Below are 72,089 nucleotides of genomic sequence, written 5' to 3'. Positions count from 1 at the left end.
GGTGATGGATCTATGACATTACCAAGAGAGGCTAGTGTCTGGCTTGGTCTTCCAGGTGGTGATGTCCCATGCTTTTGCTGCCCTTGCTTACAGATACAGCGCGGAAACGGGCCCTTTTGGCCCACCGGGTCCGCGCCGACCAGCGATCCCCGCACATTAACACTATCCTATACCCACTAGGGACAATTTTTACATTTATCAAGCCAATTAACCTAGATACCTGTATGTCTTTGGGTTGTGGGAGGAAACCGAAGATCTCGGAGAAAACCCACGCAGGTCACGGGGAGAACGTACAAACTCTGTTCAGACAGCACCCGTGGTCGGGGTCGAACCCGGGTCTCCGGCGCTGCATTCGCTGTAAGGCAGCAACTCCACCGCTGCCCTTGTCTTTCTAGCTGGTAGAGGTGGTGGCTTTGGAAGGTGCTGTTTAAGGTGTCTTGGTGAGTTACTCCAGTCTATCCTGCAGATGTTGGCGGTGGAGTGAATGAATTGTTGTGGACGAGTTGCCTATCAAGTGGGCTGCTCCGTCCTGTATGTTGTCAAGCTTCTTGAGTGTTTTAGAAGCTGCACTCACCCAGGCAAGTGGAGAGAGCTCCATCACATTGCTGACTGGAGCATCGTAGATGGCACACAGGTTTGGACACAGGCTGCTGGACTTCTTCAGAGGACATTTTATAGTCAACTGGACAGGTGGACTTGGAATCGCATACTAGCCAAATCAGCTGATGACAATACATTTCCTTCCCCCAGCATTTCTGGCAAGTCATTGTGACTAATGAAAGGTATTTTTAAAATTTTAGAATTTTAATTTCACTCATGATACAGCGGGATTTGAACTCAGGATACTGGATTGTCCATCCGGGCCTCCAGTTTACTAGTCCAGCATAGACACAGAGGCAAAAGAGATAATTTGACTGTGGCAGCACATTGGTGCAGCTGGTAGAGCTGCTGCTTCACAGCACCAGAGACCCAGGTTCAATCCTGACCTCGGGTGTTGTCTGTGTGGAGCTTGCACATTTTCCTTGTGACTGCTTGAGTTTCCTCCGGGTGCTCCGGCTTCCTTCTACCTCCCAAAGAGTCATTGCTACTAAGTGTTTGTAGGCTATTTGGCCTCTGTAAAATTTAATCTCAACATAGAACCAGTGTGAGCAAATGATAAATGGTCGGTGGGCCAAAGGGCTTGTTTCTCTGCTATATCCCTAAATTAAGTTAAACTAAATTTATACCTTTTAGGGCTCCACATGTAATCATTACATGACACTTTTTCAGATGTCTTCATAAATGTGTTTTGATGATTCAGTCTGATCATTACATGTTATCTGTTGACCTCTTAACCAAGTTTTTTTTTCAAGAGGCTGCAACATAAAAGGGTTAGTGATTTTATATAAAAGGGTTAGTGATTTTACATAAAAGGGTTAGTGATTTTGGGCCAGATAAGTGTTTAGAGTTAGGGAAATTCTCTCTGAGATAGGCGGGCATCAGCTTTGCTCTGCATGCAGCTAACAGCTCCAAGCTTGTCCACATCCAAAGTAAATGTGCAGCAGAAGGGTGGAGGAATTTGAAACAGCAACAGACAAGCCCAAACTGATCCCCAGTGCCTGGGAAAACTCGCAGAGAAGGTGAAAGATTGATAATGTTGTTCATAATATGATGGTTAAAATGATAACACCACCCATTCCTGATATTAATCATGTTTTCCCCCAACATTCAAGCTGGAACCTCTTTATAAGAGTTCAAGCATGTCAGAAGATCACAGCAGATAAATTAAATGATTGCAAATGCTACTTTTCGATTGCTGTAATCAAAGCAATTAAAATCGTCTAAAGTGTTAAACAAAACATAGTTTGTTGCCACCTGGGGCCATCAGTGTGCTTCAGTCTGAGCAGCAGAAGCATTCATTCAATAAGAACAAAGTTAAAATGTCCGAAAATAGACACAAAATCATGGAGTAACTCAGCGGGATTATTTGACATGCTTTGTCCTGCCTCTTCTCTCTTCCAGCTTCCCTCCCAATCAGTCTGAAGAAGGGTCTCAACCCGAAATGTCACCCATTCCTTCTCTCCAGAGATGCTGCCTGACCCGCTGAGTGTTACTCCAGCATTTTGTGTCTATCTTCAGTGTAAACCAGCATCTGCAGTTCTTTCCTACACAGTTAAAATGTTCGTCAGTGTGAGTGAAAACAATGGATGTGTATATAAAATGATCCAGATGGTGTAAGATATTCTAATGGTGGAATAGTGTTGGAACAGCATTGTGGAGTGGTGGCTGTTTAAAATCAGAGCCAATGGCGTTGGATTATCAATAAAGCTAGTTGCCTCTTCTGCAATTGTTGAATATTAAAATTAGACACACTCATCATGTTTCCAATAATTGCTAAATAAAAATGGATAGGTTTTGGGTCAGAACCCTCCTTTAGAGTTTTTATGTATTCCTTTGGTATGAACCAGTATCTGAAGTTATTTGTTCACAAAATGGCTGGAGTAACTCAGCAGGTCAGGCAGCATCTCGGGAGAGAAGGAATGGGCGACGTTTCGGGTTGAGACCCTTCTTCAGACTGATGTCAGGGGGGCGGGACAAAGGAAGGATATAGGTGGAGACAGGAAGACAGTGGGAGATCTGGGAAGGGGGAGGGGAAGAGAGGGACAGAGGAACTATCTAAAGTTGGAGAAGTCAATGTTCATACCACTGGGCTGCAAGCTGCCCAGGCTGTTCAGCAACCAGTATCTGAAGTTCCTTTTTATTACATTGTGAATTTTGGTGTTCCATACAAGAGGATTTTATATTAGTCTGTGAACACAATCACTGATTAAAACCATTGTGGCTCAGGGTGGATTACAGAATGTCATCGAAGATGTCTTAAGTATTCCCTCCACTCTTTTGGTACACAGTCAATCAGAAGATTGCGGCTGAATCTCTATACTAGGACTTAAATATAGAATATATATTGATATTTCAATGTTGTCTGAGTAATCCTTTGGGTGAGACATTAAACGTGGATGCTGCTGGTAGACTAGGGAAGTTAAAGGAGTTCTGCACTCGTTGGGAAAACAAAGGGTGGGAAGATTCCATGGGATCTGACCAACGTTATTCCCTCAGTCTAGCTGGATTAATGGAATGCTGAAGCTCAGACAAATTGAGAACCTAGACCCGAAGTATCTCTTATCCATATCCTGAAGAGATGCTGCCTGACCCGTTGAGTTAATCCAACACCTTGTGCTTTTCTCAAGATTCCAGCATCTGTAGTTCCTGGTGTCTATGTGATAAATAGAGTCGTAGAGTGTTACAGTGTGGAAACAGGTCCTTCAGCCCAACTTGTCCACCCTGGCCAACATGTCCCAGCTACACATGTCCCACCTGCCTGCGCGTGGTCCATATCCCTCCAAACCTGTCCTATCCATGTACCTGTCTAACTGTTTCTTAAATGTTGGGATAGTCCCAGCTTCAATCACCTTCTCGGGGGACCTTGTTCCATACACCCACCACCCTTTGTGTGAAAACGTCACCCCTCAGATTCCTATTAAATCTTTTCCCCTTCACCTTGAACCTATGTCCTCTGGTCCTCGATTCCCCTACTCTAGGCAAGAGATTCTGTGCATCTACCCAATCTATTCCTCTCATGATTTTATACATCTGTAGAAGATCACCCCTCATCCTCCTGCACTCCAAGGAATAGATCTTTGTTAGGTAATCATACAATAATTAACTGTGAGTAAAATGGAGTTAGAATCTCAACGGACTAAACAGGCAGTTCATGCTCCTATTTTACAGTCAATGTTGTCCAAAATAAATGAATTGGTCCTTTGTCCCATTGTTATTTTCGTGAATTAACTCTAACATGAACAGGACTCATTTCAAAGTAATTAATTTGTTGTGAAGGAATTTTATAAACAGAAGGATTTCTTCTTTCCTGTTTCATAGTTAGACCCAGCAATAGTGTATTTTTAACGTGACAGAAACATCAATGGCATTTCTAATTTAGGAGATTATGCCAGAGTTGATGGTGTATTTGTCAAGAAACCCTACATAATGTAGCTAATCATTAAACAAATTAATGGGTTATTAAACTACTCGTTGAGTCACACCTTTACTTATTTGACTATCTGGATATTATGAGCTTGAGCAGGAAAAAATGCTAAAATAGAGTAACAGATACTAAAAGTGAGGAAGAGCCTTGCTTTGCTCATCTCATGAATCTTAGCGAGAGCATTAATGTTAATGGAATGCATTGGGACAAAGTGCCAACTGATAATTTGCCAAGCTTGGTGCTATTCTGGGCATGTTACACCTTAAACAAAGAAATGATAAAAGCTGTTTTAAAAATGATATATTAAATCTATGCAACATTCGTGTATGAAAGGTTTTGTTAATGGCAACAAATGTAAGGTAACTTGAAAGGTGTGGAATTTAGTTTAAATCTCGCAATAGATGAGCAAAGAACACAATCTGAATTTTCACTACCATAGTAACAGAGGTGATTGGAATGGGAGATATTTTAAATCTGGCAGCAGGGTGTAGAAGCACGGCTGATGGATAAATGGAGAAAGAGGCACTGAAGAGGCAGAAAGCAAAGAAAGATTTGCAGTCTAGTTATCTCAAAATCTGGGCTTATTTAGAGACACGAGTTCAAATCCCACTTGAGCATGTGGAGAATTTAAAAGTTCACAACCTTTACCATGAAATATTGGATTGTCCTTTTAAGATCAAAAACTTGGTCAGCGTGGTCTTTAAGAAAGGAATTGTGTTGCCCTTATCCATTTTCCTACTATCTGACATCAACAGTGTGATTGACTCTATATTGCCTTCTATAAAGTCATTGCCAGTCACTCAACTCAAAAGTAAATAGGGATGGGTTTTAAATACTGAGCCTGTACGGTGTGAAAGGATAAATGCGAAGAAGGCAATGGACTACATTGAATTACTCTCCGGGTAACTGAAACAATGGTGGTGTTTATTGGAGGATTTGTGGATGAGGAGGTTAAGAATCACTGTGAGGCAGTGACCAGACCACCAAAGATCTGAGCCATCTCCAAAAAGTATAGCCAAAAAAACCACCATTTTCCATAAAGTATATCTCAGGAATCAACTTTGCTTTTGGATAACTAAAGGTGTGTTTGCAGTACAATTAATGAGAGATTGCTAGGTGTGTTAAAAATTAATTAATTTGTTACATTGTGTTCATTGGTGGCTGATGTGTTTGAGAACAATTGCTGCATTAAGAATCCCGCTTTTCGCACATCCTTTAAGATAATATTTTAAATGTATCTCTTTGAACAAATATGTAGTTATCTGCACTAGATTTTTGTTTGGTTAGCTTGGTCTCTTTTTGTTGTCCTTTGTTAAATGTCTTGGGATATGTTAAACATTCCATTTAACTGGGCTTCCTTCTACTGTGCGATAGGCTTTAGACTTCAGAGATACAGCGCGGAAACAGGTCCTTCGGCCCACCGTTCCCACCAGTGATCACACTGTACACTAACACTACTCTGCACAGTGGGGACAATTTATAATTTACAGAAGCCAATTAACCTTCAATCCTGCACATCTTTGGGATATGGGAGGAAGCCGGAGCACTTGCAGAACCCCCATGCAGTCACAGGGACAACATACAAATTCTGTACAGACAGCACCCATAGACAGGATAGAACCTGGGTCTCTGGTGCTGCAAGGCTGCAACTCTGCCGCTGCACCATGGTGCCGCCCTAAATCTTCTCATCTTGGTTGCGGCCAAGTATTATTATTTTCCCTCATCTTTGCTCACAATGGAGAGCTTCAGAATTTCTGTGCATTTATCTAAAGAGCGACTTATTTCCTTGAGAAATGTTGGAAGAATTCCTGCAAGAGGTGCAACAAGTTTTAGTTCCTACAAAACATCATGTTCTATCAATGGCACTAACCAAGTTCATTTTCAGGAATCACCAAAGCCATTACTTTCATCAGTATTTTACCTTGCAGTAGATCCAAGATGAACAATTTTTATTGAAGGCTTACTTTGTTCTTTTTATTCAATTCACAGAAGTAGAAAGATATCCTGACTGAGAAATTTGATCAGATAGTACAAAACGTTTTAGGAGAGATGCATTCTGCATCTTAGTAAGGGTTGCCCTTATTAGTTATGAATATCTGTGGGAGATTGCCAGGCCTTTGGCAATTGCACTTCCAGACTTGTTTTGTTGGAGCCTACTTACTCACCTCATTTAACATGAAACTCATTTTCTCTGCATTTGGTTGATTCTCAAAAAGCTTTTAGCCAACTACTATTCAAAACAATTTCTACAATTTGAGTCAATTCCCACTACATTTGGCAGCTATATTCCTGGTGATGCAATTAGACAATAGACAATAGACAATAGGTGCAGGAGTAGGCCATTCGGCCCATCGAGCCAGCACCACCATTCAATGTGATCATGGCTGATCATTCTCAATCAGTACCCCGTTCCTGCCTTCTCCCCATACCCCCTGACTCCGCTATCCTTAAGAACTCTATCTAGCTCTCTCTTGAATGCATTCAGAGAACTGGCCTCCACTGCCTTCTGAGGCAGAGAATTCCACAGATTTACAACTCTCTGACTGAAAAAGTTTTTCCTCGTCTCTGTTCTAAATGGCCTACCCCTTATTCTTAATGTGTGATCATCGATCACCCGTCCACACAAGTTCTATGTCATCCCACTTTCGCATCCATTCCCTACACACTAGGGGCAATTTACCAAGGGCCAATTCATCTACAAACCCTCACGTCTTTGGGATTTAGTTGAGTTAGTTTAGAGATGCAGCACGCAACCAGGCCCTTCTGCCCACCGAGTCTGCACCGACCAGCAATCACCGCACATTAACACTATTTTACACACACTAGGGCCAATTTACATTTATACCAAGCCAATTAACCTACAAACCTGTACGTCTTTGGGATGTGGGAAGAAAACCAGAGCACCCGGAGAAAACCCACACGGTCACGGGGATTATATGTAAACTCCACACCGCCAGCACCCGAGGTCAGGATTGAACCCGGGACTCTGGCGCTGTGAGGCAGCAGTTCTACCCACTGTGCCATATTGTCATATCTTTTACTGTTCTTTCCCAATCTACCAGCTTCAGCCTCATAACCTAGTATTTGCTTTGTTTCACTCACTGTTCTTTCTCAAAGCGGGTCTGAAGAAGGGTCCTGACCTGAAATGCCATCTATCCATGTCCTCCGGAGATGCTGCCAGACGTAGTTGCTCCAGCATTTAGTGTGCTGCTCAAGATTCCAACGTCTGTAGTTCCTGGCGTCTAACCAGCATGGATTGCAGAAATGAAGCAACTTCCGTATGGTTTGTGCAATGAAAAGGTGATTAAAACTGCATAAGACCCAATTCTGCTTGAAAAATGTACGGTTAAAAACTCAAACTATACAAATTAATGCCAATACCTTTCTACAGCTTGCATTTGACACCAGTTACAACTTGCATTTAAATAGTGACTTTAAAACAGCAAATGTGCTATGATGTTTTGCGGATTCATGATCAAGTTAAATTTAAATCCGTTTCTCACGCGGGCAGGTTTAGTTTAGTTTAATTTAGCTCTGAGATATAACAGGCCCTTTGGTCCACCAAGTCCATGCTGACCAGCGATCACCATAGACTAAACGTGACCACAACACCAGCAAAGAGGTGGGTTCACATGAGCATCACAGGGGACTGGAAAGTAATAGCGAGGCAGAGACATTTGGGGAGACAATTCCAAGCCCAGAGTCCAAGCAGTTGAACCTTTCTTCAAATAATGGTCGGGTGATTAAAATGGTTGTGATTAAACGGGCGGCACGGTGGCGCAGCGGTAGAGTTGCTGCCTTACAGCGAATGCAGCGCCGGAGACTCAGGTTCGATCCTGACTATAGGCTGGGCAAATGTAAAAAAAATTGTCCCTAGTGTGTGTAGGATAGTGTTAATGTGCGGGGATCGCTGGGCGGCGCGGACCCGGTGGGCCGAAGGGCCTGTTTCCGCGCTGTATCTCTAACAAAAAATCTAAACCCAGGAATGCACAAGAGGCTAGAATTGAGGTCTGCAGTGATCTTTGCTGGCCTGCAGTCACAGAGAGGTGGTATCTGTAGATGCTTTTGAGGGGCATTGGCCAAATGCAGGCAAATGGGACAAGTGTCAGAGAAAGTGGTCGGCCTGGACTGGTAGGGCCGAACGGGCCTGTTTCCGTGCTGTAATTGTTATATGGTTATATGGTTATATGTAGATGGAACATGTTAATCGATGTGGGCAAGTTAGGCTGAAGGGCCTGTTTCCACACTCTATGACACTGACTAGGAATAAGACCATGCTTCGCCATGACACGTGCTTTGATCCATTAAGTTAGCTTTGTAGATGTCCATATTGACAGTGGCAGTGTGTGTGATGTAACATCACCAGACACGATAATGATTCAAAGAGCTAAGTCCATGACTGCCGAGCCGTGTTGACAAATGTAGAGCTCTCAGCATCACTTTCATGTTGATAATGCACTTTGAAAATTGCTGTGTGCCCTCAACATTTGTGAAAAAATATATATATTATCTGCCTGAATTTAAATGGAAAAAATATAAAAGTCATGCCCGAGGTCTGAATGTTATTTTTTTAGCCTGGAGCTTAATGAGGCAAAGGGGCCATTTTGGTGCAGCCATTAACTTGCTTATATGAAATGAAGAAAAATACAGTGAATATTGAACATGTAAAATAAAAGCAGGACATGCTGGCAAAAGTGGACATATTCAGCGGCACAGACCGTATCAATGGAGAAACGGACTTAACATTTCACGTTGTTAATATGTCACAACCTGCAGCACTGTTAACGGAGTCCAGGAGGATGGAGCCGGTGATGACAATGGATGGGACGGGCGAGGAGCAAGGCCGGTAGGAGAGGGAGCGAGGTCTGGCCTACCGTGCTCTCGAGGTCAGCTGCGGGGTACAAAGGTGGACGTCGACGAGAGGACGTCGGTTCGCCAGTCGATCCAGACATCTAAGGGAAGACCTAGAGGTTGCAGGCCCGCAACAGCCTGGGGCCCGCAACAGACTGGGGCCCACAACAGCCTGGGGCCCGCAACAGCCTGGGGCCCGCAACAGCCTGGGGCCCGCAACAGCCTGAGGCCCACAACAGCCTGGGGCCCCACAACAGCCTGAGGCCCACAACAGCCTGGGGCCCACAACAGCCTGAGGACCGCAACAGCCTGGGGCTAGCCTGGAACAGGCACCGTTCACGACAGCTAGAGTGCAGACTGGACTTTGAAAATGGCACCAAAACATGGCGCCATTGCTTGCAAGATCATTAGACTATTTTGGTACAAATTGCTAATCGGGGATGTGCTTAAGCTTGGCAATACTCCACTGGACCGTTTGTAAGAAAATAATTTCACTGTGCATTTGCACTTTGCACATGTAACAATAAAAGCACCATTGAGCACCATTGCCTCACAACTCCAGAGACTAAGGTTTGATTTCACCAGTGATGTCTGCACGGCATTTGTACATTCAAAGCAATCCCAAGTGGGTGCCCACCACATTCTCACTAACAGGCAAGGATGAGCAATAAATGGTCTTACCATTGATGCCCATGTCATCTGCAGGAGAAAGAGAATTGTCAATCACTAAATTAAAATGCAGCAGACAGGGACTTGTACAAACATATTACAAGCATAAAGAGAGGAAATGAAATTCATGAAAAAAAAGCCAGGACTAGGTATGTCTGTGTTAAATTAAGAAAAATGGATTTTGACCAACTGAAGTTTTGTAACATTCATCTGAGCATCATTAGTTCCCTAGCTTGCACTGTTAAATCAACAGGTGGTTTGTTTAATGATTAAAGCTAAACAGTACAAACGTTTTTTAATGCACCTTCAAAACATCCAGATGATTATCATTACGTGGTGCAATACTAGACAGGGCATTTGGAAGAGTTATTTTAATCTTCAATGTGGATTATGGTATGTAAGAAGAAAATAATCCTTTTAACAGCCAACTTGTTATGGGTATATTTTTTCTTGTATAAATTTTCTGAGGTCTTGTTTGCAAATGGAAGTATTTTCCACACAAGGGAGCAGGATTAAGGATTGGTAGGCATCTGGAGAGACATGACGAGAGAGAGAGAGAGAGAGAGAGAGAGAGAGAGAGAGAGAGAGAGAGAGAGAGAGAGAGAGAGAGAGAGAGAGAGAGAGAGAGAGAGAGGGGGTAAGAGAGAGAGAGAGAGGGGGTGACATGAGAGAGAGTTTCATGAAGACGAGAAAGAGATTCACATGAGCAAGAGAGACACTGGAGGCAGAAGAGAGAGAGAGAGAGAGAGAGAGAGAGAGAGAGAGAGAGGGGGAGGCAGAGAGAGAGAGGGGGGAGGCAGAGAGAGAGAGAGAGGGGGAGGCAGAGAGAGAGAGAAGGGGGGGGCACATAAAGTGGGGGAGGCAGAGAGAGAGGGGGGGGCAGCGAGAGAGAGAGAGGGGGGGAGGCAGAGAGAGAGAGGGGGAGGCAAAGAGGGAGAGGCAAAGAGAGAGAGAGAGGGAGAGGCAGAGAGATGGGGAGGCAGAGAGAAAGAGAGAGAGAGAGAGAGAGAGAGAGAGAGAGAGAGAGAGAGAGAGAGAGAGAGAGAGAGAGAGAGAGAGAGAGAGAGAGAGAGAGAGAGAGAGAGAGAGGCAGAGAGAGAGAGGGGGAGGGGGGAGGGGGGAGAGGGAGAGGGAGAGGGAGAGGGAGAGAGGGAGAGAGGGAGAGAGGGAGAGAGGGAGAAAGGGAGAGAGGGAGAGAGGGAGAGAGGTAGAGAGACAGAGAGCGAGAGGAATGGACAATAAATGCTGGTTTTGTCAAAGATGTTCTCATCCTATGTAGAAATATTTATTTAAAAAAACTACCCCCTCTTCAAACAGGGACTTTAAAAGATATTTGGACAGCTACGTGGATATGGAAGGTTTAGAGAGATGTGGGCCAAACGCGGGCTGGTGGGACTAGTGAAGCTGGGGCACCTTGGTCGGCATGGATGAGTTGGGCCAAAGGGCCTGTTTCCATGCTGATTGACTCTACCAATGACTTGGTTCAGAATCCCCTTCTTGAAGCTACAGGAAAATGTCAGCCCAGTTCACATGTTCATCTCTCCAAAGTTAGGCTTGAAAAGACAACTGACAAGTTCAGAAGTTACAGGAGCATAATTAGGCCATTCGGCCTATCCAGTCTACATTCAATTATGGCTGATTATCTTTCCATCTCAACCCCATTCCCCTGCCTTCGCCCTGTAACCCCTGACAACCGTACCCATGAAGAATCCGTCAATCTCCACCTTAAAAATCTGTGGCAATGAATTCCACAGATTCACCACCCTCTGACTAAAGACATTCCTCCTCATCTCCTGTCTAAAGGTACGTCATTTTATTGTGAGGCTGTGGCCTCTGGTCCTATGAAAATTGATGACGCAAACCTTCATTGTTTTCTTTTCAACATATCAGTTCTAATTTCCTAGCCACTTGACGTTTTTTCTTGGCGATAATTGATTGTCAATGCCTTAAGCAATTGTAATTAAAGTCATTATCGAGGAATTAAATTTAAAAAAAAAAAAAGAGAGAGAGAGAGAGAGAGAGAGAGAGAGAGAGATTCATGACGGGAAGAAAGAGGTTCACAAGGGTGGCACGGTGGCGCAGTGGTAGAGTTGGTGCCTTAGTGCCAGAGAACCAGGGTTGAGCCTGACTACTGGTGCTGTCTGGACAGAATCTGTACGTTCTCCCCGTGACCGCGTGGGTGTTCTCCGGGTGCTCTGGTTTCCTTCCACACTCCAAAGACGTGCAAGTTTGTAGGTTAACTGGCTTAGGTAAAATTGTAAATTCCCCCTAGTGTGGAGGATAATGCTAGTGTACAGGGATGACCTCTGGTTGGCACAGGGGCCTGTTTCCGCACTGTATCTCTAAACTAAGCTAAAAAAGAGAGTTGAGAGAGGGAGAGAAAGAGAGAGACACACACACACACACACATACGAGTGAGAGATGGAGAGAGATAGATACAAAGCTTCCAAAATCTCTCAGAACCATGCTTCACAGCTTGTCCTGTAGCTGTTGGGATCAGTACAGGTTGACTATATTTGATGTGAACTGAATAGTTTTAGCATATCTCAAGCTGTAGATTTATTTGTTCTCTGCATTCTTCACTGGATCCCTCTTGTCATCTTCATTCTTTGTGCGTTGATGCCTCCCCAGAGTTAAACAACAAAATGGCACGCTGTGTTTTTTATCTGTTATTTTTGTTTTTGCTGCTTTTATCTCGGTTTCTGTGCGAAAGCAAATGGCTTTTACTTTCTGCTGTTGTTACCATTTTTGTTCCATTTGGCTGGTGTTCTCACAGCTTTATAAGAATCTTATCTGGCTTGAGAGATTGTACTGTAACCCGTGTATATGAGAACATATTCTCTTTTCCTTATCCAGCAGTCACATAACGCCAAGAACCTGCGTGGATTTAGAACAGGCTTAGGTTTCCAGCATTCTTATTGAAATAATTTTAAAAGAAAAATTGAATGCATTCTTGTGTGGTTTTTCTCATATCAGAGGCCTCACCTGAAGCCAATATTTTCAGTTTTTCACGGGCTGCTGAATGCACAGTTTATGTGCCAGCAGATGGTCAGATGCTTAAAACTTTACTTTAAAGTTGGATTTACATAGTGTATTTTGACTAATGGACATCCCAGAGTGTTTTATTGTAAGTCAAGTGCATTGGAAATCAGACAACACGACTCTAGTTTGGACACCTGCCAGGTATTTATTTTCATTAAGAAACAGTAAAAAGTAAGACCATTACATAGAATATGCTTCAGATTTGTTGTGTAATGAAGAGCAGAAGCTCTTTCCAACTTAATGACATTTGATTGCATTTCGACTGGTCTCAGAAAATAGTTCAACTGTTTGGAATTTTAGGATGAGAAGGAATTCAAAAAAAGTTTTGGAATAAATCAATTTACTTTGAAGTATGTAACTGCATACTCCATGTGCGGGATGTAGAGATTAAACAAAAGCTAAAAGGATTCATTTGTTGTTGAAACCACCAAATCTTTTTGAAGGCAGCAACTTTTTGTTCAAGTTGATGTCTGGCAAATTTTCCTTACTTAACTCTGAAAATGTTTTGAATCTACAGTGTTGTGGTTCAATGGAGTGGCGAGGGATTGAATTGAATCGAATTGAATTGAATCAAATTGAATTGAATCGAATTGAATTGAATACATTTTATTAGCTAAGTATGTACACATACATGGAATTTGCCTTGGTGCTTTGCTCGCAAGTAACAACACGATATACAGTGGACAATTAAGAATAAAACATTATAATTTAAACACGCAAAGAATGAAATAAAATACCAGAGCAAAAGGAGGCTACAGACTTTTGGTTGTTGAGTAGAGCTACTACTCATGGAAAAAAGCTGTTTTTATGTCTGGCTGTGGCAGCTTTGACAACCCGGAGTCGCCTTCCAGAGGGAAGTGCTTCAAAGAGTTTGTGGCCAGGGTGAGAGGGGTCAGAGATGATCTTACCCACTCGCTTCCTAGCCCTTGCAGTGTACAGTTTGTCGATGGGGGGAAGGTTGCAGCCAACAACCTTTTTGGCTGATCGAACGATGCGCTGCAGCCTCCGGATGTCATGCTCGGTAGCTGAGCCAAACCAGACCATGATGGAGAAGATGAGGACAGACTCTAAGATGGCAGTATAAAACTGGACCATCATTGCCTGTGGCAGATTGTGTTTCCTCAGCAGCCACAAGAAGTACATCCTCTGTTGGGCCTTTTTGACTGTGGAGTCGATGGAGGCCTCCCATTTAAGGTCCCTGGAGATGATGGTTCCAAGGAACTTAAATGACTCCACAGATGTGACTGTGGTGTTGTTGATGGTGAATGGGGGGGAGGGGAGGGGGAGCTCTCCTAAAGTCTCAGATAAACCTAAACCTATAAGCTTAGAAAAGTCTATTGCTAAAATTAGTAGACAAATGTCTGACATATGTGTATGGCATTCCTCTATTGTAGGCACAGATGTCTTTTGAAAATAAACAGGATAAAACATTCACCACTAAAACGATAGGAGAATGCTATATAAATATAGGAAGCTACCGTGGATCAATATCAGCAATAAAACCTGCTTGACGTTAAATCTCACTACCTCAGAATATTCTGAAATAATCTCATAGCAACTCCACTGAAATATAAATCAGTTCATTAGTTAATTAGTTATTGCAGATGAACTAAGTTGAAAAAAAATCGATATTGTACTTTCAACCGCGCGGTGTGGAGCGGTAGAGTTGCTGCCTTACAGCACTTGCAGCGCCGGAGACCCGGGTTCGATCCCGACTGCAGGTGCTGCCTGTACGGAGTTTGTACGTTCTCCCTGTGACAGCGTGGGTTTTCTCCGAGATCTTCGGTTTCCTCCCACACTCCAAAGACATAGGTTAATTGGTTTGGTATAAATGTAAAATTGTCCTTAGCGTGTGTCGGATAGTGTTAATGCGAGGGGATCGCAGGTCCCGGTGCGGACCCGATGGGCTGAAGGGCCTGTTTCCGCGCTGTATCTCTAAGCCAAACTGAACTAAAACCCAGAAATCACAAATGCAGACATCGCCATCCCACTGAGATGCACTTACCTTAAAAGAAATGTTGAATCACTTTACCCTGGGATCCTGCAACGCTTGAAAAGTGAAAGTACCAATGTTTGTAGAAGGCCTGGAACTTCTCCTAGTGCCTGAGATTAATATGTTTTCTCAACTCTATAATCAAAATAAATAAATTGAGCATACATCTCATTAATGTTTATGGTATCAACCTGTCTACAAAACGTAAGTTGAATTTGCTTAAATAACAATGATAGCTCTTGAGAGGTACTCACTACAATTCTAACGGCTGCGACTCGCTAGCAGTCTGTTCGTCTTTTTTCCTTTTTTTTTGTTGTGTGTCGGTGTTGGGATGGTTTTTTTTTTTTTTTTTGGTTGTGTATGTGTGTGGGGGGGTGGTGGTGTGGGTGGGGGGGTGGTGGTGTGGGTGGGGGGGGTGGGGGAAACCTTTCTCTTTTAGGTCTCTTCCTCACGGCGCGGGGTGCGGCTCGGCCGCGGGGCCTTCCATCGCCCGGTGCGGCTCGGCCGCGGGGCCTAACATCGCTGATGCGGCTCGGCCGCTGGACTTAACAGTGCCCGGTGCGGCTTGGCCGCAGGGCCTAACATCGCTGGTGCGGCTCGGCCGCGGGGCTTTTCATCGCTGGTGCGGCTCGGCCGCTGGACTTAACATCGCCCGGTGCGGCTTGGCCGCGGGGCCTTCCATCGCCCGGTGAGGCTCGGCCGCGGGGCCTAACATCGCCCGGCGCGGCTCGGCCGCGGGACTTAGCTGCGCACGGCTCGGTCGCGGGGCCTTCCACCGCCCGGTTCGGCCGCGAGACGTCTCAGCGCACGGTGCGACTCGGCCGCGGGGACTTCCATCCCGTTGCGGGGACTGTGCGGGTCGGTCGGGGACGAGCTGTCTGTCCGTGGGCGTGGGGAAGAGAGTGGAAGTTTTGTTGCCTCCATCACAGTGAGGGGGTGTTTGGAGTCACTGTGATGGACGTTTGTGTTGGGGTCATGTGTCTTGTGTTCTTTTTTGTGTGTGACTGCTATGTAGTTTCGTTCGGTACCTTGGTACCGAATGACAAATAAAGCTCTGTTGAACTGTTGAACAAGCTGTGCTGTGCGATTGAACTGGTGGCTAATGGGTTACCGGATTGATGGATGCTTGGGCTCCAGCTACTCACGACATGTATCAATGATTTGGATGATAGAACGAGGGGAGGGGGTTAAAAGCACACAGAAACTGGGATGAAAGTGTTAGTATGAGCTGTGAGGAAGATGCAAAGTGGCTCCAACATATTTAATCAAGTTGGAAATGTGGACCAATGCATGGCAGATGTGGATAAGAATTAACATCCATTTTGGTTCAAAAAATAGAAAAACATATGATCTGAATGGTGATAGTTTTGGAAAAGGAAAACCTTGAGACCAAGACTTTGGTATCCTTGTACACCAGTTGCTGGAAGCAAGCGTTCAGTTGCAGCAAGTAGTTAGGAAAGCAAATGGTATGCTGGTCTTCATTGCAAGAGGATTTAAGTACAAGACAAAGCATGTTTTGCTGCAGCTGAACTGAGCCCTTGTGGATCCCCATCTAAAGTATTTTCTTCAGTTTTGGTCTCGTTATGAAGGATGCGAATGTGGGATAGCATAGAACTAGCACATGGGTGGTCGATAGGCGGTGTGGTCTCAGTGGGCCAAAGGGCCTATTTCCATGCAGTATCTCTAAACTAAACTTATCCGAGGGATAATGTTCTGGCCATTGAGGGAATGCACAAACATTTGACTCGTGGATGGCGGAAAGATGGGGTATAGAGGAATATGGAGGAACCGGAGAAGGGCCCATAGAAACCATTACAATTCTAACAGGTCCAAGCAGACTGGGTGGAGGAGAGATATTTCTGAAGCTGGAGAGTCCAGTATCAGAGGACACCACTTCAGAGTATGGTTTATGCCACTTACATTTGCAGCCCCTGTTCCGATATCTAAAGGGGCTGCTCCTTGCTTTTTGGCTGCACTTTTTACCCACCATCCTCATCTTTGGACATTGATTAATTGATTAATCTTATTGGTCTTATTGTTCAACTGCGGGTAATGTTTCATTTTACTACACATTTATGTGTATGTAACAAATAAACGACTATTGACTATTGATTGACTGTGCGTAGGGGAGAGGGTAGGGCCGAAGATGTCCTGGTTGGGTTGCTCCTGGGCCTGGCCAAGCTGGCCATCCGCGACTCACGGCGCCAGGCGGAAGAGGGCTCTGCCCGAGCCAGCTGCCTACCCCTTTTCCGGGGTTACGTCCGTGCCCGGGTGGTGTTGGAGAGGGACTACGTGCTGTCCACGGGCACCCTGGAGGATTTCCGGGACCGCTGGGCACCGCGGGGGATTGGATGTATCCTGGATGGAGATTGTAATATAATTGTGTAATAGTTTCAATTGGTATATGTGTTTGTATAGTATTCTGGTGGTGGGTTCTGTTTTGGTTTTATTGTATTGTATATATTATTTTAATATTTGAATATTTTTGATTTATATTTTTAAAAAGAGCAGGGTCCAACCCCCATCCCCACCCACCAGGCAGGTGGAGACTGAGGGGACCCAGGAGGAGGAGACCAAGGAGGTGGCCCTTGTCCCCACCACCACCCCAGCCCGGACTGGCCTCCCTGCCAAGACTACAGGCACTGCTGCTGGCCCAGACTCAGCATCAGATGATGCTCAGGACACTGATGCCTCAATTGTCAGGAGACCCAAGGTAGTTCCTTACGAGCTCAGCAGGGAACAAGAAGGAGAGCTGGTCGAGTGGTATCAGTCAAACCCAGAGTTGTATCACAAGAACCACCAACATTACAGGAGCAAGGATGGGAAGAACTCACTACACACCATCAACACCATCACAGCAGGTCGCCACTGCTTCCACATACACTGTCTTGCAGCCTGCAAGATCTAGTAGCTTCTCTGCTCTCTCAGTTGCATTCACAGACTACCCCAGCCAATAGACAATAGACAATAAATAAGTGCAGGAGGAGGCCATTCGGCACTTCGAGCCAGCACCGCCATTCAATGTGATCATGGCTGATCATTCTCAATCAGTACCCCGTTCCTGCCTTCTCCCCATACCCCCTCACTCCGCTATCCTTAAGAGCTCTATCTAGCTCTCTCTTGAATGCATTCAGAGAATTGGCCTCCACTGCCTTCTGAGGCAAAGAATTCCACAGATTTACAACTCTCTGACTGAAAAAGTTTTTCCTCACCTCAGTTCTAAATGGCCTACCCCTTATTCTTAAACTGTGGCCCCTTGTTCTGGACTCCCCCAACATTGGGAACATGTTACCTGCCTCTAACGTGTCCAACCCCTTAATAATCTTATAAGCTTCGATAAGATCTCCTCTCATCCTAAATTCCAGTGTATACAAGCCTAGTCGATCCAGTCTTTCAACATACGACAGTCCCGCCATTCCGGGAATTAACCTAGTAAACCTACGCTGCAAGCCCTCAATCACAAGAATATCCTTTCTCAAATTTGGAGACCAAGACTGCACACAGTACTCCAGGTGCGGTCTCACTAGGGCCCTGTACAACTGCCTTGACACACCCAGACCTGCACCAGTGACACAAGGGGGTATCCCCAGGACAGAGACCCGCCCAGGGTGCAAGTTGGGACTTGGGTTTGAGTTTTTTTATCTGATCACCCATCAGTGTAATGTGTCCATAAATGATGTTAAGTCTTGTATGTTTTTGTACTTGTATTATGTTTGATGTTTGAATTTTAAAGTTTGAAGTTTATTGAAACTCAGCGACCCTCCTTGGTGTTTGGGAGTACATAAATAATTGCAAATTTTATGTGATTACAATATTTTTGTATGCACTGTTGTATGTTCTTATCAAGCTTTTTTTGTTGTTAAAACTTTTTTGTTTCAATATCAATAAAGGAAATGCTTGACATTTTGACGGCAAATTGATGCATGAAGGCATTGTATTTCAGAGTGGTGTCCCATGGCATCACTTTCAAATAGTCATGATGCAGAATGATTGGAAACCCTACCCTACACCCCCATTTTATAGGGAAACTGGGTGATTCCATTGTTCTGGAGGCCAAAATGACGTGAATTGTCTTCAGTTGTCGCCGACAGGGCCGTAGTTTGTCGTAGCTTGTCACGGGTGGACGTAGGTTGACTTCGGTTGTCGCAGGTAGCCGCCTGTGTGGTCATAGGTTGTCGTAGGTGTGGTCGTAGGTGGACGTCCTAAGTCGCGACCATTGGGTCGCCGGTTGTCGGTAGCTTGCCGTCGACTAGGTGGTAGGTTGTTGTACCTTGTCGTAGACCTGCTACGACTATGACAGTCGCTGGCAGTCGCTTAAACATTTGTCATTAAATATATCCAAGAAGCGGGTATGTATAGGAAGGAACTGCAGATGCTGGTTTAAACCGTAGATAGGCACAAAATGCTGGAGTAATTCAGCGGGACAGGCAACATCTCAGGAGAGAAGGAATGGGTGAAGTTTTGGGTCTGAAGAAGGGTCTCGACCCGAAACGTCACCCATTCATTCCCTTCTCTGCAGAGATGCTGCCTGTCCCGCTGAGTTACTCCAGCATTTTGTATCTATCCAAGGAGCGGGTAGATATATTTCGAGGGATAAGGAGAATAGGTGGGAACAAGATACTGAAGTGGATTATTAGAGCCGAACAACGGGCCAAATGGCTTACTCGTGTTCCTATTCTCTACATTTCTAGTAACTGCTCTAGCAATGTGGCAGATTAACCAGTGGTCAACCTTTAATGCTTAATATGGAACAACCTCATTTCGCCTGTGATTAAAGGTTCATTTTATGCAATACCGTACTCTCACGTACCCGCCCTTCAGGTGTTGGCTGTGATGAGTTGAAAAACAGGTTCTTTACAGGTGTGTCTTTAAGGCTAACATCATTGGTGCACACACACACACACACACACACGTACACAATGGCCATGTGACATTTTGCACATGTGGCAATCAGCCAGTGCAGCACAGTATTTGCCAGGCCTCGTGAGTCAATGCAGGTTTGGCATGGGTGTCCAGGTTTTGTCTGCTGGATATAACTGTGATAAAAGGTAAGCTGGACATTCTGCCCTGCTCTTGCAGGAAACTATCCTGATTAACAGCCGGCTCTGACTTTTCCAAGAACAAAATTCTTTCTTTAACTGCACCAAAAAGTCACGAGGCATGGCTGCAATAATACTTGCGAACTACTTCCCAAAAATCAGTGGGTTGTGTCCATCCAGCAGTAGAGTGGAATAGAACATAGAACAGCACAGGAACAGACGGCTGTTGAGGCCAAGTCATTGTGTACTTTTAAAGCGGAGATTGCCAGGTTCTTGTTTAGAAAAGGTGTCAAAGGCTACAGGGAGAAGGCAGGAGAATGGGGTTGAGAGGGAAAGATTGATCAGCCATGATTGAATGGCAGAGTAGACTTGATGGGCCGAGTGGCCTAATTCTGCTCCTATGTCTTATGAACTTATGAACATTGTCCCACAATGTCTGAGCTGATCATGCTGCCAAGATCATCATTCATCTACCCGCACATAACCCATATCCCTCCATTTCCTACATATCCATATGTCTATCCAAAAGTCTTTCAAATGCCACTAACATATCTGCCTCAGCCAACATGGCGGGAGGCCACGATGGCGCAGCGGTAGAGTTGCAGCGCCGGAGACCCATGCTCGATCCCAACTACGGGTGCTGTCTGTACGGAGTTTGTACGTTCTCCCCGTGACTTGCGTGGGGTTTCTCCGGGATTTTCGATTTCCTCCCACAATCCAGAAGTACAGGTATACAGGTTAATTGGCTTGGTGTATGTGTAAATTGTCCCTAGTGTGTGTAGGATCGTGTTAATGTGCGGGGATCGCTGGTCGGTGCGGACTCGGTGGGCCGAAGGGCCTGTTTCCGCGCTGTATCTCCCCCGGCAATGCATTCCAGCCTCTCACCACCCTCTGTGTAAAATAAAACTTGCCCCACACATCTCTTTTAAACTCTGCCCCTCGCACCTTAAAGCTCGGCCCTCCGGTGAGGTGAACGATCTTCACCATGTTACAACTCCAAAATAAAACACTTGACGCGCTGAGTTCCTCTATCAGTGTAATGCAGGAACAAGGAACTGCAGATCCTGGTTTATTAAATGGTACAAAATGCTGCAATAGCTCGATGAGTCAGGTAGCATCACTGGAGGACATGGATAGGTGACATTTCAGGTCGGGATCGTCTGTACCCACCTATTACTTGCCAAGCTTTGTCCTGCCCCTCTTCCAGCTTCACCCTCCCCTTACAATCAGTCTGAAGAAGAGTCCCGACCAGAAACCTGGCCTATCCATGTTCTCCAGAGATGCTGCCTGACCTGCTGAGTTTTTCCAGCACTTTGAGACTATTTTCTCCTCCACCAGAGTGGTTGTTTCTACAGATTCCAGCATCTGTGGCCTCCTGTGGCTGCATATTAAACTCTGCTTCCGAACGAGAATCCATGCAACCGAATTTCATAAACTGGTGAAGACTGATAAAAATAACACTGTTTACAAGTATCATGACAACGTCTTATCTCGCCTGTGGTTTATTTGCCAATGATGGGAGATCTGTGTCCCCTAGATACCTACACATCTGCCAGGAACTGCTTCTACTTTTCTTTTCCAAATCTCCTTTGTTCCTCTGTTGGAGCTTCCTTTCTCCTCTTAGGGGAGAAGTTCCAGGTTCCCTAGTTTTTTTAATGCGGATGCTGGTTTAAACCGAAGATAGTCACAAAAAGCTGGAGTAACTTAGCGGGACAGGCAGCGCCTCTTGAGAGAAGAATGGGTGACGTTGCGGGCCGAGATCCTTTTTCAGACCGAAACGTCACCCATTCCTTCTCTCCAAAAATGCTGCCTGTCCCGCTGAGTTACTCCAGCATTTTGTGCCTATCTTCGATACATCTGCATCTGCAGTTCCTTCCTAAGCCCTTTAAAATCTTGCTCTTTCACTATGTACACGCACTTTAATTAAATTGCCTTTTGAGACCACATTAAACAGCTATTAAACACGTATGTCATTGAAAATCCTGGAGATACAATGGGAAGCGTTACTTTGGCCAGAACGCCACCACCACTTCCAGCCACGTTCCCCACTCTTGCGGTCATCTTTAACATCTTCATATGTGGCTCAGAATATTTGTTTAGCTTGACATTGTGGTTGAAGTGGCTTGCAAAGCTTTGAAATGCCAATGGCACGGGAGATAGAACCACTGCTTCACAGCGCCAGAGACCCGGGTTCGATCCTGACGACCGGCGCTGTCTGTGTGGAGTTTGCACGTTCTCCCTGTCACCACGTGGGTTTCCGCAAGGTGCTCTGGTTTCCTCCCACATCCCAAAGACGTGGGGGTTTGTAGGTTAATAGGTCTCTGTAAAAAGCGCCGCTGTAAACTGTGTAGGGAGCGGATACGAAAGTGGGATAACGTAGAACTGGTGTGTTGTGAATGAGTGGGTTAGCAAATGATGAGCACTTTATAGCACTGTGGGCCGCTACTCACTGGAGTTTAGAAGTTGGAGGGAAGACCTCATTGAAACTTATAGAATAATGAAAGGCATGGATAGAGTGGATGTGGAAAGGATGTTTCCACGTGGGAGATTCTAGAGGTCATAGCCTCAGAATTAAAAGGCACTCTTTTAGAAAGGAGGTGACGAAGAACTTCTTGAGTCAGAGGGTAGTTAATCTGTGGAACTCATTGCCACAGAGGACTGCAGAGGCCAAATCAGTGGATATTTTTTAAGCCAGAGATAGACAAACTCTTGATTAGAACTTTGCCATGTTAAAACCGTGACATAAATTAAAGGTTTTTTTTTGTGGGGGAGCAAGAAATATTTTAGGTCTCCTGTTTTACTTGTCACGTTTTTGTATGGATTTCATTCTGTTATTTTGGAGAGTGAATAGACCTGTGGAGAGCTCGGGTTAGCTGGGATGTTGTTGCATTAAAAAAAATAAAAATGTCTAAAGAGGGGGGAGAGGACCGGCCGACCCGAAAGAGTCCAGACCCCAGAAACGTTACCGATTCCCTTCTCTCCAGAGATGCTGCCTGTCCCGCCGAGTTACTCCAGTGTTTTGTGTCTGTCTTCGTGGTAGCTGGGTGTGACAAGGGGCGGTTGGGAAACCCTGCTCACTGCTGAAATGTGCAAATGAAGCCGACTCACCCCTCCCTTTAAACTGACAGACAAGGACACGCCTTGGCAGCCAGTCTCACAGCCCACATCTGTACACACCATTCACGTTACCAGCTCCACACTCGGGATCAACTCGGCGACTCTCTCCCTCTGCTGCATCTCATGTAAGTAACTTCAAACTTCGCAATCTAATACTTATTCACAAAGAAAGTTTTGTTCAGGACAGTTCAACCTGGATTGAAAGTTTATTCTTCCAGAGGGGGGGCGAAAAGGGACACGTTTTTGCTCGGATTGGAGCGATGCTTCTCATTAAGAACTGTGATTTGTAATTTTTCGTTTTAACATTGGGAACCAGGAGCACTTTGTAGTTTGGAGCGGAGTTTGCTTTTTTTGTGCAGAGGTCGGTATCGGATAGGGTTGACATTTCTCTCGGCTGCAGTGTTTTACTGACCTGCTGTGGATCCGAGAGATATGGTTCGGTAAAAGTTAGGCTGTGCAGTTTGGAGAGATTGCTCTCTTTTTACAACAACAAAAAAAGTTACAGAAAATGTCCGTAGTTCTTGGCGCTCCAACTCTGGGACGGGCGCTGAAGTTGGGAGAGGCAGCGGTTCCTGGAGGAACCTTCAGAGATCGCACCCAATTTCCCACCGCTGCTTCCACCCTCTGACCGGGATAAATACCTTGCAAAGAATAAACCCCATCGCAAAGAATAAACCCCATCGCAAAGGATAAACCCCATTGCAAAGAATAAACCCCCATCGCAAAGAATAAACCCCCCTTGCAAAGAATAAACCCCCATTGCAAAGAATAAACCCCCCTTGCAAAGAATAACCCCCCTTGCAAAGAATAACCCCCATCGCAAAGAATAAACCCCCATCGCAAAGAATTAACCCCCTTGCAAAGAATAACCCCCCTTGCAAAGAATAAACCCCCATCGCAAAGAATAAACCCCCATCGCAAAGAATTAACCCCCATCGCAAAGAATTAACCCCCTTGCAAAGAATAACCCCCCTTGCAAAGAATAAACCCCCATCGCAAAGAATAAACCCCCATCGCAAAGAATTAACCCCCTTGCAAAGAATAACCCCCCTTGCAAAGAATAACCCCCCTTGCAAAGAATAAACCCCCATCGCAAAGAATAAACCCCATTGCAAAGAATAAACCCCCATTGCAAAGAATAACCCCCCTTGCAAAGAATAAACCCCCATCGCAAAGAATAAACCCCCATCGCAAAGAATAAACCCCATTGCAAAGAATAACCCCCCTTGCAAAGAATAAACCCCATTGCAAAGAATAAACCCCCATCGCAAAGAATAAACCCCATTGCAAAGAATAAACCCCCATCGCAAAGAATAAACCCCATTGCAAAGAATAAACCCCCATCACAAAGAATAAACCCCGACCGAGTCCCCCGTCCAGTTTCTTAAAGCTGCTGGCTTTGTCTCAACCCAGTTTGAGACAGATGCTTCTAAAAGTCAGGAGTTGCCTCGAAACTAATTCTCTTTTCTCTCTCGATTGCCAAAGTGTCAAATTGACTATCTTTGCAGCCAGGCAATGCCGGGTGCGATTTTTAAATTCGCTGCTGACATTTTTAAAAGTAAGTAGAGGAGGCTAGAGGTTTGCACCGCAGGGGGGGGGGGGGGGGGGGGTTGACGGCGTTGCCTCCCAGACCAACACGGCAACTCATTGAACTCAACTCTGCTCGCCCTGTTTGGGACTGAGCCGCCTCAAACACGGCGAACAGACCCATCCCTCCCCTCCCCTCCCCTCCAGAGGCGTTGCCTGTCCCCCGCTGAGTTACTCCAGCATTTCTGTGTCGTTGGTGATACATTGTAGAGGCTCGATAAGGGATTCCGATTAGAAACCTATGAGGCATTTGTGGCTATCTCCTTCCTCCTCCCGGACGGGATCCCGCCTGTTGTGGAGCCTCTCCTCCTCCTCCTCCTCCTCCTCCTCCTCCTCCTCCTCCTCCTCCTCCTCCTCCTCCTCCACAGTCGCCGCGACGTGGCGATCGCGGGTTGCTCGCTTCACTGGGGTTTCTGCTGCAGGAGGTGTTTGGAGGGAAATTTCCGAGCGGGAGCAAACACTCCCAGTTATTGATGGGATTTAGTTTGTCTCCAAGCACCGATGCGGAGTTGGGACTGCCGGTGCAGAACAAGATGCAACTTCCTCAAAGTAGTTGATACAGTGTTGGAATCTGGAGCTACCCACAATCTACTGGAGGAACTCTACGGTCGACCAGCATCGGGAGTAGGAACTACCTCTAGTTCCACACTGTATCACTCTATGACTCTATTGTCTTGTACTGAACAACTGGAGCCAACAAATGAAAAATGTTGCAATGGAGTAGAAGAGGCTGAAGCATTTTAGTCTGGCAGCACAACAGATGGATTAATGTTTGGCCTGGTTCTAGTTGGTCTGGTCCAAATTCTGCAGTAGTCCCGATGCAAGCTACCCACCCCAATTTCTTCAGATGCTGCTCGACGCACTGAGTTCTTCCAGCTGATTTATTCACAAAATGCTGGAGTAACTCAGCAGGCCAGGCAGCATCTCGGGAGAGAAGGAATGGGTGACTATAAGTAAATAACTGCAGATGCTGGTACAAATCGATTTATTCACAAAATATAAGAAAATAACTGCAGATAGTTATAGTCACGCATTCCTTCTCTCCCGAGATGCTGCCTGACCTGCTGAGTTACTCCAGCATTTTGCGAATAAATCGATTTGTATCAGCATCTGCAGTTATTTTCTTATACTACTTGTTCTTCCAGCTGATTGTCCGGTGTTCAAAGTAGATGCAGTTTTTGTTAAGGGGTTAACACAAACCTACTCGAATTTATAGAACTTCACATGTTCACCAGTTATAGTAGAATTAGACCATTCTGCCCATCTAGTCCACTCCGCCATTCAATCATGGATGATCTCTGCCTCCTAATCCCATTTTCCTGCCTTCTCCCCATAACCCTTGACACCCATTCTAATCAAGAATTTATAGCACAGAAACCAGCCAATCCACCCATCTTGTCTTGCTTGCTGTGCAGATTCTAAATTAGCCGCTCACACCCCCACAAAATGTAGTAAGTCAAGAAGGTTCCGCCCGACACTCCACCTACCCATTCCTTCCACACATGCTGCCTGGCCCACTGAGTTGCTCCTGCACTTTGTGTTTTGTTCAAGATTCCAGCATCTGCAGTTTCTCGTGTCTCCTGTTGCCCAGTCATCTCTCTCATCAAAATAGACACAAAACGCCGGAGTAACTCAGCGGGGCAGGCAGCATCTCTGGTGAGAAGGAATGGGTGGCATTTCGGGTCGAGACCCTTCGACCTGAAAGGTCACCCATTCCTTCTCTCCAGAGATACTGCCTGTCCCGCTGAGTTACTCCAGAATTTTGTGTCTGTCTTCGGTGTCTAACCAGCATCTGCAGTACCTTCCTACACATCTCTCTATCTCAGTTGCTGGTCCTCCTAAAGTAATGGCTAGGGCAAGGCAGAGCGAGCAGCCACTGCTCTGCATTTAGTGTTTCACCATTGCCCATGTTGCCAGTCTCTCACCTTCCCCCGTACAATTTTCCTTTCATAGTAGAGGCAGCGACTGAATGCAGACCTCCGGTTAAAGAGTCAGTCCAAGTCGATTTGCCCTTCTATTTCATCGTAGGTTTGGGTTTGGTGTGCCTGGTGTCAATCCAGGGCCACCTCTGACCATCTGGAGATTTTGCCAATTTAGTTTAGAGATATAGACACAACACAGAAACAGAACCCTTCGGCCCACCGAGTCTGGGCCGACCAGCGATCCCACTAGCACTATCCTACATACGAGGGGCAGTTTACGATTTTTACCAAAGCAAATTAACCTGCAAACCTGCACGTCTTTGGAGCGTGGGAGGAAACTGGAGCACCTGGAGGAAACCCACGCGGTCACAGGGAGAACGTACAAACTCCGCACAGACAGCACCCACAGTCAGGATTGAACCTGGGTCTCTGGTGCTGTAAGGCAGCAACTCCACCCTACTGCCCCGTTATACTTTTATGGGGTAATTGGGTGGTGAACCCTCTGGCCTTTCCTGAAGAATAATAGGAGTGCCCAGGGAGTATCTGAGTCTTGGTGAATGTTCAGTTCTCCTGGTGAGCCTCTGTGGTGGAGATCTATCCAACTGTGAGCTTCCCGCCCTGGTGCCCGATGTCAAGGCAATGGGGGCCAAACATTAATCTATCTCTTGTGCTGCCAGACTAAAATGCTTCAGCCTCTTTTTAGATTTAGATTTAGAGATACAGCGCAGAAACAGGCCCTTCGGCCCACCGAGTCCGTGCCGCCTAGCGATCCCCGCACACTAACACTATCCTACCCCAGCCAATTAACCTACCTGCCTCTTTGGAGTGTGGGCGGAAACCGAAGATCTCGGAGAAAACCCACACAGGTCACGGGGAGGACGTACAAACTCTGTACAGACAGCACCCGTAGTCAGGATCGAACCTGAGTCTCCGGCGCTGCATTCGCTGTAAGGCAGCAACTCTACCACTGCGCCACTGTGACACTCTTCTATTCCATTGCAACATTTTCATTTGTTGGATCCAGTTGTTCAGTACAAGACAATAGAGTTATAGAGTGATACAGTGTGGAAACAGGCCCTTCTGCCCAACTTGCCCACACCGGCCAATATGTCCCAGCTGCACTGGTCCCACCTGCCTGCGTTTGGTCCATATCCCACCAAACTTGTCCTATCCATGTACCTATCTGTTTCTGAAACGTTGGGATAGTCCCAGCCCCAACTACCTCCTCTGGCAGCTTGAAGCTGGAGTACGTCAATACAACTGGAGTGCTTCATATCGTCCCTCACGCCTGCTGCACTGTTCAGCAAGAACTGCTTGATCTTCTGTTGGCCTTGGCTCCAACGTCTGGCCTGATTGCTGTACGCCTTGATACTGTACAGCCCTAAACTCTGTTTATCCTGACCTGGAACATTTTCAGTGACAGCTGTTGCAATTCTTAAGAATTCCAAATATTCACAATCTGAGAGGAAGACATTTCTCATCTGCTCCAACCGGATGAGCCCTTCATACTCCGCCACCTCCATTTTAAATTCCATTTGGAATATTTTGGGGGACCAAGAACCATTTAAGTTGGCTTCTCCTTTGAAAGGAGACAGACTCAGTGCCTGACCCCGTCACACCTCCTCAGAATCCCACCTTCTAAACTCCATTGACGAGCCACTTGAGGGGACACTATCATGAGAATGATAAACTGAAGCCAATCCAGTGACATAGGTAGTGAGACCTGACCACTGTTGTGTTTGAGAATTAGTGGGCAGCTGGGCCAGGCAGGTGGGAGAGCGTTGCACCTCCCATTACTAAAGATCCATGTCTTTCCAAACTGCCTAGTGCAGCAGATACCCTTCACTTTCCACTCTAAAACTCCAAACATCTCACCTTAACAGTTAGAATACATTGATGCCCTGCTCACTGCTGTGGAGGGTTCGGATCGTGGGAGAGTCTAGGACCAGAGGTCATAGCCTCAGAATTAAAGGACGTTCTTTTAGGAAGGAGATGAGGAGGAATTTCTTTAGTCAGAGGGTGGTGAACCCGTGGAATTCTTTGCCACACAAGGCTGTGGAGGCCAAGTCAGTGGATATATTTAAGGCAGAGATAGATAGATTCTTGATTAGTACGGGTGTTAGAGGTTATGGGGAGAAGGCAGGAGAATGGAGGGAGAGATAGATCAGCCATGATTGAATGGCAGAGTAGACCTGATAGGCTGAATGGCCTAATTCTACTCCTGTCACTTATGATCTTATGAAGTGTGGTCCATTTATTGCCAATCTTCCGATCTATTTTGTTGTACCCATGCATTTTATTCCTACAATGTCTCTGTAGCTATAACACTATCTACTGCACCTTGTCTCCTTTTCCTTTCAGCTCTGCTGGTGTATGGTTTGATTGTACTTGTGCACAGTATGTCCTGCATAGATAGCACACAAAAGTATTTCTCGGTACACTTCACAATAATACACCAAAACAATCACCATGGCTGGGGATTGCTAGCACCGGCTTCAAGTGTCGACAGGTTTCATGCTCTTTCTCGTCTCCTCCTGCTGGATGTGATGGAAGCTGCTCTCCCCCCCGCTCTTTGTTTCCGTGCGAGTTTAATCCAGCCTGGCGACATGACAAACTCAACGGGGAGTCTCTCCATGCTGAGCCGTAGGCCGATTTAGTGCTGGAATTGTGCCAGGTTCCCGCCAAGGCAATGGTGTCAGTAACATAGCTCTCTGTGTAGTCTACTGCCATAATGACCCCTTTTAGCATTCTAGTGCATGGGAACACTTCCTCTGCACTAAAGCAGTAGGTTAATTTCACCGAGCTGGTTTACACCTCCCTCTGTTAGAGCCCACGTTTCTGAAGCAACAATAATCTGGATGGTTGTTTTAAATCTGTCTGCTATGGGTGTGGCTTACTTCACAAGGCAATCTCAAGGCAAACTGATTCTAAGTTAACAATTTTGAATGTGGCACAAGACCAGGTGCAAACAATGTTTGTGTATTTTATTCCTCACCGATGTTGTTCCTCAGATTGCCCAGTCTCCCCTCCCCCCCCACCCCCTGTGTCTTTTTAGACTATATAGGCATCAAGAACAAAAGTAATTTCTTCTCCCAATTGAAAGTTGGAAAGAGTCCAGAGAAGATTGACGAGGATGTTGCCGGGAGTTGAGGGCCTGACTATGTGGAGAGGTTGGGCGGGCAAGGACTTTACTCTTTGGAGCCCATGAGGCTGAGGGATGGTCTTATAGAGGAGTATAAAATCATGAGGGGGATAGATAGAATGAATGCACAGCCTTTTACTCGGAGTTGGGGAATCAAGAACCAGAGGGCAGAGATTTAATGTGAGAGGGGGAGGATTGAATAAGAACCTGAGGGGCAACATTTTCACATAGAGGGTGATGGGTATATGGAATGAGCTGTCCGAGCTAGTTGAGGCAGGTACTATGCAACTTTTAAAAGACATTTGGACAGGTATATGGATAGGAAAGGTTTAGAGGAAAATGTGCCAAATGCAGGCAGGTAAGACTAGCGCAGATGGGGCATTGTGGTCGACATAGGCAAGTTGGGCCGAAGAGCCTCTTTCTGTGTTCTAATTCTATGAATCTTGTTTACATTATTTATTTATTATACAAGTGATGAAGAATTAGATTTGAGCTGTCGCCTTTAAATGGTCATTTAGTTTCATGTTTAAAATATGCTATTGTCCTGTCAGTGGCCATTATTTAACGTTGAGAGTGGATCCCTGGGTCCATTGCTGCTGTGGAAGATTGGGAAAACAAATTCCAAATTCCATCGGACTCCTCCAGTCAAATTAAAACGCAAATATAATTGAGGAAACCTTTGCTTCAGTTCAGCAGACTGTGGCAGGCAGCAAGCAGACTGTGTCGTCAGTGGAGCCCTTATCAGCTGCTGTCATAGTTCACAGTTTGCATTAAAGATGGAAATTAACTTTTGAAAGTGGTCAGGTAACCGATCCTATTACATCATAGTGTTAGTGCATTGATGGTCGCAAGGATTTAAAAAATACTTAAATCCAATCTGAATCTGAAATTTGTAATTTATTTTAATATACTCAATTTGTATTATGGTCTAAAGTTAATAATAAGAGGTCACAATCAATTTGACTGATGTTTAGCAGCAATTTCATTGAAAGGAACAAGATTTGTAAAATCTTTAGTCCTGCACATTGGTTTATCTCTCTCTTTCTCTCATTATTAACCCTCTATTTTTAGATATCACCCTTAATCTTTCCCAAGTGTAATATTTTAGAAAAGGCCAAACACCAGATAGCTAAATAGCTAATTAGCAGTTAGCTAAAACCTAACTATATTCAGGTAAGGTGATCAAATATATCCTAGTGTAACACTGGTGGTAAAAGGAATCATGGAATTCCTGTCAAAGGAGGGAATTGATTATTAAAAACAAAACATATTACTGAATAGACAGCGTGGATTTCAAAAAGGAAAATCTCTAACACTGTGATAACTGTGGTGCACGTAAGATCAGGATATTTGATTTTAAGGGTTCCACTGTTCCCCAACCGTCCCACCTGGACCCATACCCTGCAAGAAATAATCCACCTTTCAATTCTTCCTGCCATTGCATTCTACCTCATGCTTATCACTGTAACGCCTCATTTAACAATTGTTTGCCGTTTCTTCATGGATTCTGAGAAAAGGTAAGGGAACGAAATACAAAATAGTCATCAGCTCATCTAGTAGAGAATCCAGCAAAAAGTACTTTTGTACCCAAGGAAGTAGTTGAAGTGAATGATAAAGATATATTGCTGAGGAAACTGAACATGATTGAGTGCTACAGTGACAGATTTAGATGGGGAACGTGATGGGAAGCTCATGTGGAGCATACAATGCTGGCTAGGCTGAATAGCCTGTTTGCACGCCATATATCTTATGTTTTTGTGCATTGTTGCCTGCTCTTCCGTTATTCATTGCCTTTTAAAAAATCCTGCCTTTAACACCGCAAACCCCCTGGGGAATTACAGATTCCCATCTGCAAAGGAAAAAAAATCTTTGCATAAGTCTACTGGCTAATTTTATGTAACAATAGAAACCAGTGGACTCATTGAACTATTAATTGAACCCAAACCTGGTGATATGACTACAGCTTCTGTCTTTCACTTGAACACTACCGGTGGCAAAGTGCTTTGGAATGTTCAGAAGTGGTGTTTATATGTACACGCTCTCTGATTTAGCAACATGTGATGAATAGGCAGATGGGCTGTGAACAACACAGATGCTTTGGGTCAAATCTCAAATGCATAGCAACAATATTTAAAGCAAAATGCTGTGAACACAAAGCAGGTTTAGCACATTCCATAGAGGGCCTAGGCAAAAGGAAAGGAAATGTTTACATCAATCTTTTACAATTACAAGTTAGCCCAATGCTTTTGAAGTACTGCAGTGTGGCAATATAAGAAATGCAATGGCCACTTTCCAAAGTGCAAACTCTTACAAGCAGCAATGAATCAAATGATCAGATAATCGGATTCATGTTTCATCAGCATGGATATTTATGGAAACTGTTGCCAGCGATGATTGGCAATTGATGAACAATTAGAACAATTCGTATCAATCTTTAGATCAAGTTTTCAAAACTGTTATTTTCCTCTCTCCATTTGGGACGATATGAACTCTGGTGGGGGTGCCAGTCTGTAACTAATAGCACGGTTTATCAAATGATCTTTAACCCTCTCCTTCTGCTGTAGGTGCTAACCCAGAGACTGCCATTGGAAATACAGAACCTGACCACTTAACCAACTCCACCCTTTGCATCTCTAAAATCATTTCAACATATTCTTGAAGAAGGGTCTCGATCCGAAAGGTCACCTATTCCTTCTCTCCTGAGATGCTGCCTGACCCGCTGAGTTACTCCAGCATTTTGTGTCTACCTTCCATTTAAACCAGCATCTGCAGTTATTTTCTTATACATCCTCCTCAACATATTTGAACATTCCTTTCTCTCAGAAATGTTGTTATTTCCCATTTTCCTCTTCTATTGTCATGTACTAAGTTCGTTGAGAACAGTTTATCATAAAATTGGGTAATATCCCATTTCTTTGATCATTTTTTAGGTGTTAACGACTAACTCCTTGTGTTGTGTACTGGCTGTATTTTATTTCAGAACACAACGTGAACACAATTAGAATGTTACCCCAAGGTGCCCGTCAATTGCAGAATGTGTAGGAAGGAACTGCAGATGCTGGTTTAAACCGAAGATAGACACAAAATGCTGGAGTAACTCAGCGGCTCAGGCAGCATCTCAGGATCAAAGGAATGGGTGATGTTTCGGGTCGAGTCTGAGGAAGGGTTTCGACCTGAAACGTCACCCATTCCTCCTGTCCATAGATGATGAGTTACTCCTGTATTTTTGTGTCTGTCTTCGAATCTTCAATTGCAGAATGGGATTGCAGGCTTGGTTTTGGAAGCATCGTGGTGATGGGGTGAAGGAGGAGATAAACATTTGGGTAGAGATGAGCACAGCTGGAGAGGTTGGGCTCTGAGCGTGCAGTCACTCTGCTCTGTAAGGTAAATGATCCTCTGGATGGTGCTACTACAATTGAGCACCAGGCACGTTACCAAATTAAAAATGTAAATGAGTTGAGAACTTTGTTTGAGAAATTGAAGGAGGACATGACATTCATGGATGTGCAGTCTCATTGCATTGTGACTTTGCACAGTGGTACTGCAGGTGGGGGGAGTGAAGGCAAGCCCAAGCACAATTAAATCGTTCTTTTCCGCCTCGCACTGATGCTAATGGTGTCCTTGAGCTCGGGGATAAGCATGGAGGGATGCTGCTCATAAAAATCCAGTTTTGGCACGACTTCACTCAGAAAGACACAGGCCTAGAAATGTATTCCTGGTCATATGTGCCAAATGTGCATTGCATTTGTGTCAGTGCACTGTGCTGTGACTCTGACATTCATTCCTTTTGAAGCCAGTGAAATGAATGTCCAGGCCAGAGTGCATGACACTGGTAAGCTATAATGAAGGGCTGAGATTCTGGGCAGCCTGTTCTTTACAATATATCTGGTTGAAACCAGAAACATTAATTCATAATGACATGTAACAGTGCATACTTGGTGTGGGAAGGAACTGCAGATGCTGGTTTAAACCGAAGATAGACGCAAAAAGCTGGAGTAACTCAGCGGGACATGCAGCTTCTCTGGAGAGAAGGAATGGGTGACGTTTCGGGTCGAGACCCTTCTTCAGGTCTCGACCCGAAAGGTCACCCATTGCTTCTCTCCAGAGATGCTGCCTGTCCCGCTGAGTTACTCCAGGGTTTTGAGTCTAATACCAATACTTGGTATTGGTTTATTAAATGTCAATTAAGAATGAAGGTGGGGCCAGCCCAACAGGAGTTATAAACGTGTTGAATTGATCCACAAATTGGTTGCCAAAAGGAGAATTAATGCTGCGTAAAATAACTTACCTGCACAATCCATCTGAATTCCAGACTCCACATTCCTCTTCACCCTAGAGATTAATTTCCGTCATCTCGACTGAGAAAGGAAAGAGCCGTAGTTTCCAAAGTCTCCCTTGTTCTACGCTGAAGGGGGAAGTGAGATGAATAATCAGTGTCTGTGGACTGCAATGCTTGGAAATTCCGACACAGCGATGGATGTCTTCAGAGGTAGTGGGAAGACATGATTTATAATTTGCCTGATAGTGATGGTTTTTGAACCCTTGCGAGGCTTGGAGCCTGTTTTATGCAGGCTTCTTTCCTGTCCAGTGGAACCTGATGATTGATTGTCTCTGTCTTGCCTGACTTCATGATCACGAATGTTGAAGTGGCTCTCCTGCCTCTCCCTTGCTACTGACCAGCGCCATCCAAGAGCACATTCATATCACCCCCCCCCCCCAAAAAAAGGCACCAAAGTGCTGCTGGAGTAACTCAGTGGATCAGGCAGCATCCGTGGAGAACACAGATAGATGACGTTTCAGGTCGGGACCCTTCTTCAAAACCTTTGTCAATCCTTTGCAATGTGAAAGGAGGCTAAAGACAGACACAAAAAGCTGGAGTAACTCAGCAGGTCAGGCAGCATCTTTGGAGAAAAGGAATAGATGACGTTTCGGGTCGAGACCCTTCTTCAGACCACACTGCACCCACCATTCCTTGATTAGTACAGGTGTCAGAGGTTATGGGAAGAAGGCAGGAGAATGGAATTAGGAGAGAGGGATAGATCAGCCACGATTGTATGGCGGAGTAGACGTGATGGGCCGAATGGCCTAATTCTCTCCTATCCCTTATGACCTTCTGACCATTATGAATGTGTAAGCTTGGTGTATTGTAGCAAATGATTTGGAGATCATTTATCTGTTAGTTTATTACTATTTACTATTTTGGGATTGAAGGATTACTCTGCATTTTTTAGTAACCCAGTCATTTACCAGTCATTGTAATGTGAAGCTGGGTTTACTCTTTACTGTGGGATAGCCCGGTAGCAAACTCAACCGCAGAAAGAAATATACGATGACTTTGTCTTTCTAGACTGGGTGGGGCTGCGGTAATGTGTACAGATATTATAGTTCTGGTGTTACAGTGCCAACTCCTAGTTTGCAGAAGGATTGTGTATTTTTCCAAAGTAGCTCCTGATGTTTTATAAATCATCTGGAAGATCAATTCTTGAGTTGGGCGGCATTTTAGTGAATGGTAGCTAACTCGTTTAACCAGTCGGCTCAAGATACATGTTTAAACCTCAAAAACAGCAGATGAGAATTAAAAAATACTGCGTGTAATGTTGACCATGAAGTCATCATTTCATTTAAACAGACCTGTGCATCTAATTTACTAATTCCACACCAGGAAGAACATTTGTGATCCTTGATCTAATTGAATGGTGGAGCAATGATAATTTTAGGTGCAATTTTATGCAGACTAAAGATAATTAGTTTTTGTGTATCTGAGTCCATGCCCCTGGGATGCTGCTGCAAGCAGGATTTTCATTGTATCTGTACCTCACGGCACTTGTGCACATTGGCAATAAACTCAATCAACTCCAACTGCCCTCCTCCTATTTCTTGCAACCTTATCCAATTTGCACTATGTGTGAATCCAAGCTCTCAATCATTGGCCATTCCCGAGAGTAGTTATCTTGGAGTATAAGCAGCTTGAAAGGCCCTGAGAGATAGGAAACCTCTGCTTGCAATGAGGCAGCATTTTGGGTTTCACTCAAAATGCCACTGAGCGTTTTAGAGATAGGTTACACTTGTGATCTGCCTGTTGGTGTGAGTGTTTGCATTCAGAAAAAAACCTTCTTCCTAAGAAATTACTATGTATATGCTGGATTGAAAATTGATTAAAAAAAATAAATCTTGATTCAGTTGTTTTTGAGTTTTGGTTTGGAGCATTGCATTAAAAAACCCCAGAAATAAATCTCTCTGGGGTCTCTATAGGTGAACTGAAGTGGAACATTTGATGTTTACAACATTGCACGCACAATTCAAAAGAGGGCAACTTCACTGAACTTTGCAAGAGTGGCAATTCACTGTCTGTGTTCAGTCAAACGCACTGGCACCAGCGATTCTGAGATTTTCTTGAACTGCAGTCGACCCTAAATCTGCTAAACTTGATGTTTCTTTAGATTACGAGCCTAGCTTGACATCAGCCGCGCTGCAGTAATCCATAAAAACAAACGTCGCCATCTGAAATCTGAGTTGTTTCCAGGAGTTGTGCTAAAATGAAGTCTTTCATAAGCATTAGTTCAGTGGAAATCTCAATGCGTAGAGATCAGGCCTTTCATTGCTGGAGGCAATGGTTTATACAATTAAAGTTAGTGTCTGAATTTCCATTCTGTGATGGTTATAATTTCACCATGGAAGGAATGTCATTAATCAAATTTTGCTTGAGAGAAGTTATGCTCACGGTAATGTTTCTCAGAATGTATTTTTGGTCCCGACTGTACACCCATTAATCCCTGACCTCCGTGGCACGCCAACCCTATGATGATACAACCATACCAATACCAAACAAAGTTCGGAAGGTACTTCAGCAGAGTAATTAGCTAGGGAGTTCCAGAATTGTGGACTAAGCAATGGTGATTATATTTCTACATTAAGGGGATGCGTGATTTAATGGGATATTTGAAGCCAGCATACCTGTTGCCCTTAGGCTTGAGTTATTTAGAAGGTGATCTTGTAGAGTGATCTGTAGTGCGTCTTGTAGATGGTTATAATTGCATCCTTGGGAACCAGTGGTCATGGGGTGAATTGGAAAGGGCTATGAATAAAGTAAGTCGCTTTGCTCTGGATAGTTTCAATCTTGGGCACTTTGCCTCAATGTCCATTCATGCAAACAGGAAGAGTTCACTACATGCAACCTCTTTCATCATCTATGCTTTGAAAGTGATGGAAGATTTTGGAGAGTCTGGTGGTGAGTCATTCATTACAAAATAATGTAATCTCTCTTCTACCACAAAGGATCCCCATGAGGTTTCTGCTTAGTGTTCACTGACAAAGTGTTGATAGGATGTGGAGATGGTAATGTTGCTGAAAGTCAAGGGGACATGCAATTGCCTGGGTCTTGTACGGCACAATTGTAACTTGCTGTTGTACACAAACAGCATTACCATAGGTAGCTTAGACAATTGGACTGAATGGTAACAATTTTTAACAGAAGTTTTCATAATTCCATGCTAATTATTAAATGTAACATGTTAAAGAGTGCAGTTTGGCTTAGTTTAGAGATAGTGTGGAAACAGGCCCACTGAGTCCGCACCAACCAGCATTCCCCGCATATTAACACTACCCGACCCCCACTAGGGACAATTTTTACATTTATACCAAACCAATTAACCCACAAACCTGTACGTCTTTGGCATGCGGGAGGAAACCGAAGGTCTCGGAGAAAACCCACGCGGTCACGGGGAGAACGTACAAACTCCGTACAGACAGCACCCGCAGTCAGGGTTGAACCCGGGTCTCTGCCGCTGTAAGGCATTTAGCTCTACTGCTGTGCCATCATGCCACACCGTGGCTTAAACACTTTCAATGCCATATGTAAAAGATTAAAGGCTGTAGAACATGGAACAGTGCAGCACAGGACAGGCCCTTTCGGCCACAATATCATAAGACACAGGAGCAGAATTGGGTCATTGGGCCCATCGAGTCTGCTCTGCATTTGTGATAAACATTATACTAAATTAAACGAATCACTCTGCCTGCATCTGATCTACACCGCTCTATTCCCAGCCTATTCATGTGCCTATGTAAAAGCCACTTTAATGTCACTATCGTATCTGTTTCCACCACCATCCTTGGCAGTGTGTTCCAGGCACCCACTGCTCTGTGTGTGTGCGTGTGTGTGTGTGAAAGGCATCCACCACTCTTTGCACTTTTCAAAACAAAAACTTTCCCCCTCACCTTGAAGCTATGCCTCTCACATTTGACATTCCCATCCTGGGGAAGAAGGCTGTCGACTGTCTACCCTATTTATGCCTCTTATTATAATTTTGCAAACTCATAAGAGAAAAAAATCTGCAGCATCGGAGACTGAAAGATGGAGGCTTGGTATTCACCAGCAGCTAGAGACGCTAATCCAATGATTTCTGTGCATTTTGTTGCATATTTGTGGAGACCTCCACTCCATCAAACACAATATGTGATGAGAAAGGAGGGACCTTCAGACAGGGCAAGTAAAACGAAGAACAAGCCAGCTGTGTTCCAGCTGCTACGGTCAGGCAAACGACTCCGCTGTCACGCTGTGAAAACGGAGAGGATGAGACGGAGTTTCTTCCCACAGGCCATCAGGACTGTTAACTATTATAACTACAGGGTCTAAATTTTCTTTTCTGTGTTAATTTTAATTTATATGCTCAAATTGTAAAAAAAAAAATTGCACAATCCGCAGGCATTGCCAATTTCATTTCACTGCACATCGTGTATGTGTATGTGACAAATAAACTTGACTTGACTTGAAGTGGAGCAACAGGTAGTGTAAGAAAATAACTGCAGATGCTGGTACAAATCGAAGGTATTTATTCAAAAAATGCTGGAGTAACTCAGCAGGTCAGGCAGCATCTCGGGAGAGAAGGAATGGGCGACATTTCAGGTTGAGACCCTTCTTCAGACTGATGTCAGGGGGGCGGGACAAAGGAAGGATGGGAGAGCTGCTATCTCTTTGTCGATACAAAATGCTGGAGTAACTCAGCAGGTCAGGCAGCATCTCGGGAGAGAAAGAATGGGTGACGTTTCGGGTTGAGACCCTTCTTTCTCTCCCGAGATGCCGCCTCTCCCAAGATCCTGCCTGGCTCCAGCATTTTGTGTCTACCTTCTATTTAAACCAGCATCTGCAGTTTTGTTCCTGCTATCTCTCTGTGATGCCTGCATTTTCATGCTACAGGGACACTGGCACTGGCTCTTTACTGCTGTTGCCTGCTGCTTCCTTTTCATTGGTATTTTCTGTAAAATTGATTATAAAACCAACAGAGATTTTTGAAAACATCATATGGTGTTTAGCTAGAATCTGCTGGTGAAACATCGATGCACTCTTACTGACTATTGCTGTTTGTTCATTTGGATGTACTATATAAAAACTCTTGTGACCATACCAACTATTCACATTGCATGAAGGTAGTCATGCATCTCATAAGTGATATTCTGTTTGTGAAGACTGCAATGGGGAGGGCAGGTTATTTTTAAAGGGACAGTACCTTTGAAGGAAGGATTAAAACAGGCTCAATATTCCCTACCCCACACCATTCATTCACTACTTCCCTGATAGTGTCTTCTCTATTTATTTTTAAATATTTAAGGAATCCATTGCAATAGTGGGCGAATAGAATTTGATTTGATCTGTTAAATCAGAGTAGTTGTTTTATAGCAACCTCCTGTTTACTCAAGGTATTGAGGACAGTGTTTATTTTGTCATCAAAGGGTAATATCCAGAGTTAGCATTTCTAGATTAGGTGCCGAAGGAGTAAATGAAAAGGAAGCAGTTTGTGATTATGGAATTAATGGATTGATTGAAGAAAAGATACTTCATTGGAAACAGGCCCTAGGGTCCTCCGAGTCCATGATGACCATTGATCACCCGTTCACACTAATTGTATGCTATCCTGTTATACAGTATAAGGCGGACTGAGCGGAGGTGTTCAGTGAAACGATCTCCAAGCCTACCCTTGGTCTCGCCGATATACAGATAACATACACTAGGGACAATTTACAGAGGCCCATTAATCTCCAAACATGTGGAGGAAAGAACTGCAGATGTTGGTTTCAACCGAAGACAGACACAAAACGCAGGAGTAACTCTGCGGGACAGGCAGCATCTCTGGAGAGAAGGAATGGGTGACGTTTTGGGTCGAGGCCCTTTTTCAGACCCAAAACGTCACCCGTCCTTTTTCTCCAGAGATGCTGCCTGTCCCGCTGAGTTACTCCAGCGTTTTGTGTCAATCTTCAATCTACAAACTCGCATGTCTTTGAGAAAGATGTGAGAGGAACCTGGAGCGGCCAGAGGAAACCTGAACCGTCACAGGGAGAACGTGTAATCTCCACACCCCGACAGCACCCGAGGTCAGGACTGAAGCCGGGTCCCTGCGGCTGTGAGGCAGTGGCTCTACCAGCTGTGAGGCAGAGGCTCTACCAGCTGTGAGGCGGCAGCTCTACCAGCTGTGAGGCGGCAGCTCTACCAGCTGTGAGGCAGTGGTTCTACCAGCTGTGAGGCAGCAGCTCGACCAGCTGTGAGGCAGCGGCTCTACCAGCTGTGAGGCAGTGGCTCTACCAGCTGTAAGGCAGCGGCTCTACCAGCTGTGAGGCGGCAGCTCTACCAGCTGTGAAGCAGCAGCTCGACCAGCTGCACCCACTGTGCCGCTTTTCATAATTTAATCTTTATGTTAAATGTGTCACCTGACTGTGTCCACATTTCTTGGTATGTTGCTCGAGTGATGGGGTCTAGAGAGGAGGCCACAGGGAGGTAGAGGGGACTGTATTTCTACATATTCTCCAGTACCAACGGACCAGAAGAGGCTAAGGACCCGAAGAACCCTTTGAATTAACTGTCTTGAAAAAATCTCGAGCCTTTCCAGCCCAACCTGTGAAGCAAAAAAAGCACGTGGCCTAAAACCCGACAAATTAAAAACAAAGCTTATTGTGGTGGATTCTAGGCAAGAAAATCAATGGGTTTTAAACAATTTCAGCTGTGCAATCCGGTTTGCATGTTCGGAAAAGAACATTCGTGGAATCATTACAGTTCAGAAAGGGGGACCTAATATGACCCCTTGTGGACGACAAGGATTGCAGGAGGCTGCTTTAACAAGCTGCCCATGAGAAACAATCAGCCTGCAGCTTAAAAGAAATGATCTGAGGAAACGCAGTAGATTGACGTTGCTGCGGCCTCTCTCTCTCCCCCTCATGTTAATCTGGCAGTCAGATTGGTCGTGTCAGAATCTGCCGATGTATGATTTTTCACGTCACTGAGTGAGTGGGCAGAGCTCAGTCAAAAAGATCAAAACTCTTCTCCGTACTCTCTAAAATAAATTGAACTGGTGTTTAAAATTAGATCTAATTACTATTCTGAGCACAAACATTCTGTGGTGTTCCATAACGGCATTTTCACATGAGTCCCAAATTCCCAGAATATCTTCATCTCTCCCAATTTGTAAGAATCCATTAATTAAAACTAACGTTATAAATGTCTCTGGAGAGGAATGGGTGATATTTTGGGTCGAGACCCATCTTCAGCCCAGTCTGAAGAAGGGTCTTGACCTGAAACGTCAGCCATTCCTTCTCTCCAAGGATAATGCCTGGTCCGCTGAGTTACTCCAGCATTTTGTGTCTATCTTCGGTGTAAACCAGCATTTGCAGTTCCTTCCTATCTGTTACGAATGTCTCCTTGGGTTTAGTTTTAGTAATGTAGATTTGAGTGGTAAGGCACATGAAACCATCAGTGGAGATAAAATGTAGGCCAACCATAAGCTGCTCTATCCTTAACACATTCATTTCTTGAATGTTGTTGGTCGTGCCATCAATTATTACCTGCTCCGATCTGCTCTTGAAGGTGGATGTCCGTCTCTTAAACCACTGTGGTCAGTGTGGTGGATCATTTCTGGATAAGGAATTCTGAGATCTTGTCCGAGGACGATAAGGAGGGGAGATATATTTTCAGATGGGGGTGTCAGTGAGGCCCGAGGGTGGCGTTTCCACACATCTGCTACCTTTGACCATCTTGGCAGTAGAGGCTGTGGGTTGGAGAGGTGCTGTCAGAGCAGCCCATGAATGGTGGAGCTGAATGACTTGCTCTCTTACTGACCCTTGGTGTTTTATCCCTCGCATATGATTATTTTTTTAGGTTAGAGATACAGCATGGAAACAGGCCCCTTCGGCCCCCCGACTCCGCACCGACCAGCGATCCCCGCACATTAACACTACCCCACACACACTGGGGACAATCTTACACTCGTACCAAGCCAATCAACCTACAAACCTGTACCTCTTTGGAGTGTGGGAGGAAACCGAAGATCTGGGAGAAAACCCACGCAGGTCACGGGGAGAATGTACAAGCTCCGTACAGACAACACCCGTGGTCTGGAATGACCCTGGTTTCTGACACTGCAAATTATGTAAGGCAGCAATTCTACTGCTGTGCCACTGTGCCATGCTAAATCTATGAATCTATCCATCTATTTTAATCAAATGTGTTGTATGCAAACTGGATTCAGGGATGATTGGACAGGATGGGGAATAAACACCTCGATTATCTTCTGCATGCCTTCCAATTTGAAAATGAGAATTGATCAACTGAGATTGATCTCAAAATCCTAAATACTGTCGCAGTACAGCAGAACATGAGAGATAAAACATTTGGACAGGTCGGTGAATAGACAATAGGTGCAGGAGTAGGCCATTCAGCCCTTCGAGCCAGCACCGCCATTCAATGTCCATGACTTATCATCCACAATCAGGACCCCATTCCTGCCTTCTCCCCATATCCCTTGACTCCGCTATCTTTAAGAGCTCTATCTAACACTCTCTTGAAAGCATCCGGAGAATCGGCCTCCACTGCCTTCAGGAGGCAGAGAATTCCACAGATTCACAACTCTCTGGGTGAAAAGGTTTTTCCTCATCTCTGTTCTAAATAGCCTACCCCTTATTCTTAAACTCTGGCCCCTGGTTCAGGACTCCCCCAACATTGGGAACATGTTTCCTGTCTCTTGCGTGTCCAATCCCTTAATAATATTATATGTTTCAATGTTCCCCTCTAATCCTTCTAAATTCCAATGTATACAAGCCTAGTCGCTCCATTCTTTCAACATATGACTGTTCAGCCATCCCGGGAATTAACCTCGTGAACCTAAGCTGCACACCCTCAATAGCAAGAATGTCCTTCCTCAAATTTGGAGACCAAAATTGCACACAATACCCCAGGTGTTGTCTCACCAGGGCCCTGTACAACTGCAGAAGGACCTCTTTGCTCCTGTACTCAACTCCTCTTGTTATGAAGGCAAGGATATGGGTTAAAAGTAGGTAAGGTTTGACTAGCGTAGATGTGTACCTTAATTGGCTTGATGAGTTAGGCTGAAGAGTCTATTTCTATATGAGTCTATACTATATGACTCTGACTTTACAAGCCATAATCAAGATCAAGATCAAGATCAAGATAGATCAAGATCAAGATCAAGATAGATCAAGATAGCTTTATTTGTCATCCAATATTGGACGAAATTCGGTCACCCACAGTCCAACAATAAAAGCATTAAATAGGCATTCAAATTACACAACCCCAAAACCCCCAAAACACAGTCCAACAATAAAAGCATTAAATAGGCATTAAAATTACCCAACCCCAAAAACACACAAAAAAAGAAACATCCATCAAAGAAACATCCATCACAGTGAGTCTCCTCCAGTCCTCTCTCTCCTCACTGTGATGGAAGGCCACAATGTCTTTCCCTTCTCCCGCTGTCCTCGCCCGCAGTCAGGCTGTTGTGGTTGCAGGCCGCACCGGACGGTCCACAGCGGCCCGAGCCTAAGGCGCGTCGCGTCGCAGCCGCTCCCGCAGCCTCCGAAAACGGCCGGCTCCGCCGATGATAAGTCCGATCCGGGGCGGGCGAACACGCTGCTGCTGCCGCTGTTGCTGCACGTCGGAGCGGTAAACTCAATAAAGTTTAAATAATAGAGGGAGGAAACTGAGTTACGTGCTACTTTTGCCTTTGTATTTTGTTCTAGTTCTGGTCCCTTTCAGGGATCGCAGTGCAAGTGGTTCTTCTTTCTTGTTCCACAATACCCCAACCCGTTGCCCCTCTCTGAGCAGATCCTGCTTCCCTCAGTCTGGATTTTGGCTTCATTTTGTCATGGTTTTGTGAACATACCAAAGAGTTTTATGGTTAACAAACTACTTTTTTTAAGTCATTGTTTCAATGTAGGAAAATAGTGATTAATGTGCTCGGGAAGCTCCCAGCCCCACAGCCCTTGATTTCAACTGACGGGAGCACGACAACAAACACCATCGGGTCATTCTGGGGAATGTGCTCCCGAAGACAGTCTCTGCTTGTCCACTACTCCACTATGTGGGAGCACTGTGATAGTGAGACCTTTAGTTTAGTTGGATCCATAGGGAGGGAGGGAGTTGCAGGCAGAGAGGGTGTGGGTTGCAGAGAGAAGGTGGAACATACAATGTGGCCAGAATCACCCATGATGTGGAGAAGAGGGCGCAGCCTAAGAATGAAAGGACGTACGTTTGGAAAGGAGATGAGGAGGAATAGCATTAGTCAGAGGGTGGTGAATCTGTGGAATTCATTGCCACAGGCCAGGTTGCTGGGTATTTTTAAGGCGGACATTGACAGGTTCTTGATTAGTACGGGTCTCAGTGGTTGTGGGGAGAAGGCAGGAGAATGGTGTTGAGAGGGAATGATAGATCAGCCATGGCTGAATGGCGGAGTAGACTCGATGGGCCGAATGGCCAAATTCTGCTCCTATGATTTATGAACCTATAATGATCTAGCCTGGTGATATCATACATGATGCATTCACTGGCAAGGCCTGATATAATGAAGTACGGGTACGTTAGGGGTGCCAACTATCTTACTCCCAAATATGGGACAAGGCCCCCCACATGACCTCATCCAGCCAGTGGCCACGTGCTCCCGCTCCACCAATGGCGGGCCGCCCGGGCCGGGAAGCGGGTAGCTACACAACCTCCGTCAGGCGAACACACTCGGCCCCGCTCCACGAACACACTCCGTTAGCCTACCCTGTCCGGGCCTACAGCGGCCCCTGGGCCTAATACGGGAAAAGGGCGGTCTTGTACGGGACAAACCAATTTAGCCCAAAATACGGGATGTTCCGGCCAATACGGGACTGGTGGCAACCCTAGGGTACATGGAACACAATGTGTAGGAAAGAACTGCAGATGCTAGTTAGACTTCTCTAACTTCAAATAGCCCTTGCTTTCCCTCTCCACCCCCCCTCCCTTCCCAGTTCTCCCACCAGTCTTACTGTCTCCGACTACATTCTATCTTTGCCCCGTCCACTCCCCTGACAAGAAGGACCTCGACCCGAAACGTCATCCATTCCTTCTCTCCAGAGATGCTGCCTGTCCTGCTGAGTTACTCCAGCATTTTGTGTCTACATGGAACACGAGCTGCGGGTTTAGTAGTTTTCAGTGCTCAGGATAAATGCTTCAGGATAAATTCACCACAGTCAATTCTGAGTTTTAATGGGAGTGGGTGGCATTATAACAAGCACACTGTAAGGGAATACTTCCCTCCTGAGTAAGTAGGAGTATGTTTACTGCTCTCTCGGATCATCTCACTTCAGCTCCGAATTCTTTGCTCCCCCTGGAAACCGCAACACTGTAAATGAATCTATAGAGATGTTTATTTTACACTGGCGTCTTGTGGGAGAGAGAATACTGCGTTACATTGTTCCTCACGCATGCTAACATTGCTTTCGTCTGCCATTGATCTTGCCTGTGACTGGTTGTGTGGAGTAAACAGTCCTGGAGTATGTGCATGTCTTCTCGTGAGATAATCTTTCGACAGCTCCAGCAGTGGGGCTAAAGAAGATGCACAGCAAAGAATGTTTGAATGTTTATGTAAAGGAAATTGCAAGCAAGCCATCAACAATGACTAACTGTCTGGTTATAAAACATACTGTTTTACTACTAGGCGGTTGCAATGGGAAAGGTGCAGTTGTCAAGTATAGTCACAGAGTGATACAGCATGGAAACAGGCCTGTTGGCCCAACTTGCCCACACCGACCAACATACCCCATCTACACTAGTCCCACTTGCCTTTGTTTGGCCCTTTTCCCCCTAAACCTGTCCTTCCTATGTACCTAACTAAATGTTTTTTAAACGTCGCAATAGTACCTGCCTCAACTATCTCCTCCGGCAGCTCAAGTACTATACACCTGTAAATAGATGACTATTTGCAGATTATTGTTGCTGTCATTTAATGCTATTTGACTCGCGGAAATAACAAAGATGGAGCAGGAAATTCTGTGACTGGGTATTCCCACATTGCTTTTAAAATTCCTACAAAATAAAAATCTATCCAGGTTGACATATTTGGATCTCTGTTCATTTATCTCATTATTTGCTATTTTTGAATGATTCACTTTGCTTTCTTTCTTTTCAAATCTTTTTATTAAATTTTTTAAAAAATAAGCAAAACAGTGATATTGATACATAGGGATCAGGATTACATTAACATTACATTCACTTTCCAAGATTGTGGGCTTCCATTTCCCAGATCATTATCTATCTCTCTCTTCATTAATGCAAAATCAAGGGCAGTGTGAAGTATTTGGGCAAGTCAACCCTAGTAGTGGGTTCTTAACCTCTTAAGTCCATGGCGGAGTGTACAAACGCATAGAGGCAAACACATGGTCCTGGAATCTGGAGAAGAAAACAAACTGCTGGAGGAACTCAGCAGGTCAGGAATAGTTCATGTTACAGGTAGAGTCCCTGTATTTGGGCGTCAAGTCTTGATACGCGGTCTAAATCTAAAACATCAACTATTCCGTTCCCACCACAGATGCTGTCTAACTCACTGAGTTCATCCAGCAGTGTATTTTTTGCTCCAGATACCAGCACCTGCCGTCTGCTCTGTCTTGGAGGTATGTGTAGTTTCATCAAGGACTCTTTGCGATTTAATTATGGATAATTTCAGAACATTGTAACACTGAGAGCAGATAATCAGATGATTCTACCCTTCCTTGTAGATGGCCTTAAAGCAGCAATCGTGTCCCAAATGCACGATCAGAAAATAGACACAAAATGCGGGATTAACTCAGCAGGACAGGGAGCATCTCTGGATAGTAGGAATGGGTGACATTTCCAGTCGTCCATACCTTCTCTCCAGAGATGCTGCCTGTCCCGCTGAGTTACTCCAGCATTTTGTGTCTATCTTTGGTGTAAACTCTGCAGTTCATTCCTACGCAAGATACAAAAATCCTGATTCTGGTAACCACCCCTCCCCACTCCTGCCTTGTGAGTTGAATTTATAAATGTTACAGATGTTGGTTGGTACACAACTGGAAGTATTTCAAGAAATCCATCTTGTCCGTAAAGAGGGCAATCAAGATCCTAATCCAAATATAGATTTTGGTTGATGTAATGTTTTAGCAGCGCCCCAGTACAGTACAGTAATTATGTTCAAAAGGATTGGCTCCATAATCTTGGCCACATGGTCTACCCAAAGGCCAAATTTTGTGTGTGTGTGTGTGTGTGTGTGTGTGTGTTTGCCAGATAAAATATGTAATAAACGTAGGGTTCAGGATTGAATTGCTGTAGTAAAAATCCTGTAAGCAATTTTAAATTGAACTTTAAAGTGTAATTCCACACGACGACTGTTATTGCATTATTTTGAAAATGGCAGTTTTCAAAATGGCAGTTGCAGAGATTATTTCAATGTTTGCAAGTTAAATATGGAAGCAATTCTGGTTATTATTTGCATATTTTTCTACCCAACACATTCCTAATCTTGGAGCCAAAACTTACCACTAAAGAGCAGCCACCCAGTTCTGAGACCGATGAATGTGTGTAAATATCCATGTTTTTTTTCCACTCTGCCGCCTTGTGTGGTTTGTCTTTATGCAACTATAGTTTGTCATTCCTAATCTCTGTGGATATCAGAGATTCTTGTTGTTTTGATCGTTTAGATTATCTTTGATGATTGCTGTCAAGAAAAAATAGGCAATTTATCTTATTTGGTGATGGAGCATAGTGTGACTCATTAACCAAACGTGCATGTGTGTTTAGGATAGAAAGACCTTGGGTATTCATTGGCAGAGGGGTTATTGTTGGAAGGATCTATTTGCAGGTGGGAATGAGATGGAGATCCTGTAAATTCAGTAAATTCAGTCTACATTATGAAGTACATGCAGATCAAAGTGGAATCGGATGGTGTTTAACAGCTATAAAAAGTAGGGATTCCTACTGTAGGAATGCTATGTATCTTTTCCAATCAGTTTCATTCATATTCTATCTCATGTTTCCATTTTAATTGTGTAGGAAGGAACTATAGATGTTGGTTTATACCGAAGATAGGCACAAAGTGCTGGGGTAACTCAGCGGGTCAGGCAACACCTTTGAGGGAAAAGAGTAGGTGACAATAGATAATATACAATAGACAATAGGTGCAGGAGTAGGCCATTCAGCCCTTCGAGCCAGCACCGCCATTCAATGCGATCATGGCTGATCACTCTCAATCAGTACCCCGTTCCTGCCTTCTCCCCATACCCCCTCACTCCGCTATCCTTAAGGGCTCTATCCAGCTCTCTCTTGAAAGCATCCAACGAACCGGCCTCCACTGCCTTCTGAGGCAGAGAATTCCACACCTTCACCACTCTCTGACTGAAAAAGTTCTTCCTCATCTCCGTTCTAAATGGCCTACCCCTTATTCTTAATCTGTGGCCCCTTGTTCTGGACTCCCCCAACATTGGGAACATGTTTCCTGCCTCTAATGTGTCCAATCCCCTAATTATCTTATATGTTTCAATAAGATCCCCCCTCATCCTTCTAAATTCCAGTGTATACAAGCCCAATCGCTCCAGCCTTTCAACATACGACAGTCCCGCCATTCCGGGAATTAACCTAGTGAACCTACGCTGCACGCCCTCCATAGCAAGAATATCCTTCCTCAAATTTGGAGACCAAAACTGCACACAGTACTCCAGGTGCAGTCTCACCAGGGCCCGGTACAACTGTAGAAGGACATCTTTGCTCCTATACCCAACTCCTCTTGTTATGAAGGCCAACATTCCATTGGCTTTCTTCACTGCCTGCTGTACCTGCATGCTTCCTTTCATTGACTGATGCACTAGGACACCCAGATCACGTTGAACTCCCCCTCCTCCTAACTTGACACCATTCAGATAATAATCTGCCTTTCTATTCTTACTTCCAAAGTGAATAACCTCACACTTATCTACATTAAACTGCATCTGCCATGTATCCGCCCACTCACACAACCTGTCCAAGTCACCCTGCAGCCTTATTGCATCTTCCTCACAATTCACACTACCCCCCAGCTTAGTATCATCTGCAAATTTGCTAATGGTACTTTTAATCCCTTCGTTTTGGGTTGAAGAAGGTCTGAAGAAGGGTTTAGACTCGAAACGCCACCCATCTTTTTTCTCTAGAGATGCTGCCTGACCCGCTGAGTTACCCAGCACTTTGTGTCTATTTCCATTTTAATTGTATTTGGTATCTTAATGATGGGGGTGGAGGGGATCTGAAATCTGGCATTGACTTTAAAGTATTCAATTCATCCCAGTGTTGATGTTGCTGGGCCAAATAATTCTGCTTTTATGCTGAAAGATACCAGGAAAATTGACAATGTAACTGAAGACTCACTAGTCAGCCAAAACTGTAAACAGTTTCTGTTGATGCGGTGTATGGTAGCAACACTGACCACTAGAATGCAAATTTGTACCAGCATCTGCAGTTATTTTCTTACACTAGAATTGAAATGATAGGGTAATAACCCTGTCATTAAAATTGCTATTGCTGTGTTTATGTACTAATTTCTAGAATGCCTCTGGCAGGTACTCCCACAGTCAAGAAATATGTAGATGAGTGCTTAAAATTCCATGATTTATAAGGTTAAGGCCAAGTGGTGGAATGTGAGGGGAACTTCAATGGCCATCAGGGACACAAGACCTGTTCAACGCTGTATGACTGACGATATGTAACCATTGCTATTTCCTGGACATCTTTTAACCCCCCCCCACCACCACCCTTCCTTTCTCCTGGTAAAGTTGTTTTTTCTTTTCTTTCACCTCTAACTTGTTGACAGATAGAGCTAGTAATCACACTTTGTTGTATCTAGAGTTAGATAGATCTATTATATCTGCCCATCTTTGAATGTGGAAATAAATTTGTGGCACTCAAATAATGGAACTCAGCCAATTTCACTGCATTCTAATGTTCAGACCTTTTCAGAACTAATATACCATACATTTTGTAGATGTTTTAAAACTGGTTATATCTCTTGTAACAGGAGCATGGGATGTGGTTCTTCTCCATAAAATGGCTCCTCAAGTAACTCTTCAATCTGCCTCTCTTTTGTTCTATTTCCAAATGAGATGCTGGAGGTTATAATGAAGAACACGCATGCATTGAAGGAGCACTTGGCACCGCAACAGGAGTGAATCAGTTTAGTTTGCATATCGTACAGTGGACCACACCCAGAGCTGTTTAGAAAAGGATCATCAGTGAAGCATCTGACTACGGACGAGTTGAATCCTTAGTGACATTTGCTTTATGCACATTGACATTCAGATCTTTGTCCAAAACTCTTTTGTTTGGGTGGAGGGAGGGTCTGAGTTTGTGGGTGGGTGTGGTGAAAGACTTTGTGTGGGAGGTACATTGTGGTTTACATTTTGACTGAGTGCATTGAATGCATTCTGAACAGCTTGCTAACAAAAGAGACGATTGTTCATATCTGGGAAGGAGGATTTACTGTTGATGACTGGATTTAGGCTCTGAACTGCATGCTTCAAATCAACCAAGGAATTATGACCTTCGGGGATATTAAAATATGTTGCACTTTTACAAACTGGGTGATGAATAAAACTCTGCATATATTATTTTTAAATAGGCAGGTAAGAGGTATAACCTAAAAGTCCATTTTTAATTTACTAATTTTTAATTGAAATACTTTCTTCCCGTAACTTGGGCATTATTTGAATCTCTGTTTACTGTTATTTATTTAAGAGGTGTGCCAAAATACACAATCAGTCAGTGGGAATCCTATTCAATTTGGAGGTGGTTGTGCAATCTCTGAATTAGCACCCATCCAATCATTTAAATACTTTTCTGCCTGCTTATGGAGCATTTAACAAAACGTTTTGTTTCTTACTCATTTTAATAACTTATATTCATATATATGAAGTAAAAAGACATTAAAATTAACTGACTTGTTTTTTTTCATTCTAAAAACAAATGAAACATTAATCATGGGTTAAAGATAATTGTTTGTATTTCGACAAAAACTGTGCTCCGAGCAAATAATTACATTTAAACTAAAAAAGTAGATAACCAGCAACATCTAGAAGAAAAAATTGTAGACACTAGAGGCCGCAGATGCTGGAATCTTGAGCAAAACAACAGCACACAGGATCAGGCACGATTGGAGAAAGTGGACAGATGTCATTTTGGGTTGGGATCCTTCTTCAAGACTGTAGGGCGATAGGTAGTGGAAAGAGGGGAAGGGGTGGACAAGTGACTTGTGGATCCAGGTATGGAGTGGTAGGAGAGAGATAAGTCGGGTGGGGGAGAGAAAGGTAGGGACAGTTACAAAGGCTGGAGGTGAAGAGTGGAGAAGGCAGATGCTACAGGTAATGGAACCTGATAAGGTGGGGAGTGAAATATAGAACTAGAGGAAGGCTTGCTGCGTGGATGGGAATGGGAGATGGAGGGGGTAGGGATGGACGGTGAGCAGGTAGAGGAGGAGAAAGGAGTTGGATGATATGCAGGTAGGGCAGAAAATGGTGTTGGTGAGAAGACCTGGATAGATCAGAAAGAGAAAGTGAGAGGGGTGGAGATGGTCACCTGAAATTGGAGAATTCAATATTCATGTTTGAAGGTTGGAAGATTGCAGGTTACCCAAGGGTAAAATGATGTACGGTTCTTCCAGTTTACGTGTGGCCTCGCTCTGGCAATGGAGGAGGCCAAGGACAGGACTGATGTGGGAACGGGAGTGGGAATTGAAGTGGCTAGAAATTGAAAATCCCAGCTGGCTAGTCAGTGCACACGGTCTCACTGATGTAAAGGAGGCAGGGGTTTGGGAAGACGGGTGCCAGGGGCTACGGAGAGAAAGCAGGAGGTTGGGGTTGAGAGGGAAAGGTGGACTAGACATGGTTGAGTGGCAGAGTAGACTTGATGGGCTGAATGGCCTAATTCTGCTCCTACAACTTATGAATTTATGAGGCCATATTGAGAGCTCCAAATGCAATATGAAGTACAAATAAACCTTTGTCTCACATGTATGGGCTGCTTTGGGTCCCTGAATGAAGGTGAGGGAGGTGGTGTAGGGCACGGGATGTAAGTTTTGTTCCTGATGAGTTTTCTTGACTTTCTAACTTGATGGTAATCTACCACATTGACTTCTAAGTGACCCAGTACCCTCAAGCCTACTTCTGGAGTTCTAATCATACAATTCAATTTTTTTTAAAATTGGGAATGCAAAGGATAACATTCTCTACATACCTGAAGGAGGCAAGGAAGACTTGATCTGCCTCAGTCAGGGTATTAAGGAAAATTGATTGATTCACCAGTGCTAATATTGAAAATCATAGTGAACCGCTTCAAATCTTTTGAACATACATCACCTTACCAGAGCTCTGGTATTTTTCTTTCATAGGGGCGCGGATGGAATAATAGACTGTCCAGATTTTAAAATGGTTAAGCAAGCCGTATTACATGAGAAATATCTAAATTTGATGGTTTTGCCAGATGTGCTTGGTTCCAAATGTAATGTCTGTTCCTTCCACAAAAATGTTCCCGTGAATTGTACAGGCTTGTATTTTCCATCATACTGCACCATGCACACCGTGTATAAAGGAAGAATGTGAAAACTTAAATTGTCCCCTTTTTGTTTTTGTTTTTGTTTTCAGCAAACTTGAAGTAACAAGATGTTGGTCCTCCTGGGATTTATTCTCGCCTTCCACATAGCAACCGCAGCACTGCTGTTCATCGCCACAATAGATAATGTGAGTGAACTCGAACTCTCGAGACTTGAATTCTGCCGAGGTGCACAGGAACACAATTTTTGAGAATTTTGTTAAATTACAGATCAGCGATCTTATAAAATACTCATTTTGTGGAATGAGATTAGGAACACTCTGCTGAATTTCCCTCCTTAAGAGTCTGGGTTTGTCTTCGAGCTAGAGCACCAACTTGCATTTTAACACACCTCTGAGCTCTTCATAGAAGCGTGAAGGAAATGATCAAATGTTCAGCGAGAAAATAGTTAATCAGGAAGTTTGGTCTAAAGTTTGGTTACATCTTCCTTATGGATAGTTATACCTATTTTTAGATTTTATATTTAGATAGTCTGGCTTTTGTAAAAATAGGCAAATCATACATTGCAAAGTAAGTACTGTATTGAATACCTGACCCATTATTGTGGTGTACTGCGATTTTTAGTTCGTGGACAAATCCTAACAACCTGGATTTGAAAACATCATTAGGATCCATAGTTGGACTGATAGAAAACAGGGAAAGCAATTTAACAGTGAATAAATGTGAGGAGTATAAGTGAACTGATGAAATCAGCAACCGAAAGGGTGGTTTGGTTTAAGGCAGAGAAATGTGAAGGAATGTACTTTGATGGGAGAACAGTATTTTAAACGTTAAAAAGGGGTAAAAGGACACAGATGCAATACATGTTCATTTTGTAAAATGATATAGTATATTTTAAACATAATATCTTGACTGATTAAGAAGTACATATTTACAAAAGGAAAAGAAAAACAAATGTTCTAACACACATTCAGAAAGGATTTTGATAAATTGGGCTAATGTATGGGATGAGAACTGGGATCATGACCTTTATTGCTGTAGGTGTAATGAGTTGACTGGTCTTGCTCATAATTTTAAATTGACCAACAAAATAAATGGATCTGTGAAATGTAAATAAATTGTAATTAGGGAACAGAAATTTTAGACGTTCCAATTTCAATTCGCGAGTAACATTTGAAGGGGAAATGCATTTTAATCTATTTTGCCTAATTATCCCAAATATTTCACGCCACAGGCCTGGTGGAAAAACGACATCAGCAGCACTGATATCTGGCAAACCTGCTACTTCAATACATCGGCATGCAATGATGAAACTATTTCTGGTTATGGAGGTAAGTCCACAAATTGACACATGGCTTAATATATTTAATCTTGAGGTTCTCGGCTGGGTGATGATGAGAAGATATAATTAAATGGAATGTTTAGAAAAAATATTGTCTTAGAGGTCGCAGGGGCCAGAAACCCCTGTTCAAGCTTTGCCACAATGGCAGAGGGCATTATCTCTGCCAGATATTTGTCCCTGACCTCAATATCATTCTAAGGATCTGCAAATCTACTGGAGCCTTTTCTTGAAGATTGATTTGGAACTGACCTATTCCGATTTGGGTATCCAGGCAAACCATTTTTCTCCAGTGATGCTGCCTGACCCACTGAGTTACTCTAGTGTCCATCTTCCATTCAGTACCTGAGTAATGTTTGGTGGGCAACTTTTTTGATCAGGACAGTACCTTCCATATATCAGCAATACCATTTATTTCCATCTTTGTACATTGCCTGAAACAATTCCTTCCTCTGCTCATCTGTTACTCAAACCCTCACCATCGTTTTACTCCAGAGATGCTGCCTGACCCACTGAGATAAGTGTGAGGTTATTCACTTTGGAAGTAAGAATAGAAAGGCAGATTATTATCTGAATGGTGTCAAGTTAGGAAGAGGGGATGTTCAACGAGATCTGGGTGTCCTAGTGCATCAGTCACTGAAAGGAAGCATGCAGGTACAGCAGGCAGTGAAGAAAGCCAATGGAATGTTGGCCTTCATAACAAGAGGAGTTGAGTATAGGAGCAAAGAGGTCCTTCTACAGTTGTACCGAGCCCTGGTGAGACCGCACCTGGAGTACTGTGTGCAGTTTTGGTCTCCAAATTTGAGGAAGGATATTCTTGCTATTGAGGGCGTGCAGCGTAGGTTCACTAGGTTAATTCCCGGAATGGCGGGACTGTCGTATGTTGAAAGGCTGGAGCAATTAGGCTTGTATACACTGGAATTTAGAAGGATGATTGGGTATCTTATTGAAACATATAAGATAATTAGGGGATTGGACACATTAGAGGCAGGAAACATGTTCCCAATGTTGGGGGAGTCCAGAACAAGGGGCCACAGTTTAAGAATAAGGGGCAGGCCATTTAGAACGGAGATGAGGAAGAACTTTTTCAGTCAGAGAGTGGTGAAGGTGTGGAATTCTCTGCCTCAGAAGGCAGTGGAGGCCAGTTCGTTGGATGCTTTCAAGAGAGAGCTGGATAGAGCTCTTAAGGATAGCGGAGTGAGGGGGTATGGGGAGAAGGCAGGAACAGGGTATTGATTGAGAGTGATCAGTCATGATCACATTGAATGGTGGTGCTGGCTCGAAGGGCTGAATGGCCTACTCCTGCACCTATTGTCTATTGTTACCCCAGTGTCCTTTTGTGTATTAACCAGCATCTGCAGTTCCTTGTTTCTACATTTCCTCACCTGTGCTATTGTTTCCTCGAGACTTTACTCTGGTGTTCTTCTGTTTGACATGCAGTCGTGCAGCGGGTAGGGCTGCTGCCTCTCAGCGGCAGAGATCTGTGTTGCATCCGTTTGTGTGGAGTTTGCATGTTCTCCCTGCAACTGTGTGGGTTTCTTCCCATATCCCAAAGACATTAGTTTGTATGTTAATTGTCCGTAGTGTGTAGCGAGTGGTTGTGAAAGTGGGATAACATAGAACGAGTGTGAATGGTGATGTGCGGGCCTGTTTCCATGCTGCAATGTGGCAGCATCAATTCAATAAAACAAGAGCTGTACTGACCATATCCTAACTCGCACATTTTCTAATCTATGAGCACTGCTGTGTTTGAGTTGGATCCTGGTTTGCCTTTCCCTCAATTTTTTTTTAACTGCTTGCCCTTCTCCAAACTCTGGAATTCCCCCTCTCCCAAAACCATCTGAGCCTTTATCACTCCTTCCTTATAACGTCTTCCTTAAATCCTGAGGGCAGTAGCAGTATAACAGGAGGGGAGGGCAAGTGAAAGGTGGATCGGCATCTACAGCCTCTTGTGTCTTTCACCAAGGACCTTGGGTAATTTGCCATAAACGCTCCGCTTATTGACGTTGCTGGTGGCAGAGACAACATCATTGTGATTTCTAGCAGAGGATATCATTCCTACTGTATTGTCTGTCTTTGGCAAACTCTAATCATGGACAAATGGGTGTAACTGAATCCTACTCTGCTTTTCTCCAAGAACATTATAAATGTAAAAGGACCTTGGGGCTTGAGTGGCATATTTCCATTCTGGTTAGTGGTGTCCTAGCCTATTATCTTTAAGTGCTTTACAAACACAACAAGGTCAACTTCAGCTGGTCATCCTAAATTTAGATCAAAGATGAAATCTCCACCTGCTAGATAAGTAGCAACTGAAGATTTACATTTTTGGCAACACGCTGTGCAGAAGAGATACTAATGATTGTGTTTAGTTTACAACATCCAATTTTTTAAAGAGTTTGTTTTAAGAATCAAGTAGATTCCCTGGGGATTTGCTAAAGCATAGATTTTCCCACAGATAGACAAGGAGAGTAACAGGGGCATTGATTAGTTGGCAGATGTGAGTAGCTATATATTGTTGATGTTTTGCCTTTACTCGCTGAGATGAAACAGGACACAGAGAATCCATAAATGGAGCTGGGTGGGATGGGTTGCTTGTGGGAAAGTTAAACATTATACAACAAGACTATAATTAATATTATTTCCATACCGTGCGCCAATTGGATTTTTGGACAACAATTTTGGTCTTTCATCTCTTAATTTTTATAGAATTTTGCATTTGATAACTAGCTGATTTAAAAAATCTGAAATACACTGCTGAAATTTAACAACAAAGTAGTAGAGAAAAGTGCTGAGTACTTTTTATGATCAAGAATTAGCTTTGTGTTTTTGATTCTCTTACAGTTTGGGCCAATACCTGATCTCTATGATTATCTTTCTTTTGCAGATTGCATCAAGGCAATACAGGCGACAATGAGTCTGTCGGTGATCTTCTGCTGCCTCTCCTTCATTGTGTTTGTTGTTCAACTGTTCCGCCTGCAGAAGGGGCAACGATTTTTCATAGCGGGAACTCTTCAATTACTTTCTAGTAAGTGTGTTCATGTGTATCTACAGTAAAAATGCTTGCTCACAAACTCTATTAAAAGGATGGAAGCCAGGGAGGGGATTCTAGAAGCAGCTCGACACAAGTAACATGTTTTCTGACTGTGATCATGGGTCCCTGCTTGTAGTTTCCATCGTCTTCTGGCTTGGTCGGGTCACTCTGCACTTGTGGATCATCCTGTGCTGTGCATCCCCTTGTATGATCCCATCCCTGCACCCATTGCATCTCTCTGGAGATCCTATTCTCTCTCTTCTGCACATTCACTTTCTTGAGGAGGGATGGGGGAGATTGGGGGGGGGGGGTGTGGAGGAAGGGAGAGGGATGGGGAGCGAGGGAGAGAAGAGTGGGAGGGATGGGGGAGGGAGGGAGAGGGATGGTGGGGAAGGAGGGAGAGGGATGGGGAGGGGAGGGAGGGAGGGGGGGATGGGGGGGGTGTGGAGAGAGAGAGGGGAGAGTGATGGGGGAGGGACCTGCACCCTAGGGTACCTGGCAGGATTTTGGCACCCCAGGGTGGGAGCAGTTGAGGAGGGTAAATCAGACACCGCTGGATGGGGGCAAGGGAGTGGCACCCTCGGGTGCTGGAGAGGGATCAGACACCTGGGGATGTGGGAGGATAGAGGACCTCACTCCCCAGGTTCTCTGCCACAGAAGGCAGTGGAGGCCAATTCACTGGATGTTTTCAAGAGAGAGTTAGATTTAGCTCTTAGGGCTAACGGAATCAAGGGATATGGGGAGAAAGCAGGCTGTTTGTGGATGATCGGCCATGATCATATTGAATGGTGGTGCTGGCTCGAGGGGCCGAATGGCCTACTCCTGCACCTATTTTTCCCAGGGACATTCCCAGGGATATGAAACACTTGTGTCATCACTTGCACGTTTGATGTCAGCTTTCAGGTACATGTGATCTCTGACAAATGTTTTTTCTGCTGTGTACCTTTTACCCCCATCTGTGATGTTCGATGAATATAATTTTCATCAAGCACTCAATCATGAAGTCACCTCCTTGAAGTGAACACGAGAAGGTTGCCCTTCAGTATTTCAAAGGGATCGCTCCGCCTTGCAGCTCCTCGGTTGCCAAAGTCTGGTTCCCTGGGGCGTTGTCCCAGTTAACAAGACTAGATGCCACCCAGACTTCACAGCATCAGTGTCACATTATACACTCAAAGGAGATTATCTGTCAATTTAACGTTGGCATTATCTTGCCCTAATAGTCATTTGCTTTGTTCCACCCACTGCCCTCTCACAACCTCTCTGCTACCTAGACTAACTTGCCATTTCCTCTTTCTCAGTTCTGATGAATGGTCATGAAGCTGAAACTTTTCCCTTTCCACAGATGCTGGCTGACCTGCTTAGGAGTTCCAACATTTTCTGTTTGTAATTTGAGAAGGCTGAAAGCCAATTCCTTCACAGCTGGTTTGTGCAAATTGTGAGATCCTATTTGACACTATGTTGGGCCATCCACATTCCAATACTGTCAGCTGCTGCCCTGTGCAGTACTGGTTGCCTTTCCTCTGTTTTTTTCCATTCATATTTGTTACTTTTAGATTATTCTGGCTCACGCCTCTCTCCCACCGGAAAACAACCCCTGTATCGTGCCCAAGCTGTCACTAGCTCCACTGGTCTCAATAACTCAAGAAGTGTTGAATCTCAAATTCGCATCTTCTGAATTCAAACTCGTTAATTGTCTTTAATTTTTTTTGTTGTAACTTCGTGTCTCTTTCCACACCTTTTGAATTTGGTCTCCTGTGCATTTCCCCTACTTTAAATCCATCTGTGATGGTCACCAGCTGGCTTCTTAGTTATTCTCTCCCTAATTGACTGTTTCCTTTTGCCTCATCACCTTTTCTGGGCTGAGATGAAACATTTTTTGCCCAACACTTGAGTCGCCTATTGTGTTTGCCACTATGGTTCAACTGTCTGTCCTTTTGTTTTTCCCCGTGTAAAGTGTCCTTTATATAGTTCTTGATTAAAATTCCTCTTGAAACATAAGTTGTTTATTACATGTTTAACAGTCCAATAATTAGCAATAAGGATGCCAAGCCACCTCCTCAAAATACACTGTTAAATCTGCAACACATCGCATACTGATTTGTAAAAATGTAGCAATAAAGATGTTAAATGATTCACTTTTCCTTTGACTGAACCCTTGCTGAGCTTATACAGTGCATTCAGAAAGTATTCAGACCCCTTCACTTTTCCACATTTTGTTACATTACAGCCTTATTTTAAAATGAATTAAATCTGGTTTTTTTAATCATCAATCTACACACAATACCCCATAATAAAAAAGCGAAAACAGTTGTTTAGAAATTTTTGCAAAGTAATTAAAAATAAATAACTGAAACATCACATTTGCATAAGTATTCAGACCCTTTGCTATGACACTCAAAATTGAGCTTAGGTTCATCCTGTTTCCATTGATTATTCGTGAGATGTTTCTACAACTTGACTGGAGTCCACCAGTGGTAAATTAAATTGATTGGACATGATTTGGAAAGGCACACACCTGTCTATAAAAGGTCCCACAGTTGACAGTGCGAGTCAGAGCCAAAACCAAGCCATGAAGACGAAGGAATTGTTCGTAAACATCCGAGACAGGATTGTGTCGAGACACAGATCCGGGAAAGGGTATAAAACAATTTCTGCAGCATTGCAGGTCTCGAATAGCATAGAGGCCTCCGTCATTCTTAAATGGATGAACTTTGGAACAGCCAGGACCTTTCATAGAGCTGGCTGCCTGGCCAAACTGAGCAATCGGGGGAGAAGGGCCTTCGTCAGGGAGGTGACCAAAAACCCAATGGTCACTCTGACAGAGATCCAGAGTTCTTCAGTGAAGATGGGAGAACCTTCCAGAAGGACAACTATATCTGCAGCACTCCACCAATCAGGCCTTTATGGTAGAGTGGCCAGATGGAAGCCACTCCTCAGTAAAAGGCACATGACAGCCTGCTTGGAGTTTGCCCAAAGGCACCTAAAGAACTCGCAGACCATGAGAAGCAAGATTCTCTGGTCTGATGAAACCAAGATTGAACACTTTGGCCTGAATGCCAAGCGTCACATCAGGAGGAAACCTGGCACCATACCCACGGTGAAGCATGGTGGTGGCAGCATCATGCTGTGGGGATGTTTTTCAGCGGTAGGAACTAGGAGACTAGTCAGGATCGAGGGAAAGATGAACGGAGCAAAGTACAGAGAGATCCTTGATGAAAACCTGTTCCAGTGTGTTCTGGTCCTCAGACTGGGGCGGAGATTTATCTTCCAACAGGACAATGACCCTAAACACACAGCCAAGACAACGCAGGAGTGGCTTTGCGACTAGTATGTGAATGTCCCAGCCATAGCCAGGACTTGAACCTGATCAAATATCTCTGGAGTCACCTGAAAATAGCTGTGCATCAACACTCCCCATCCAACCTGACAGAGCTTGAGAGGATCTGCAGAGAAGAATGGGAGAAATTACCCGAATACAGGTGTGCCAAGCTTGTAGCGTCATACCCAAGAAGACTTGAGGCTGTAATTGCTGCCAAAGGTGCCTGAACAAAGTACTGAGTAAATGTGATATTTCAGTTATTTCTTTTTAATTACTTTGCAAAAATTTCTAAACATCCGTTTTCACTTTTTTATTATGGGGTATTGTGTGTACATTGATGATTACAAAAAAATAAAAAGAATCCATTTTAAAATAAGGCTGTAACGTAACAAAATGTGGAAAAAGGGAAGGGGTCTGAATACTTTCTGAATGCACTGTATATGTAGCTGCCTGCAGAAAATTGAAGTGATTTCTTCCTGGATGGTCACAGGTCTGTGTTAGCAAATGAATTCCATTAACATATGATTTTCTCTTACTTTGTAGGTCTCTGTGTAATGATTGCCGCTTCCATTTACACAGACCAGGAACAAAACTTCCATAGAAATCTGCATGTAGGATACTATGGATACTCCTACATTCTTGCCTGGATCGCCTTTGCCTTCACTTTTATCAGCGGGGTGATGTACATTGTTTTACGAAAGCGTAAATAGAGGCTTGGATTGATGTAACCCTTCATGTACCACTTCGGAGAAATTTTGTTTCTGGGGGAACTTCAGCAAGATCGCCTGCAAATATAATAAACCTTTTGTAAAATAATTATCAAATTAAGCAAAAATGTAATAGCTAATTTTGCAACTGTTTTGAAGCCTTTTTAGTAGTTACAAATTCTCTAAAGATCAGTTTGGCATAATTTTAATAGAAAATATTATCATGTAATTCATTGGTTGTTTTTTTTTCATTGAAGTAGTGGTCTCCTATTCCACCCTCTTTAGTCTTTCTCAAAATTGGCTAACTTTAGTAAGTTTTCCGATTACACAAATTTACACCACACACATAAAAACACAATTTTACTGGATATTACCAATCAAAATGATTTGGGATAAAATATTCTGAAAATATTACAACAAAAATAAAGCTTAGAAAAATAAACAGTGTTTGTCTATAGCAGTAAACTCTATGGAGAACCCACTGGGAAAGTGATTATTTTCCAATTATGGTGCATTGAAAATTTAACAAACTGTACCGATATACTGAAATGGGACAACTGATATACTTTGTACAGATAATGAATAGCTACATGTGTTCAGTAAGACCATGGGTAGTTTTTAAAATAATTCATTTTTAATTCTTGAAAACTTTAGGTTAAATGACTGCAATGCCAATTCTATCCACAATTGTTCTAGATTCAGTGATGTGTAAATATACCCAGGTTGATGAGTAGAATTAATTTGGATGGGGGAGAGTGGATGATTAAGCAGCCACCTTTCAAATGCAATTTGAATCAGATTCTATATTGGATTAGGTAAATGATTTAATTTTGAACTACATTCTATAGGTAAAACATGGATGGTACAGAGATGAACAGTTGGTGTTGCTGATGTTCCAGAGACCAAGGTTCAATCTTGGCCTGTGATACTGGGTGGAGTTTCCATGTTGTCCTGGTGACCACTGAGTTTCTGCTGCATGCTCTGGTTTCCTCTTCCATCGCATTTTATGACTAATGCGAGGTGGTGGCAGCACATTTGGGGAGAGGCTTCTGGAGGTAATTGAATGAGCATGTAAGAGAATACGTAACAGGAAAATAAGTGGAGGAATGGGACTGATTTGGAATGTTCTGAGGGCAAGTATGGGCTTGATGGGCCAGATGGCTGCCCTCATGTCCTCAGAAAATATGGAAAATAAATAAATGAAAATAACTGCATTCTGGCAAATAATCAAAAGGAAACCTATAACCATTCCCACCTTCCAAATTATTAAGTGTAATTTTATACTGGCTAATATTAAAATGTAAAACAAATGCTTAGAATTAATAATCTCTGAATTTGAAGAGAATTTGATGTCTGTGCCCACTTGTACATTTTATTTATTAGCATTACATAAACCATCTCTGTAAGTGCAAAACACAAGGGAGAACTTGTTCTCTCGAAACACTGCTAAATCAATACAAATGAGTTGTTTCTGATCGTTTTTGGCTCAAAATGAGTAGGTAAAGGAAAACTTTACTGGATTTTTTATTTCAGAATTTTGTCCTTCAGACTTAAGGCTTTTTAAAATTCATTTGTTTCACAGATGTGACACTAGGCTAGTTTTCGTGTGCAGATTATTTAGTATGCACTCACTGAAAGCTTGCCTCCTGCAAGACAAAATTCTCAGTTGTAGATTTTCTGTTGTTAGATGTCCCAGGAATATTTTTAAACTTTTGCTTTTTCGTAACCATGATACTTTTAACTCATTTACTGTGATTACACTCTGGCCCTATAAAACACTGATCAGAGAACTGCCAGCATAGTTTTTTCCCCATTATTAAGATAAATCAAATGAGGTTTCCCCAGAAATAAGGAACTCTAGACAAGAGTCTTGATCACCCTAACATTTGTGGAAACAAAGTACTGTTGTAAATGAATACTTGAATTCAGCATTATGTTGGTGCTCCTTGTTTTCTTCCTGGTTTTGATTGCAGAAGCTTTGAAATCCAAACATCAGACAGAACCTGCTGCACAGATGTTTTTTGCTCTCAATGTTTTCCATTCCTGCACTTATTTTTATAATTAGAGAATGAGCATCAACTTAAATTGAAAATAATTGCACTCAATCTTTTTCATTCAACCTCCTGGCAAGGGAATATCTCATCATTCAAAGAACTTCCATCCCAGTGAACTGAATATTATTTTTAAAATCAACTTTAATTTTTAAATAAAAAGACTCAAATGTAGGAAATGCCACTAAAGATTTAACTTGCTGAATAATGACCATCGTTACATTAGTGTAAAATGGTTACAGCGCATTCTTGTGACTTCCAGTGGCAGAATGAACGTACTGTCAAGTAACCAATTAATAGCTTGCTTTTTCAAATATTTTCTTAAAACATAAAGCCTATGAAAGCCATGACTTTTTTTTAATTGCCAGTGTAGCCATGTTTATAGCTTAGTGAGCAAACATTCCTTTTATATAAAATGTTAGGGGTACATCTTTTTTGATAATTCAACAGCAGTTGATATAACCAATAAAATGATAATTTGTTAAGTGCAATTGCACATATTTATAATAGTTTTCATAGTGAGGATTGCATGTTTGATTTTTGCCAGTGGGTTCCATTTGCTAAGTAGAGGTAAAGATTTTTTTTTGATAATTAGTCCATCCTCTGAATTTCTCAGCCTACAAACAATATTTTTAAATTTTCACTTAAAGGATATCATATTCATGTGGTATTGCAGTAACCACTGATTCTTAAATTGGTGCTTTCTGCCACAATATATTAAGGTCTTATTTTTGTAATGTATTTATTGCATGCTAATTTGTTATCAGTGCTTTTTATTCTCATAATATTGTGCACATTGAACTAGCTCATACATGCCCAGAATAAATTTACATTTATACATTAATATCTTGTGCATAATATATGACTTTCTCTTGCAATGACACATAAGAATTTAATCCATTTTCTGCTTCAATTATTGGGCAGAGATTAAAAATCTATTGAAGGTTAGAAAGGGCAGGACACTTTCTGGATATTTGTGTGTATCATGAACATTGATAGATTTGCATGCATTTTGCCTTATTGGCCATTATTCACAAGTTGACTTGTTCTTGACTCAACTTGATTTCTGTCATTGAGTAATATGGTTTATTATATAAATTAGATTTGTTTCAAATGTTGTAGCTCAAATTTTAGCACAAACCTGTGATGTTTTTGCATTGCTAAACACTAATCTAATAGTTAGCAAATGACCTAGGATTAATTTCAAACTAAAGTTAGTAGATTTTTAAACGGAAAAGCATGATTATGTAAATCCTCTATTTTAACTAGCTGAAATTGTGATCTTGTATATAGTCCAACATTATTCTTGTATGTGGTAAACTTGGATCTAATGGATTAAATTAGCCATGAGGAATTGTGGGTTTAAACATTTGGGGGTTAGTTTTAATTAGTTATATTTCTTTGGTTGTAATCTACCATATTTTGTTTTCAAAGACACTTTTTAGAAAATATTTTCTATCCTCTTCCATGTATAGTTTAAAAAGCAAGGTTGAGTGTCTTAATAGTAGTGGGGTTGTTTATAACCTGGCATTTTTATCTAGATTAGTTACCATGATTCTACAACAATGTAATATAGACTCTGGTAAAGAAATCCAAAATTTATGAAATGATAATTATCTGTATTTTGTTTGTGTAATAAAGTACTGCCTAGCAAATTACTAATTTGTGTATACTGTCCCAATATTTGTTGCCATCGGATAACAAAAATGAATTAATTTTGTCTGAAATGCAATCTTCTTAATTCTTGCCTACATGTGTACATCCGATAAAGGGAAACAAGTTGGAGAATTGAAAATACATACTTTTATAAATAAAATAGCTCTGCAGTGTTTTGGACGTCTCGCTGTGGCAAACTTTGCATTTAAACCCACATCAGAGGCCTTTCTAATCTTGTGATAAAGAGATCCAGTCACAAATTAGAGTGATTAATACAGCACAGATCCAGGGGCCACTGAGTCCACACCAACCATCAACTATCTATTTGCATTAATCCCATATCCCTCCCCCTTTTATCCTCTCTACATCTCCCCAAGAGGATTTTCATATGGGATATCGTTGTTTTGTTAAATCACCTGTAGTTGTGAATATTGTAAACAAGGTGCTGTGAATACTTGGATTATATATGATCTGTGAAGAATTAAAATTTTAGGCTGACATTTTTACTTGATCTTATCCAGATTATTTAAACTGGAGAACTCTTGATATTGCCATTTGTAGGAATTGGGCGAGCTATGCTTCTGAATTGTAGTGCACACTAGCTAATTGAAGATTGTCTTATGGTTAATTATTGGGTTTTCATAAGAGGGGTGGTATTTCCGCTAGTATGGCCTGAATCAACTTCTTATGACATTTGTTGATGATCACCAAGCAAGTTATTAAAAAAAATATGTTGGGGATAGTGTGCAGATTAGGCAGCATCCATGGAGAAAGAAAATTAATGTTTTAGTTCAGTGGTTATACATCAGAACTGGAAAAATGAGAAAAAGTGGGGACAATAATTGGTACCAGAGTGATGCCTCAAGGAAAAATAAATGCAGTACCCATCTTCAGGTTAAGGAGCAACAAATTGACCCCCAGAACCAGCAATGAGTTTTAAAAGATGCAGTGAGAGTAGATCTTGTTTATTCTATAGCTGCCAGATGGAAATCCTCCAATAGTTGCAATTTCAAATTGTTAAACTTAAATGAAGTGTATTCACATGTTCAGAGCAGCATTTATCAATGAGAAATAGAGGAAGATGTTAATATTCTCATACATTGAGATAGGCAATGCACAACTTAAAGCACAAGTCAATGTTCTAAATTATTTTTACTACCAGAATGAAATTTAATACTGGAAATACATTTTCATAGTTTTCATTAAGAATTGTGGTTTATTCAACTCCAATTTAAAACTGCATTCTGTACACATGTACATTTGTACAAAGTAATTAATTTACAACTATGAACTATTAAACCATCCTGCAATCTGCAAATGTGCTCCAAAGCACAGACAAGCTTAAAAATTATAATCTTGGTTTCAGAATGTACATAGCACTATTGATAATAAACAATATGACTAATTTAACACAATTAGGTAGTTGGTTAGACACTTTTTACTATTTTTTTGTTGAGTAGCTGGTTAGCAATACCATTATACACAGCAGGAGCAATTGTTAAAAGCTCATACAATTTGAATTGTGAAGCCACAAATAACCACTTTGCGAGAAACAATTGCTTTTAAACAGTTGCATGGAATATTTTCCCTATCCCCTGGCATTTTTGTACAAGGTTGCAAAGTACAAATAGGGTTAATAGTTTGACAAAGAGAATTATATTTATTTCCAAAATAAATAGAAACAACCGCCAACTTGTATTATGCAACCAAGTCATATTTCATGCAATTATTTTCTAACAAATAACTAAATGTTTGTTACAAATCACCATTACAACCTTCAGATTAACATTCAACCTTACTAGATTGTTATGTGAAAGGCAAATTAAAGATTCTCATTTTACATTCTCACCATTAATTTCACAGTATTTTAATAGATCCCCTTTCAAAAATAGTAAATGCATAATAGGCACTTTAAGATGTAGAAACCAGTTTCAATCTTGGGGTCCGTTGCAACACTCACTTCTGAACTGGTTACTACTTCACGTGGGCTTCATAATATCTTTGCTCATATCTCAATTTTTGCATAAGAGCAAAATATTATGTCAGTGGCCATAGGGTGAGCTATATTCTTGATTATATTTATAAAATTAGGCTGCTTGCTAAAGCGATTCAGTTTCTAACATTTTGCAAATTGAATCTACAATGAAAGTATGCAAAAAAGACCACATGGTACTTAGTCATTATTTTCCCTACCTTTTGAAATTGGATACAAAATTTATGCATCAAAATTAAGAAAATAATTTTCATGACCTCTTTAACAGAACTGGTATTTTGTAATCTACAGATGCTCATTTAGCTTATGCATCAATGTTCAGACTGGATTTCGTCAATATTTAACAAAGTACAAGCAAAAACTAATTTGTTCCCTCGCCAATGTCTTGAATTTTCAGGTGCCAAAGTTTATGCCTAATGTTCTTCCCAATTATTTTATTGTATATTATAAATATAGAATTTTATTATTAAAAAAAATCCACTGATGGGTTTTTAAGGCTTCCTAGCTTTCAAGTTCCAAATGTTCCTTGGGTAACAAGAAAACATTACCAAATTGCACAATTAATGAAATGAACAACTAATTGCAAGGTAACAATTATCCATACATAAATGGAGATGCAACCAGTAGGATTTCTCAATATTTGATTGAAACATTGGGAAAAGGTAGCATGATAAATACCTGGATCATTCCCATGTTTCATGATCAATGCTAGAGGACCTGGAAGCTTTTGGTCTGTGCTCGTGGTTACAGATGGTATAAGGGAACGGGCGATTTAAAAAAAAATCTTGGTAGGAGTTAAATTCTTGATTCCCGAGTAAACTAATGTGTATAAAGTAATAACTTAAAATGGGTAGCATTTTGGTATCTGATATTTTAATGTACACATAACTTAGGAAAGTGATTTGGTTGCAATAATATTGAACTAAAAATGGACTATATTTCAAGTTTAGTGGGAATGAAACTTGTAAAAAAAAAAGTGATGTTCAGATTTGAACCCAGATTTACTTTTGGTGAAAAATGAACACCACCTTGGCAAATATCTAAAACACATTTGTATTTAATGAATTTAGACTTAGAATTAGACCCATATTCCATATTTGTTTAGTAGCTAATATATCAAGAACAATTCAGAGTAAATTAAAGTTACTGCTATTTTTTTGCATAATCAATACAATAATGGAAGTCCATTGATAGACATTTTCTCTGCATAGTCCTTAGTTTGTACAATACAAATAGCTTGTAATTTGGAAAAGAGCCAAAACGGTGATAAATCTCTTTCTCGAACTGGTAAAATGATATTTGCTTTCAAGTACAAAATAAATCAAAGTTCAACCTATTGGAAGAGGATGTGTTTATGTCTCTTCAATTATTTGCCATTGTGATGGGCACTTTAAGATAGGGTCTTTGAGGTATGCATACAATTCTTAATGGTGTGCAACAGTACAGGTCTAACCAACATCTGTAACATTCCAAGAGAGGAATTCCTGTTTAATACTGGCTTCTGGGGAGAGTTTGTATTATCAGCTTCAGAAGGTTGATTTGATGTTAAAATCATCTTACGTAGTGGTGTAGGAACTACAGGAATCTACACAAATATAAAATTAAGTGAAATTGTTAGCTCTTGAGAATTCACAAATGTTCTAGTCATCTAAACACATTCCATCTTTGAAACAGTGGAACAGTAAATACACACTGCTCATTTATAGTATTATCCTGTTTGTTAAAACATTCATCACCATAATGGTTTCCAGTTAAAAAGATGACCTCCTCACATGGGCTCATAAAGCCACAACCCTATGGACTCATTCTATTTTTTCGTTAATAGAGTAGGAGCTATCAAAAGGATAATGATGAACAAATCTGGGATGATGGCAAAAAGGCTACACCATGCCATAATTTGACTATTTATGTGGGACAACACTGTCTTAGCACCAGCTACTCATACAGAGAACTTTACAAGGTTGATGACCAGGCTGTGTATGCATTTGTATTTTGAAATACTGCATCTAGGTTGCTGATGGGTTTTCGTATTCAGACAAGAATTAAATCCTGGCATTATCGTCAATGGCCAAATCCTAGAATGAATGTAAACAAAATATAGTCAATCTGTTGTTCTTATATGTTCCTCCAAATAGTTTAAAAATCTTCCCATATATCCCACTCCACCATTGTGGCTCATATCCAGTTGGATAGTACTTTTGTGCATAACTTACGATCTATTGCTACTATAGAAATCTATTTCTCCATGACACTATTGTCTCTTACCTATACTCCTAAATCCGATATATGCCCTTCTCATTCTATCCCAAATATAAATCGCTCTAGCTATTACAGTGTCGCACTCCCAATATGGGGGGGGGGGGGGGGGGGGGTAGAATCAGCACATGGTAGGTTTAATGGTCTGTTTGTGCTTCGTTATAAAAACAGAAAATGCTGAAACACTCAGCAGGACAGGTAGCATCTGTGGAAGTGATACAGTTAATGGTTATGGTCTATTATGAAATGTCAGAAATGGAAGGGTGAGAGAAACAAGCTAGTTTTCAGTAGCAAAGAAGATGGGGAAAGGGATGGATCGAACAGAGGGAATATCTCTGATAGACGAGTCCAAATAGGTTAATGGGAACAATTCCAGGCACATTATGCTTCTTTATCTGTGTAATATTTTGTTAATGGCAATGCTGTGGTGCAAGACCTGTCCGAAGGTTCTCGACCCGAGATCTCTTTCTTTTCTCAAGAGATGCTGTCTAACCCGCTGAGTTACTCAAGCTTTGTCTATCTCAGGCAATATACATTGGTGGACATCTGTCCTTAAACTGTTTGAAACAATACTTGTTGATTTACTGTAAGCAATATCTCAAGTAAATGACATTTATATCACTGGTGTAGAGCATATTTATCGTAAGAACATTCACATTAAAATACACAAACAGATTAAAAGACAAGATTCCCCAAATATGAAAGCAATTTTCAGTTATTGCTTTGGATCATTTAAAAAAAGCCAGCAGTACCTCCTTTCCTACTTTCATTGTTAAGGCACCATTCATCACCTTTTGTAAGATCAATTATCATGTTATTACTTGTCAGAATACTCTCCTGGAATAAAAAATAATTATGAACTGTGTTAAATAAAAGGCTACATTGCAATGCATCCTGACATCTCAGATTTAATGCATGTTTTACTGATTATATTATAAATAAACAATTTATTTTCCAATGTTTATGGCTGTGTGGCACTGTGGATCAATGCATAATATCTCAGGTGATCCCACAGGTGCAATTTAATTAGAGATGTGGTTAGTTTCAAGCTCACATGAAAGGGTTTCATAGTTTGAATAAACTGAATGGTTTTGAATGTAGGTCATCAACCTGAAACATTAACCATCTCCCTCTCCACTGATACTGCCAGACCTGCATATCATTTCCATTATTTTACTTTTCTTCCAGCATGTCTAGTTTATTTTGCTTTAGAATATGATGCAGTTTGATATCTAATTATTAGCTATGCCATTATTTTGCTGATAGGAAGATAGTTAAATTTATCACTGTAAACAAACCAATTTCAGTTGCAAATTAAAATAACTGTTCAATTTAGATAACTATTTAAAACTAAGTACCAACTATATCTTGGTTAAATATGATGTGTACATATAATGTGTCTGCCAATTAAATGTGTATTTCTTATGTTAGCAGTCTGTAATTTGTTATGGAATTTACAGAATGTATACTGAAATATATTGTTACTAACTAGCAACTTTTTTCAGAAATGAACTGAATAAAACCAAAGCATTCAACAATAAGAGGCAATATTGACCTACCTGCATTAGCTGTTGGTTACTATCAGATTGCCAAATTTGAGTGTTTGGAAACACCATACACCCTTGTACGGTTTTTGAAGCCACATCTATGTCAATATAAAAACAGAAGTCAATACATCATCCAGAATAAATGCTGATCATATTGACATTTATACAATTTAAGTTGGAATGGCTGACCACTGGTCCAAATGTATCAAGAGTTTATTGACAACTATGATAGTCTTGTCTGACTTGAAACGCCACCTTATCTGTGTTCTCCAGATAAGTTGCCTGACCTGCTGAGTTACTCGTGCACTGTGTCCTTGTCCCACTTGCAATATTTAAAATAAACAATGAGTGCTGCCACTGCAACAGCTGGAGGGCAATTATCATGCGTTAAATGTTCATCCACCAAAATTGGTAGCAGTAATTTCTGAACTCATGATATTTTACTCAAGGTAAAAGAAAAAACGCAGTAGTTTGCTGGATAGATTAACATTTGATTTAATGATGTCATATAATTTATTGTTGAGAAGACAGATTGCTGGAGTAGCTAAGCGGGTCAGACAGCATCTCAGGAGAACACGAATAGGTGACATATCAGGTCGGAACCCTTCTACATAATTATGTACTTATTTTTACATAATTTAATGTTATTGGACAATAGCCATAGTTTCCTTTTGTCATGGTACTGTTTCTATTCTATCTAAACTGTAATACATTACATTTGTTTCAGCACGATTGATTTATTTACCAATTATTTTTATATTGACCATGTTATTTAATTCTATTATCCTTGGGGGCACTGACGTCTCATTGTCCAATGTTTTTTTTTGGGCTGTAAGAAATACTAAATGATCAGTTCCCATAACAGTCAAACATAGAATGATAAAAATGGAGAAACACTATTATTTCAGAATTATTCCACCAAATTTAGAGTTTGGAGATACAGCATAAAACAGGCCCTTCAGCCACCAAGTCAATGCCGACCATCCATCACCCATACACTAGTTCTACATTATTTCACATTTGCATGCTACAAACATTAGGGTGAATTTACAGAAGCCAATTAATCTATAAACCTGCACATCTTTGGAATGTGGGAGGAAACCCGAGCACCTGGACAAAACCCACATGGTCACAGGGAGAACATGCAAGCTCCACATAGACAGCACCCGAGGTCAGGATTGAACCCGGGTCTCCGGACTGTGTGGCAGTAGATCTACTGCTATGCCACTGTGCTATGAAATTATATAATTTCCATTTTAGTTGACAATATGCAGAATCTGCCAAAATTTCATTCTTAGAGTCCAATGAAAACTGAACCAAGTTATGAATCTCCTCCACTTTACCGAAATAAAATATTAATGCCAAACTATTTCTTTGAAAATGTAGAACAAATCATTAATAACGATATAAATCAATTTTCAAGCAACATTGAATGGAAACCTTAAATTACTTCACATGGAATAATAAGACATACAGCGAATAACTGAAAAAGTATGATATTGCTTGTTTTTCTCCCACAAGAGATTCAGCATAATTTAGATGACACAGAGAACAAACCTCCTTAAAAAATTGACTCTGTGTCTCTATACGAGTGTGTACAACATATTGTTTGTTGAAATGGAAGTAAAGACTTAAGCTAAAATGAAATTGATCACACATTGCATTATTGATGGGAAGAATACCAGATAAGTAAAATGTTTGAAATGTCAGTGGAAGCCATCTTGATCAAAATAACTAAATTGCATCAAGGAGCATTCTGTTGTGGCACGTTAACACACAATGCCACTATACACAATGCACTATGTTAAATAGTGGAGTTGAATCATACTCCTTCAGCGACTGAGTCAAAAATTTGTTGTAAGAAAAACTTGTTTTAGTCTTTAAGGGATTTTTTACCAATATTTAATTTTGCTATTTGTTTTGTTTCAACTCGATCATCAGTTCTTTAACAAAGTGCAAGCGACCAATGTTTACTTTTTTGG

At 42.6% G+C, this 72,089-nt stretch overlaps 1 protein-coding gene across 1 annotated transcript; it reads left to right on the top strand.

The window, feature by feature from the left end:
- The first annotated feature begins 22,728 nt into the window (after nucleotides 1-22,728).
- On the top strand, nucleotides 22,729-64,313 carry emp2 (epithelial membrane protein 2). Its single transcript, XM_078418199.1, has 5 exons — nucleotides 22,729-22,860; nucleotides 52,301-52,396; nucleotides 53,443-53,539; nucleotides 56,432-56,572; nucleotides 60,441-64,313. The coding sequence occupies exons 2-5, from the start codon at nucleotides 52,319-52,321 to the stop codon at nucleotides 60,605-60,607; spliced, it is 483 nt and encodes a 160-aa protein (XP_078274325.1). The 5' UTR covers nucleotides 22,729-22,860; nucleotides 52,301-52,318; the 3' UTR covers nucleotides 60,608-64,313.
- Nucleotides 64,314-72,089: the final 7,776 nt, after the last annotated feature.

This window comes from Rhinoraja longicauda, chromosome 21 (genome assembly GCF_053455715.1).
Source record: "Rhinoraja longicauda isolate Sanriku21f chromosome 21, sRhiLon1.1, whole genome shotgun sequence".
Classification (NCBI taxonomy): domain Eukaryota; kingdom Metazoa; phylum Chordata; class Chondrichthyes; order Rajiformes; family Arhynchobatidae; genus Rhinoraja; species Rhinoraja longicauda.
Note: the sequence above shows the minus strand (reverse complement) of the source record. Positions and strands in the feature narration are given on the sequence as shown.

Bases quoted from the DNA above. Each gene is read 5' to 3' on its own strand.
- emp2 (XM_078418199.1), top strand. From the start codon at position 52,319: ATGTTGGTCCTCCTGGGATTTATTCTCGCCTTCCACATAGCAACCGCA. The intron at 52,397-53,442 runs GTGAGTGAACTC...TTCACGCCACAG, and splicing joins TCATCGCCACAATAGATAAT to GCCTGGTGGAAAAACGACAT. The intron at 56,573-60,440 runs GTAAGTGTGTTC...CTTACTTTGTAG, and splicing joins AACTCTTCAATTACTTTCTA to GTCTCTGTGTAATGATTGCC.